This window comes from Gossypium hirsutum, chromosome A13, assembly GCF_007990345.1.
Source record: "Gossypium hirsutum isolate 1008001.06 chromosome A13, Gossypium_hirsutum_v2.1, whole genome shotgun sequence".
Lineage (NCBI taxonomy): Eukaryota > Viridiplantae > Streptophyta > Magnoliopsida > Malvales > Malvaceae > Gossypium > Gossypium hirsutum.
The window spans coordinates 97,879,496-97,951,584 of record NC_053436.1 but is presented as its reverse complement, the minus strand read 5'-3'; the positions used below and the strand labels follow the sequence as shown (position 1 = coordinate 97,951,584).

General features: G+C 34.7%; 2 protein-coding genes, 3 non-coding genes and 1 pseudogene across 6 annotated transcripts in view; 2 read left to right on the top strand and 4 right to left on the bottom strand.

Annotated features, from left to right (window-relative positions):
- LOC107895325 (uncharacterized) overlaps positions 1 to 4,677 on the top strand; it is a 5,080-nt gene extending 403 nt beyond the window's left edge. The window contains exons 1-7 of one of the 2 annotated variants that reach the window (XM_016820638.2): positions 1 to 779; positions 1,625 to 1,861; positions 2,584 to 2,673; positions 3,051 to 3,200; positions 3,357 to 3,481; positions 3,996 to 4,125; positions 4,403 to 4,677. The exon at positions 1 to 779 is cut by the window's left edge and continues 403 nt beyond it. In XM_016820638.2, coding sequence (XP_016676127.2) covers positions 231 to 779; positions 1,625 to 1,861; positions 2,584 to 2,673; positions 3,051 to 3,200; positions 3,357 to 3,481; positions 3,996 to 4,125; positions 4,403 to 4,528 — 1,407 coding nt within the window. In that variant the 5' untranslated portion in view covers positions 1 to 230 and the 3' untranslated portion in view covers positions 4,529 to 4,677. Of the gene's footprint in view, positions 780 to 1,624; positions 1,862 to 2,583; positions 2,674 to 3,050; positions 3,201 to 3,356; positions 3,482 to 3,960; positions 4,126 to 4,402 lie in introns of those variants that run through there. The other variant, XM_016820639.2, reaches the window with a different exon arrangement.
- A 12,831-nt stretch (positions 4,678 to 17,508) lies between these two features.
- LOC107895327 (putative pentatricopeptide repeat-containing protein At1g53330) lies at positions 17,509 to 19,365 on the bottom strand (annotated as a pseudogene).
- A 2,593-nt stretch (positions 19,366 to 21,958) lies between these two features.
- On the bottom strand, positions 21,959 to 49,785 carry LOC107894401 (uncharacterized). The gene is made up of 5 exons (XM_041084801.1): positions 49,579 to 49,785; positions 32,008 to 32,199; positions 24,382 to 24,756; positions 22,961 to 23,117; positions 21,959 to 22,407 (listed from the first exon to the last, which is right to left on the bottom strand). Exons 1-5 carry the CDS (start codon positions 49,783 to 49,785, stop codon positions 22,211 to 22,213), a joined length of 1,128 nt encoding a protein of 375 aa, XP_040940735.1. The 3' UTR covers positions 21,959 to 22,210.
- LOC121213329 (small nucleolar RNA R71) lies at positions 32,843 to 32,948 on the top strand. The gene has a single exon (XR_005908712.1). It is a non-coding gene; the product is annotated as a small nucleolar RNA R71 (small nucleolar RNA).
- LOC121213393 (small nucleolar RNA R71) lies at positions 35,429 to 35,535 on the bottom strand. The gene has a single exon (XR_005908774.1). It is a non-coding gene; the product is annotated as a small nucleolar RNA R71 (small nucleolar RNA).
- A 3,201-nt stretch (positions 49,786 to 52,986) lies between the features above and the next one.
- On the bottom strand, positions 52,987 to 53,092 carry LOC121213031 (small nucleolar RNA R71). The gene has a single exon (XR_005908400.1). It is a non-coding gene; the product is annotated as a small nucleolar RNA R71 (small nucleolar RNA).
- Between the last annotated feature and the right edge of the window lie 18,997 nt (positions 53,093 to 72,089).

Here is a 72,089-nt window from a genome sequence, read left to right as displayed (position 1 = left end):
TTCTTTAAGTTTAAAAATGCTTTTAAATTGAAGATTTTTAATTATCTGGGTTGATTTGAAAGTTTGATTTTCCTTTGAAGCTTTGAATTTTTTTTCTTTTTGAAATTTGGGGGAACTCATTTGTTTACCCTAAAAACGGATTTATTTGATTTCCTGCCCATCAATTAGTCCCTACAAAAGCCAAAGACCCCAATTTAGATTTCTTATGAATTTTTAGATTGGCTGCTTCAATGTCCGTTGAAAGGTCATTTGAAGCCTGGGAAGAGGTCCAACGCCATGGCCAGGACCTTGCCGATCGGCTAGCTCAAGGTTTTACTTGTTTAATCCAATCCCACATGATCCCACCTTCGTTTCCATGGCCAAATCCTCCAAAATCCAAGCTTTTTGACCTCGAGTTCCCATCCCAATCCTTTGGTAACAAGGATTTTGGTCTTCCCATTGATAATTCTGCTATTTTTGACATCGGAGATATCGGGAACATGATTGGCCAAGTCGGGGCGGACTTTGGTGCTGGCTTAAACGGGTTGGTGCAACAATTCTTTCGGAGGTTACCGATCCCGCTTCGAGCTGAGGAGAGTGCAGTTGTGTCGGTTAGAGGTGATATGAGTGTGAAAGGGCAGAAGGCTGAGGTGGGTGTTAATGATATGGAGGGTTTGGTAGGATTTTCGGATTCAAAGGATTTTGGGTTTGTGGGTAATGAGAGTCATTCGGAGGGAGTGGGAGATGAGGAGATTCCAGGGTTTAATTTGAAGTCTGCTGGACTACTTGGGAGACCACAGGTAAAGTTTGGTACTTGAATTTATGAACTTTGTTTGTGCTAAATTCTTGAGAAATTACTGTTTTAGCTTATAAGATTGATTTACTAATTGCGGCAAGTGCCGATACGTAAGAAGCAATTTCAATCCTAAATTGTCATAAGTAATAAGTTTAGTAAATGGAAATGGGGTTGTCTATTTTACTTAATTGATGCATAGGTTAACTTGTTCTCGAGGATTTTCCTTTACAGCCAGAAGGTTTAAAACTGATGGGAGAGTAGTAGTTAGTATTATATTTCTGTTCATGGTGAAATATAATTGCCATTACCTATGATAATTCTTTTTCAAGTTCGAAGTTAACAGTAAGTACTTTCTATAGAGGCATCTGTTTGGCCTAAGTGTTAGCTACTATATGCATGAATATTACCTGTTTGACCTAACTGATGGGAGAGTGGTAGTTAGTTTTATATTTCTGTTCATGCTGAAATATGATATGCATCTAATTTTGTTGTGCACACACCTTTATTAATTATTTCTAAGACAGGTAGGAACAAATACATATCTTGGGCTTGCCATTAGCTAGGATAGGTCTTTTTCAAGTTTTAAGCTAGCAGTATATACTTTCTATAGAGGCATGTGTTTGGCCTAATGTAGCTACTATATGTTATGAATATTATCTGTTTTTTTTCCCTTCATATGAATAGAAGTGATAGGGTTCCTTTTGTTTCCATTTTGTGAAATGAATGTGGAATTTATGTGTGGTTTTGAATTGGTTGATTTCCTCTCACTTTACATTTTTTTTACTACTACTATTGCATGTATGTCTTAATTGTTTTGTTTTCTCATTGTTAATCTTTGGTTGGCTTCAGGGAATTATAAATATTACCTCAACATTTGAGAGTAGAACACGAGATTTAGAAAGTTCTTTGGTTGCAAGGGGAGACCTATGGAGAGTAGAGGCATCAAATGCCAATTCCACATCAAGGAATGATAACTCTTTATTTCTTATCCAGCTTGGACCAGTGCTCTTTGTACGAGATACAACACTTCTTTTACCAGTTCATCTATCAAAGCAACATTTGCTTTGGTATGGTTATGATAGGAAGGTATGCTAATCGTTTCAGAGAACAGTTGGTACTAGTACATTTTTTGACAAAGGAAATTGGACTACCCTGTGAATTGCATTTATGTTCTGTGAAACTTAATTTTGCAGTGTCTTTGGCACAAAAATGTCAACAGTTTGTGCTTAATGTGGTAGTATTAAGGTTATCTGATCTATTGCTTGATGATGCAAATTTCTTCTGAATCAAGCAAATATGGGATGAAATTATTTCAACTCTCTCCTTTTCCCCTCTCGTCTTCTCTGTATGTCCTTTGATCTCCGCTGTAGTTCATGTTTGGTCTAGTTTTATGGTAAAAAACATGAAACAGTAAACACATTTCTTTGCGAGTCTCCAGAGTAGTCCTTTAATTTCTTTTTCACCCAATGTTGGATTTTTTTCTGAGCTCATTTAATCTGCTTAACTTTTTTTATATGACTAAATTTCAAGCTCAAGCAAGTGTTGCTTCAGTTAGGATAAAAATATTTCAAGTTTTAGTTTTAATTCTATAACATTGATAGTTTTTACGTTCTTTTCTCCAAGTTTTAAGTGTCTGGATCAATTTAATTTACTTTTGCTCGATAAGAGGCACCTAATAATTTTACATAGTAGTGCTTATATTGAAACGTGAAAGCAAATAATATGGCTTGAACGTCATGTTTGGATATTTTGCTAATTGTTATCTTTTCTTGTCAGTTCTTATTTGATTATAATCTATTTGGTTTCAGAATGGAATGCATTCTCTTTGTCCTGCAGTATGGTCAAAGCATAGGAGGTGGCTATTAATGTCGATGCTCTGTCTTAATCCTTTAGCATGTGTAAGTCGGCAGCATTTACATCACTTTCTAAGTGTTTATGCTTCTGTTTCAACAGACTGAGTTTCCAAAATATTAGTTACTGGAATTAAAATATTCTAAATTTCCAGCTTTCTTGTTTCTAAGATAACTATTATCTATAATAGTGGAGAAACCTAATTTTTCTGTTTTACTGCACACTTAAGAACAGCGGTTTGTACTTTTATCATCTTCCTAGAAACAACCTTCATAGTAAGTAATGGACTGTGGTGATAGCTGAGACAATCCTCCTGACTTCTTAGCTTTCTGCACTAAATATTCAAGAAAGTTTTATCTGCTTGAGTTGATTTTCTGACATAGACAATCTCTTTGCCATGTTTACTCTCCTTTCTTTTATTCAGTCGTTTGTAGATTTGCAATTTCCAAATGGACAGTTGACCTACGTATCTGGTGAGGGGCTGACAACAAGTGCTTTCCTTCCTCTTTGTGGGGGCCTTCTTCAGGCTCAGGGCCAATATCCAGGGGAAATGAGATATAGTTTCTCATGCAAGGTCAGTCTTGAGCTCTTACTGCCTGCCAACATGACAGGCATCAGAAGTTGTAGTTATTTAGTTTTTCTGAAACAACTTTGGCGTAAGGATTCACCATTCTATTTTGGGGTGCCTTCTGTAAGAGTGCTGAAACTTTTTGTTCGGATATTTCATCAGAATAAATGGGGAACTCGTATCACACCAATGGTTCTATGGCCTGACAAATCATTTGCACTGGGTCTTTCACAAGCCTTGGCTTGGAAGCGGTCTGGGCTCATGATGAAGCCATCCATTCAATTTAGGTGAGATTCTCCTTATTTGTGTTCATTTGCAACGGTTTAGAGTTCGTAAATCTATGTCTTCTTGCCTGCACTTACAATTCATGTTGAGGAGTTTTATTACCTTTCATACACTGCCTTTCAAGATCTTCATTAAGCCTTCTTACAAATTGCATGAATTTCTTGTAAATTGAACCTGAATTGCATGATTTTCATACATATGAATTCCACCTTCTTAAGTATTCAACATGACAACTTTTCAAGGTCCATAAATTATAGTTTTTGTCTTGCATTTCGTGTAATCATCGGTAAAATACTTGAGACTTGAACTTCTGTTTGTGGAAAAACAAATTTCAGTTGGGTCATTTAACAAGTTGTTTCATATTGCTTCTGCACAGACTTTGCTCTTCCTGTATGGTTCCTTTTTCCCTTTGTTTCACTTTATTTATATATTTCTTCTGGTTATCATGTGATAGTTGTTTGTATGTGTTACATCCTTCAAGGTCTTTACCATATTGTTTGCTACATCGATGATCAGCTTGTGTCCAACATTCGGTGGAAGTAATCCGGGGTTGCGAGCAGAAGTTATTCACACAGTGAAGGATAATCTCAATCTGATATGCGGCTGTTCTTTGGTGGCACATCGTGCTGCATTTGCATCAATATCAGTAAGTTATTACAATCCGGATCTTCTTTTAAAGCTTATTTCATCTATAAAACTTGTTTGTTTGCATTTGCAAAAATTGTGAAATATCAGCTTCTGGAATTTTTGAGCTTTGACCCTTTTCTCAACTTTTCCTCTCGATGATGATGTTATTCCATTGTGCCATCGAGTTCTTTTTCCCATTTGCTTGCACTTGCATCTTCATTGAAGACGAATTACTTGGATGCTCATATTCATGTTTTTTATAGCTCATGCTTCTGTTGTGTTTACCAATTACACAGCTTGGGCGTTCCAAGTGGAACGGAAATGTTGGGAACTCGGGGATAGTAGTAAGAGTTGACACGCCGCTGTCCAGTGTGGGACGTCCATCCTTTTCTGTTCAGATAAACAACGTAATTGAATTTTGATAAGTTTGACACCCAAAGCATGGTGTAGAAGTGTATATATAAAGTGTCATGCACGTAGACAAATGATATCACATGTGAATACCCCGATGTTACCTCTCTTAACTACACTAATTTCTGATCCAAGTTTGGATATTCATCGCTCTTTTTTCTTTTGGTTTCAAATTCTACGTTTTACTTCTTCCTGCTGATTCTTGTTCTATAAATATCAGGTTAAATTTTGGTTTATTTTTTCTTTTCCTTAAAAGTCCTAAATGCTGTGCATGTGGGACATTAACTTGAAAAAGGAAAATGTTTAGTTTGTACTTTGTGGTTGGATCAGGAAGGTCCTCTATAAGAACGAATTTTCACTACGTTTTTGGTGTTTAAGATTGTTGGATTTGAACTCTAATTATCCAAATTAAGAGTCGAAAACCTTATTAAGAAATCAAGTTTATATTGACAGAATTTTCACACGTCATTCACTCGCAATTCTCAATCGGAGGACAACACATAAAAAAATAATTAAATTTTATTTAAGCTTACAAAATAAGTATTATAAATTTATATAATTTTTTAAAATTATATAAATTTATAAAAGTAGAGAAACCATAAAAATTCTAATGAATTACAAAAAAATAGTAATTTAAAAAAAACAAAATATTATATATAAATAACAAAAATAGTTCTGAAAATTAAAATCTTAATAACATAATGAACATACGACAATCGTTGGATAATGAGAATAGTTGTCAGAATATTTATGCTGTTAATATGTAGTTGTTGGATAATGAAATTTTAGTTTTATACCATCTAACTGTAGGTTAAAAATCCAAACTACTATACTGTACTTAAAAAATTGGAGATAAAAAAATGAAAGTAATAAATTATGAATAAAAAGGAGAGGGTCTCACAATTTTCATTTTATCTGTGGAAATTTGGAAACATTTAATCAACATGAAAATGACCCAACGACCTGATTATTCCTATTATCCAACGATTGATACGATGTCACATATTTATTTTGATTTTAGGGGTTTAATTTCTCAAATGAGGAAGCAATAAGTGCTTTTTTTTATAATTTTTATAATTTTATAAATAATCTATAATTTGATAGAATTTTTTTCTTTTTTTTTATGAATTTTTATAAGTTTTTATGATTTTATATATATAAGTTTTATAAATCTATTTTTTAATTATTTTTATAAAATTCCAAAATTTTGATAATATTTTAATAATATTTATGATTTTTTATAATTTATTTAGTAAAAAGTAAGAATTAAATTAACCGTTGCCACATATCTCACAATCTGATTATTCCGTCTATTAATTTTATGGATTAAGTCTTAATTAACTTTTTGGTTTTTCTCTAAGAACAAAATGGATGTGCACAAGGCAAAAATGAGGCTATTTTACCCATCTAATCCAAAAAATTTTAATATTTATAAAAATGACCCTGATTCAAAAACATTCACCAAAATAACCTGAAATGAATAGTAGATTTGAGTTTTGAGAACCCAATGGCTGGCACTACCTAGTGTTTTGGCCGCATCATTACTTGATGATTGTGTCAAGCTTTAAAAAAAAAATTTGAGTTTGGGAACTCAATGGCCGACACTAGAATATTTTTTTAAATCGTATCATACTGGTATAAAAAATACAAGTATTTAAAAAAATTTTGGTTCTGGCCATGTAATGGCCGGCACCAGAGACATTAAAAAAAATGTGTTAGCCAGTAGATAGCCTGCACCAGATACAATTTTTGGTTCCCAATGCACTTTTTTTTTACTTTGGGACACTGATGGCCGGCACCAGTGTATTTAAAAAAAAAATTTGGGTGCTTGCCATGTAATGGCCGGCACCAAGTACAATTTTTGGCTCCAATGCATTTTTTTTATTTTGGAATATTGATGGCCGACACCAGTGTATTTAAAAAAAAATTAGTGTTGGCCATGTAATGGTTGGCACCAGGTACAATTTTCGGTCCCCAGGGGAATTTTTTTTTTACTTTGGGACACTGATGGCAAGCACCAGTGTATTTAAAAAAAAATTGGGTGCTGGCCAGTAGATGGCCGGCACCAAGTTCAATTTTTGGCTTCCAATGCATTTGTTTTTTGGAACACTGATGGTCGGCATCAGTGTATTTAAAAAAAAATTGGGTTTGGGCATGTAATGGTCAACACCAAATACATTTTTTGTCTCCCAATACAATTTTTTTTTTGGTTTTGGGATACTGATGGCCGGTACCAACTTTATCATATTAAAAAATTTATTTTTTCTTATCTTGAAACACAAATGGCTAACACCAACCCCTATAAATAATGGATGATTTGGGTTCTAATAGTGTTAATGGATGAGAAAAGTTTTTCTAAGAGAGCCATCAAAATGAGAGTGTTTTATAGTATATCATCAAATGAATTTTTTGTAGTAGATTGTAGATGTGAGTTTTTCGCAGTGTACAACTGAATTTCGGAGTTGAATTATATACTATCATGTTTTAACGAAGTTGAATTATATACTTCATGTCCACCTTAAAGGTTATGCCATTAAGGGTTGGATGACTTTCTGCGCCATAGATGGTTAACCGAGATGTCCAACGCAAATATACATTATATATGGTGCACTAGCATTTATTCCGCAACTTATAAGTGGGGTATTGATGCAACGTAAACCTGATTCAAGCAGAAGACGACTAATTCTGAAGAAACTACTATTCAAAATAATTGTATTATTTCTTTAGAATGTTTGTATTTTTTAATATCTGTAAATTTAATGTAGTTGTTTAGGATTTAAAGTTTCATTTTTATATTTTCGTGTATTAATTTCTTAGAATGTTTGTATTTTTTTGTATCTGTAAATTTAATTTAGTCCGTATTATATGTAGTTTGAATTTAAAATTGTCGTATATTAATTTTACCTATCTGTTTGTAGTTTGTTGGGTGTTTAAATTTAATTTAGTGCGTATTATTTTTGTTTAAAGTTTATATTTTTTGTATTAATATTGTAGAATGTTTTTATTTATTGTATCTGCAAATTTAATTTGTTATGTACTACTACTTATTCGAATTATATATTTTTTATTAAATATTTCTAAGTCATTTATTCAAACAAAATAATTATTTTAGAGAAATTAAAAACAGAATAATTACAAAATAAAGTAAATATTTACAGATCAAAATCAAATTTATCGTGATCTCGGCGACGTTCCCGGCACTAGCGTGTAATGGTCTGGCTGTCCTCATTGGCGATGTCGTGCACCTTATTGAGGCATTTGATAGTTGCTCGATCCGGCCTCTTGTGTCCCGTTCGGTGTACTTAGAAAAGTAGTATAATCATATACACCATAATTGGGAGTTAAGGGGCATTGCGTGCCCTGAGGTGCCGATGAAAAAATATCCTCAGTAATACGTGTATGTGCTTCTCGATCGAGCTCCGGGTGGTATGAGAACAATCCGGACCATGTCAAATGTTGAGGTTCGGGGTTGTCACCAAAAATATCCTTGAACAATGGAGGAAATTGGGGCTCGGGCTCGAGCTCAGGCTATGGGTGGTGTGATGATGAGTCAAATGCTTCATATTGGGGTTCAGGATTGGGGTTCGAGGCAGAATCAGTTTCGGTGTTCCCAAATGGCGGAATTTGATTACGTCGCGGTCATGTTTTCCTCTGTTGCCATTGAGAAGATTCTGGTTGTGCATCTCCTAGGATCAGTATATAATGAAAAGGGCTTCCCGTGTGCCATATATCATTCTGCATACTCGAGTGTAGGGGAGAACCCTCCCTCTAAGACATACAAGGGAGGGCGCCTCGAATGTCGATCATTCCACAGAAAGATATACGATTCATGTTTTTTCGCCTAATTTAAAATGTCCTGGCCCGAACCCTTTTTGTCAATTCTGTGAGCTTCTTTGATGTCGACGGAAGGTGTAACACCCCTTACCCGTATTTGACGCCGGAATAGGGTACAATGCATTATCGAACTTAAATACAAGCAAACATATATTTTCGAGCCATAAAATTTCGTCCAAATTTAAAACCATTCACATTCAATCACAATGTCCCTATTACGAGCCTACGAGGCCCAAAACATACTTTGAAAATGGTTCGGGACTAAACCGAGAACTTTAGAAAATTTTGCAACAATTAGAAATTTTTTCACTAAACAGGGGTCACACGCCCGTGTAGGCAGGCCGTGTGGTCTCACATGCCCGTGTCCCAAACTCGTGCAACTCTCTGTTTGTCACCCAAGAACAAATTGAAGACACACGACCAAGTCACACGCCCGTGTGCTTGGCCGTGTGGTCGATTTAATAATTACGATTTTTCATAAAATAGGTGCAGACTTCACACGCCCAGGATACACGTCCATGCTTGGGGCCGTGTCATCCACACGGCTGAGACACACGCCTAGTCTTTGCCCGTGTGCTCAACTCTGAGCATTCTGTTTTGCAAAATTTAGGGTGCAAGGGACACATGGTCGGAACACATGCCCGTAGGGCAAGCTGTGTGTCGCACACGACTTAGACATACGCTCGTATGTCTACCCGTGTGGACAAAAATAAGGCTATTTACCAAGCCATTTTGCCACCCTTTGATGCAAACACCTACACAACACAACATAGCACCAATTCAAGCATTTACATCCACCAAATCAGCCACAATCAAGATATCAACACATCATTCACATGCTACCATCCATCATACATAAACATCACATATTTATCAGTTCAAACAAGTAAAACCCCACATCCATGAAAGACATCATCATATAAATTGCTTATACCAATAGTAGCCAATTTCAAGTGGCCTTATACAAAATGAACTTTCAACCAATATAAGCCAACACATTTTGCCAAATCAATTATGACACATAACAAAATGACCAAGTCCCCTATACACGCCATAACTCAAAATGTTAAAATCATTGGTACCAAAATATTTGTTGAAAATGTGAGTGGATCTCCGACAGTCTCTGATCCCAGAGCTAGCTTGGCGACACTAAAAGACAAGGGAAAGAAAGGGGAGTAAGCTTTAAAGCTTAGTAAATTCCTATGCAAATAATAAGCATCATAACCATACATTAAACATACTATTAGCATAATGAAAATTGGCATGAATGTTATAAATTCTTATAGTCATACTTACTCAATCACAACCTTACCAAAGTTTCATCACATATCGAGCTCATTACATATAAGTTTTACGTACATACCTGTACCAACTTGTAACATACCATAGTCCTTCCCAACTTTAACATTCCCATTGAACACTCGGAATATTAACGGATACTTGGAAATCTTGCACAAAAGTGCCAAATATGTAGCCAAAGCTACCTCACATCTCATATTACATATCGCTCTTGAGCTATTCACGGGCCTACTGACACAAGCTGTCAGTCAAGACGTAGCTACTCAATGCTGCTCACACAAACTGTCAGGTATCCGCAACATATGCCAGACTACCCAGCCACTAGCAGGACGTATGAGACCAACATCTCGATCACATAGACACATGGGTTCCTAGTGACATGTCACTCGTATCCTATTCTATTCCTAAGGCTCAACCGAGAATTCTCACTTATTGAAACTTTGTTAAGTACATCCAGAGAGTTAATCACAATTCATACAATATTAAAGCATTTAAAACATAAATATAACAATGCATTATTTATATACGAACTTACCTCGGTACAAAAATAGTAGAATTTGACCTAATCGTCAAACACTTTGTTTTTCCCCCAATCTAGGTCCGAACCTATTTTTCTTGATCTATAATAAAAAAATTTAACTTATTTAATACACACATTTTTCAATTCAGTCCAAAAATCATATTATTTCAAAAATAAATTTTTGCCCCTAATGTTTCACATTTTTACAATTTAGTCCCTAAGCTCGTAAAATGATTTTCATCCAATTTCTTCATTACCCAAGCCTAGCCGAATCTTTGTTGTACTCATACTAGCTCAGATTTTTCATTGAATCACACTTTTACTACTTATTTTATAACTTTTACAAATAGGTTCTTTTTGACATTTTTATCAAATCACCTAGTAAAAGTTGTTTATCTAACACCAAACATGCATTTTCTACATTAGACATCAAAGTACACAAATATCTATCATGGGTAAAATTGTATACTTTGAGTTTCTTTCAAATTAGTGGTAGAAATAGATAGATTAGGTTACAAAGATCTCAAAAACATGAAAATCATTAAAAACGGGGCTAGAACGAACTTACAATTGAGCTTGAAAGATGAAAAAACCCTATCTATGGAAACCCTTGAGAAATTCGGCCATGGAAGGATGAAATTGAGAAGATGACATCTTTTATGTGTTTTACTTTGTCTTTACTAGCCAAATGACCAAAATGCCCTTCACTTAAAACTTTGAAATTTCACTCTACCATGTCCATTTTTGTCCACTAACTTAAAAAATGGTTTAATTACCATATAAGGACCTATAATTTAAAATTTCATAGCAATTAGACACCTCTAGCATATAGAACTCAATTTTTGCACTCTTTGCAATTTAGTCCTTTTTGTTAAATTGAGTGCTCAAACGTCAAAATTATTGAACGAAATTTTCACAGAATCATTCCATTAAACTTTAGACTATAAAAATATAAGAAAAATAATTTTTTTTACGTCGGACTTGTGGTCCTGAAACCACTGTTCCTACTAGACCCAAAATCGAGCTATTACAAAAGGGTTCAAGATAGGTTGTGCGCAACTGAACTGCCTCAATACCCGACCTCCATTGTGCCACTCCACCATATGAAAATGAATCAACAATACATTTGACATGAACAACTGTTACTAATAAATAACCCATGATGTATGAGTGCCGCGATCTCTTCCTCGACATATGGCATCCATAGAAATTGCAAAATATAGACAACATGTTATTAGTTAATTTTTTGTGCAATTATTGTGTTTAAAAATAAAGATTTGGAAGCATATTTTACGCCATCTCCAGAATAAGTCTCTATCATCACAGGTACGGTGAACGATCACCCGATTCTCGGTACAGTTGTTCATCTAAAAAAAGAATAAATTATCAGATTATTTTTTCATGAAAAAAATAAGTATACTATACTATACAATTAAAAAATAGATGGCAAAATTGAATTATACATTTTATCTATTCATGAGTGGCCACACATACGGTTGGTGGCTCACTGATGCCAGAAATGTACGCGGCTCAAATTCGCGGCTACCCCAAAACTCGCGACATTCAAATATGGCAAAACTCTTCAATCGGGAAAATAACCGGGATCATGCAACCTGGGTCTCACAACTTGGTATAGATTCTGCGTTTATAGTAAATATAGAATGCTATATTTCTCTTTTAAAAAATAATTTAAATGAATATTTAAAATTAAATGAGACATTTTTCTTCTCGTTTACCTTATTCACATAGGTTGCAATGTAGTTGTTGTCATTTAAAATAATATTAGGATTAGGATCCATGGAGTGATCAGCGATGGTCGGCGGTGGTTGACGGTTAACGATGATTGTCGGAGGTGTTTAGAGGTGATTGGTGGTCGTCGATCGGCAGAGAACGGTGGTGGTCGACAGTTAATGGCAGAGGTCAACGGTGAGCAGTAGTTATCGGCGGTGGTCGGCGGTTTTGGGTTGAAGTACCTCAATTATAATGGGAGACCATAATGGTTGAGCAGGGGCAAAAAGTAAAAAAAAAATGTTTTAAATTTGCCATGCTAGTGATAGCCAATGGAAGGCCAAATTGACCCTAGTTAATGCTGACGCAGGCCCTGTCATTTCAACTTTTTGTTTTTATTTCATTTCATTTCCATTTCCATTTTCATTTCCATTTAATTTAAATTAGTTTTTTCCATTTAAATTTAATTATTTCTCATTTCAAATTGTTTTTTTTTCATTTCAATTTTTATTTTTATTTTCATTTCAATTTCATTTCATAATCATTTAAACTTTCATTCCATTTTATAATCATAATTTCATTTCATAATCATTTAACATTTCATTTCATTTTATATTCATTACAAATTACATTTCATACTCATTTAACATTTTATTTCATTTAAAATTTTTTTCCTAATATACAAATTTGTTTTCATATTAATCACAAGTAGTCTCATTTCAGTTTATCTTTTTTCAATTCAAAATTTTCAATTCATTTCATATTTTTTCATATTAATTAGAAATACTCTCAATATTAGGGTCATTTAAAATTTTTCATAGTTTATTTAATTTTTTTCTCAATTTAAATATCACTCCATTACAAAATTTTAAATTTCATTTAAATTCAAAAAATTTCTCATTTTATTTTTTTTGGGTTTTTTGAGCTTTTTAGGCCTGAAATGTTGGGTCAAATCGTAGGCACTAGGCCTGTTGGTGTCGGCCACTGATATTCCATTTCCCAAGCCTGTCGTAGGCCTAGCCTAACATGCCCTTTCATCTTTTTTTTTTCATTTCATTTATATTTCCATTTCATTTCATTTCATTTCATTTGTATTTCCATTTCATTTCGTTTCATTTCATTTCTATTTCATTTAAATTATCTTTTTTTTTCCATTTAAATTTATTTTTTTCTCATTTCATTTAAATTATCTATATTTCCATTTTAATTTAATTTTTTTCTTATTTCATTTAAATTATTTTTTTCCATTTTAATTTAATTTTTTTATCATTTCATTTAAATTATCTCTCTTCCCATTTTAATTTAATTTTTTCTCATGTCATTTAAATTATCTTTTTTTTCCATTTAAATTTATTTTTTTCTCATTTCATTTAAATTATATTTTTTCCAATTTTAATTTTTTTTTCTAATTTCATTTAATTTTTCCATTTAAATTTAATTTTTTTCTCATTTTATTTAAATTATCTATATTTCCATTTTAATTTTTTTTTCTCATTTCATTTAAATTTATTTTTTTCTCTTTTCATTTAAATTATCTTTCTTCCCATTTTAATTTAAGTTTTTTTCATATTAAATTTTCTCTCATTGTAATTTATTTTATTTAATGTGTTTTAAATTAAATATGTATGTATATTGTATTATATTTAATCAACTGTATGATTTGAATAAAGTATACCATTTGTATAATTTTTCATATTTTTACAATGTTTTTACAAGAACATGTGCTCAATAATATATCATTTGTTATCTCTGAGTCCGACATTACGAGGCAATTGACCGGAAACATAGAGATATGGGCAAGTTGATCGGTTATGTCCGGATGTTCGACATACAATGCACAATTTGGGTTCGCCCATCTCCTTGATGTCCATGTCATTTTGAATTCTCGTCGATTGTGGTCGATCTTTAGGATGTCTATAGAGACTATGGTCAGACACCATATCGAAAGTAGGGGGTGGAACTTCCCAGTTTAAGACATCAGGGATTACAGGAAATTCGTTCCCCTATATACGCAATATGCATTGCAACGTGTAGATCTCATCTATGAATTGTTCAACATTTAAGTTTTCTCTCGTACACGTTGCATGAACATGCGCACACGAATATCGAAGAGTCTGGAACATCCCGCACTCGCATCGTTTGTTTCGCAGATCAACTGCATATGACCTAGGTGGAAGACCCGAATGACGACCGATGTACTCTTGAACTCGAAAAGTCTCCAAGTCGTGCGAATACAATTTTGCATTCATTGTTTGTGCCCTTCGACTATTTACCGCCATTCCCTTTCAGACTGCCTCAACGTACACGTGCTTGGCCATGATCTACTTAGTTTGTCTCAACCCTATCCTAAGCATCAAAGTGGCCAACCTATAAAATGTTACCGAGAAAATAATAGAAATCGGCAGATGAAGTGTGCGCCTCAATACAGAGTTAACCGCCTCTTCCAGGTTGGTCGTCATTTGCCAATACCAAAACCCTTCATCGTAACTTTGAGTCTATTGACAGTTCTCCATGCCACCCAACCATGTCCGGAGATTTGTTGGTAAAGAAGACATATGAGATTCAAGCCTTGTGAACCTTTGCTTGAATCTTCGCGATTTTAACTCATGAGTTGCATATACAATTTGGAAACTTACAGGTTGAAAAAATTTGAAAAAGAATTTTTGAAATGAATACAAACAATATTTTTTACCCATGTTCACGAGTTCTTTTTTCCAATCTTTATTCTTATACTCTCTATGGAAGTTTTCCGCGATGTGCCGGATGCAATAAACGGACCTCCACGGAACTCTCGATCGCCTTATCGCAGCAAGTAACCCTTTCGATCTATTTGATATAAGGAAATGTTGTCTTCTCTGACAACGTGCCTCCGCAGATTTCTGAGGAAAATTTCCCAAGACTCGAAGCACTCACAATTCAGGATGGCGAAAGTGATCGAAAGTATATTTCAGTTGCCATCTTGTGCAACAGCAATCAGGAGTATTTATGTGTATTTGCTGTACAACCAGGTCTCGTCCACCTGCACCATCGGTTTTTAGTTAGGGAAGACCCTAACACATGGCTCGAACATCCAAAACAATTGGTGAAAAACTCGTTTCCTCGATTATATCTCCCAGTACGGGCCTTTATATGATAGTGTTTACACATCAGTCACTGTCTCAGGCACATACTCTTGCATCCCAGCTATTCACCCTTGAATCTCATTGTATGACGCATCCCAGTCACCATACAACTCTCGCATTGCCATTTGCTTTTCCCATGATGTCTTTTGGTACGACACTTTATACTTAAATCGAGCTTGCATGTCTGCAATAAGGACCGTCACCTAAATGGTGGGCAACTCTTTCACCAAAGGGATGATGTAGTTGCATATAGTTTTTGCATCTAACTTTTGATGGTCTTGCGACATACAAGCATATGTGTACATGTGTGGACCTTCTAGTTTCCTTATCATCCAAACCTGTGTCTACTGTATTAACGCAGCTCGAACACGCTAGTTACAACCACTTAAGGCTTTCCAACATTTTTCTACGTACAAAGACTGCGTCGACTTCATTACTTTATAATCCACACCTAACTTCAAGTTAAGTTATTTTATAGCATGTAAATAGTCTTTTTTGTTATCAAATTTTTGTCCTACAAACAACTCTTCATCGTCGAATTCATCATCAAGTAGGTGAGCCAAAACAATGTTTGTATATTCCGAAAACTTGAGTGCAAGAGTCGCATCAGAATTCACGTCGATCATGAAAGACCCTGGATTATTTCTTATAACTATACAAAGGCCTATGTTTCAGGCCGAATGGGGGTTTGTATTTTCATCCTCCACCGACCTTTCCTCGTTTATGTCTTCAAGGATGTTATCCAAATCGGGGTCACTGAAATCATCGTTGATATCACGGTGGGACTGATCATCATTACCTGACCCTTCATCACCATATTTTATGGTGGCCAACATTTCTGGATGGATCTCTAGATGAGTACATGAGTTTGGGATGTTATACGAACATTTTCTGATGTTTGGATTTTCTGGAGTTGGCATTGACTGTCCAAAACCCAACTGATCTTCCTAGGAGATGTTAAGATCAAAATCAATTCCAGAGCATTGGCTTGCTGGAATTACAATTTGAATGGGATCCGGTTCAGCTATCTTCGCGAACAACTTAACTGGGCTGGGATTTTCTATCTCGGGGGGCAATAAATTGCTATCATTGTCACTAGATCATCATCATCTTCAAGCTCCATTTCTGATAACTTGAATGGATCAGTTGAAACCAGAAATCTGTAAAACAATCTCAACATTTACTTTCCGCAACGAGTTGCTATCTTTGTACTGATTTTTTGTTTTAAATTCGCTAGCGAAACATGCTTGTTAAATCTTATTCCTATTTTTTTCCGACTTTGAAATACACAGCCTTCTTCAGTTGTATTTTATCATTTCTCCATCGAAATGAACATAAACAAACAAAATTTGAGAACTCATCTTAAAAAAATTTTGCTTCTTTCTCAACAAAGAAAAAACTAATATTTTTTATCTCGATTTTCAACTAATAAAGCAAAGAAAAACTCAAATGAAAGACAAAACACCTATATATATATATATCTAATAAATTTGGTGCTGGTCATCTACTTGCCAGCACCCAAATTTTTTTTTTAAATGAGACTGGTGCCAGCCATCAGTGTCCCAAAGTAAAAAAAAATTGCATTGAGAGCCAAAAATTGAACTTGGTGCCGTTTATCTACTGGCCAGCACCCAAATTTTTTTTAAATACACTGGTGCTGGCCATCAGTGTCCCAAAGTAAAAAAAAAATACCTTGGGGACCGAAAATTGTACGATGGCCAGCACAATTTTTTTTATTAAATGTACTTGGTGACAGTCATTCCATGGTCAGTACCCAATTTTTTTTTAAAGTACACTAGTGCCGGTCATCAGTGTTCCAAAATAAAAAAAAAGGCATTGAGAGCCAAAATTTGTACTTGGTGCCTGCCAAATTTTTTTTAAAAATGCACTGGTGCTGGCCATCAGTGTCCCAAAGTAAAAAAAAAAAATGCTTTGGGAACTGAAAATTGTACCCGGTGTCAGCCATCTACTAGCTAGTACCAAAATTTTTTTTAATGTCTTTGGTGCCGGTTATTACATGGCCAAAACCAATTTTTTAAAATACTGATATTTTTGTATACTAGTATAATATGATTTAAAAAAATACCCTAATGCCGGCCATTGGATTCCTAAACTTGAAAAAATCATTTTTTTAAAGCCTGGTATAATCATCAGGTAATAATGGAGCCAAAACACTAAGTAATGTAGGTCATTAGGTTCCCAAAACCCAAATCTACTATTCATTTCAGGTCATTTTAGTAAATGTTTTTTAACCAATGTCATTTTCATAAATATTAATTTTTTTTGAGTTAGATGGGTAAAACAAAAAAAATAAAAAAAATAAAATGATAAACCCCTCTCGTTGGACTAAATTCAGTCCAACATATACCGCATGATAAATGGGTTGAGGTGGAATGTGGATAACCTTTTTTCTTTTTTTCTTTTGAAATATATGATTCACATTTGCTTCTTTTAAAATAATTTCCTTAAGAAATAAAATCCATCCATAAAACCTCAATCCTCACTATATTATATTTAGTTTAATTAACTATAGAGAAACTTAATTCAATTATTGCTTGGGTTATTTGCAGGAAGCTTTTAAACTCAGAGCAAGATGATTGTTGTTACCCCTAAACTTCCTTAACAGGCTGTACGCAGATGTTTCTCAAACCAATGATATAGTTGCCTAAGGGTATCAAATTACCACAATTATCATCTGAAGATAGCCATTGAATTATATATCAACCAACTCGGATAATGCAGCACTACAGCAGCAGATCATCAAGAATCTGAGATGCAATACACAGTTTATGATCGTCTTCCTCGAAAACCCTAGAAACCACCATTAACCATGTACCTTCATCAATGGCATTTCGTTTTGCTAGACTCCAAAACTCTGAATAATAACTTCATGTTCTCTACCTGACCCAACCCAGAAACAAATTTGTGTATACTTGCAGAATGTGGTACATAGCCCTTGAAAACCATCTCATCCAAAATGAATGCTGCTTTCTTCAACTGTGATCCACCACAAAGCCCATCAAAAAGCATCCTATAGGACACAACATCAGGTTTACACCCCTGCCCCGGCATATCTTCGAATAAATCATTTGCTTCACTCCATTTCCCATCTTTGCATAACATGCCAATCAACATGTTATAACTAATGATATTTGGTTTACACCCTTTATCAGGCATTTCTTTAAGCACTCTATAAGCTGATCCAAAATCTTTCACCTTACAAAGCTCATTAATCATCACATTGTATGTTGTTGTATCCGGTTTAATCCCATTCAACTCCATTTCGTCAAAGACCCCGTAAGCCTCATCCTGCCTCCCAACATTAAAAAGCCCACTAATTAAAGTGTTGTACATAGCCGAATTCGGTTTCATATTATTCGTAATCATTTCATCCTTAAGCCTGAGTGCCCAAGTCAACTCACCAACACTACAAAGCCCTGTATTCATCCCCTCATAAAGACGAGTATTTGGAGATACTTTATGAATCTTAACCATGTCATTTTTCAACTTAAACGCTTCCTTTATCTTCAATTCCACGCAGAGCGCTTTAATCAACGTCCCAAACGTCACCTTATCTGGCTTCACGCCTTTCCTCTGCATTTCATCAAACAGGTTCCAAGCATCATCCAAACACCCATTTAAACAGCAGGCATGGATCAATATATTATAAGTACAAGCATCCGGGCGGGCATATTTTTCCATACCCAAAAACACTTGCTTCATATCATCAAACTTTTCGCTTTTCAAAAGCGCATGTAACAACGAGTTCACAGCCTTTACGGTCCTTGGGCAACGATACTGAGGCATTTCATCGAACAATTGCAGTGCACGTTCGTGTAACTTGGCCCGACCATAAAACTTGATGACATTGCAAAAAATGATCTCCTCTGGGACTATGCGCGTGTCGCTTTTGAGTTGGTGAAGAACTTGTTCCATTTCTTGGAACATTTTGACGCGACCGAGCTTGGTGATGATGAGGTCATAGGACGGAGGTCTGGGTTTGGGTTTTTGACAAGGTTGAAGGCTAGGGTTGGGTCTTTTTGGGTGCGAAGAAGAGATGAAAGCCTAAAAGGAGAGATGGGTTTTGGAATTTTCATGTCTTCGGCATTGGTTTGTTACATTTGAGTGTGGATTTTATTTATATATATTCCGTTCTTTCTGGTTTCTCCGATTTGGAAGTTTGAAAGAGCCAAATAAACATCATGATGATGACGATGATGATCCATATATCACAATGTGCAAAATTTAGATGTGTGGTTTGGGGTTTACCAAAACCAAACAATATTATTTTCGAATGTAACTAAACCACATTTTATCCTATCTCTATCCATTTCACTCCCACAAAACATTTTTTTCCACAAATGCCATCTTTAACATTATCTCATATGTTATGTTATGAATTTCCATCTACCTAAATTACCATACCATCCATTAAGAAATAATATAATATTAATTTATAAAATATACAGAGTACTACTTTATTAAATAATAAATATTTTTCTCAAAATTACAACCATCAATAACTAAAAGCAATAACTAACAACCCTTCACACCACAAATGGAAAATCTATAATTTTGAATTTGCATTATTTGTTAAATTACCTTAAGATAAATGAAAAAGTTAATATTTATCAACTTTACTGATGCGGCATCCACGTGTACTTCACGTCAATAATTAATTATTTTTAAAAAAATATAAAATATTAAATATTTTTTAAAAATTAATTAATTTCTAATTGTCATAATCCATAAGTATATCACGTCGGTAAAGTTAATAAATTTTAATTTTTCCATCCATTTTAAAATGATTTGACAAACAACGTAGTTAAAAGAAAGAAAAATTATATATTATTATGTGTACAAATAGAATAAAAATTGAAAGGGAAATGCATTAGTATTCAAATGTTGGTATGTGAATGCGGGGTTTTGATGCAAAAAGCTTAAATCAATGTACATTAATTATGGTGCATAACGTATTAGTGGGAAATGAAGTCAAACCAGAAATCTATTGTATCAAATTAAAAAGAATCTGCATTATATTTTAAAAAGAAGGGGTCAATGAATTCATGAATAAAATGCCATGGATTTGACTATTCTAGGTGAGGTGTAGACTATTTATTTATTGGAGTAGTATGATCTTAAAATGAAATCAACTAAGCATGCATCTATTCTACCTACTCCACATTATACACTAACCTTTTGACTATACAATATACATATATATTCTGGTAACCAGATATGCCAATTTCATCATTTTTCTGCTAAACCTGAACTACTCCCTACTGCTTATTTGTTTTTCACGGTGGGTAAAAATATTATTTTTCAAGTCCAAGCATTCGAAATGAATTATTATTTTTGAGAATTTTTTTATTTGAATATTACTCTCAGAGTACGTTTGGTTCACTGTAATGGAATAGAGTTGTAATTGAATAGAGTTGTAATAAGTAGTTCAACTGTTTGGTTGAATGGAATGTAATAGATCTGTAATAGAATTCTTGTGTTTGGTTGAATGGAATGATGTTGTAATAGAATAAGAAAAAAAAACTAAAATAACCAGAATACCCTTAGTTGAATTTTTTTTAGGTAGATGATTATTGTTATTATTATTAAATTTTAATAAGATTATTATTAAAAATAATTTAATAAAAATAATAAATAATTTAATCATATTTTAACATAATTATTACTAAATATAATTTAATAAAATTCTTAATATAATTATTATTATATGAATTAAAAAATCATAATATATAATACTATAAAAATAATATATAATCTACTTTATTATTTTTAAACTGCACTATATAATATGCTAAAATATTATTAGTGAAACAAATAATTTGATTATTCTACAATAAAAAATAAAATATAAGAAGTAATAAAAAACTTAAGAATTATATTTGACATCCAAACATAATATTCATATGTTCCTGGGAATGTTCCTCGAATAATTTTCAAGATTGGAATACTACAATATTTTTCTTTTCTAAAAATCGTTAATGAGATAATACAATATTTTTCTCTAGAAATCATTCACTATAAGATTGGAATACTACAATATTTTTTCTCTAGAAATCGCCATTGTAAAAGGACATGATTGAATGTGCAGAGGTTTTGCAATCCATCCCTAGGTTAAAGTAATGCGTTAATGAGATAACTTGATATCCTTAAATATTCTATTCAGTTTCCCATAATTCTCATATTTAATTCAGCCACAAAAAAAAAAAAAAAAGAGAGGAAGAAAAGAGAAACTATACATGAATAAGACAACAAATGAGTGTATGGTAGGAGCTGATATTTACATTGAAAAGATTACGAAATAACATCATCAGTTTGCCCCAAAATGTGATTCTACTCAGATCCGCCCCTCATCACTCTAATCAATAGAACATTTTAATAGTATCCAAAAGATGAGTAAGAAAAGGGCTACCAAGACAAAAAAAGGCATAATAAGCAACCAAAACAACTGTTGAAAATTCTTTAAATTTTTTTTAGATAGATAATTATTGTTATTGTTATTAAATTTTAATAAAATTATTGTTAAATATATTTTAATAAAAATAAAAATAAATAATTTAATCATATTTTAATATAATTATTATTAAATAAAATTTAATAAAATATTATATAATTTAATAACATTCTTAATAAAATAATTATTATATGAATTAAAAAATCATAACATATAATATTACAAAAATAATATAAAACTTACCTTATTATTTTTAAATTGCAATACATATTTAATGTGCTAAAATATCATTAGTGAAACAAATAATTTAATTATTCTACAATAAAAAACAAAGTATTAGAATAATAAATAGCTTGTGATTAAAAAAATTTAGACACTAAAATAGAGTTAATGATATAATTTAAATGTTAATTTATGAGTTAAGTAATAATTTTAATAGATACTTTGTTACATATAACAAACAATATAATGTTACACTTCACATTCTCATTTCATTTAAATTGTGACAGAAGGAAAGAGCATCACCATTGTCAATGGAGATTTCCATTATACTTGTAGTTTCTAAAGGTCACTTTCTCAATACAGGAAAATTCTCAGGACATGTATCATTCTTGTGATTTCATGCCAACCTAGCTCCACCAAATCCCTAAACTTGTATCTACAATAGGTATGCTAGAGAAGTACTCACATGCATCTCCGATTATGCACTTATTAGCCATCAAGTTGAATTTTTATCAGTATTGCCTTCTTGCTGTGCTTTAGAAGAATCTTCCTCTTTCTCCATGATCTGCTGGATACCCTCTTGATATCCTTCTATGAAACTCTTAAGAGCATCTCTATATGCAAAAGCCCTTGTCATGTATAACCTCTGTAAAGCAGGCCTCAAAGTCTCCATCCCTCCTCTTGCAGCAATCACTATTAAATGATTTCCATAGACAACATCAAAACAATGTAAAATTCAACAAGATAAACTATAATACCAGGAAAATAAGAGAGAGAAAAGGGTGAGAAGAGAGAAATTTGGCCTAAAAAATTTTAGTTGAAAATTTAATATCTTCTTTAACAACTGAACTTTGGCCTGGTGAAGAAGGGATTCACCAAAAATATGCCAATGGAAGTGTAAAATATAAGACTTGAACACAGGTGCCAACAACAAAATAAAACAAAATGCAATCACAGATGACTTTGAGCAGCAAGGGGAAAAAGAAATCAAAGAATAAATTCCACGCTACCTCTAGAAAAGTTCTACTAAAAAGGGAAATTTAAATGAAAACCTAATTGAACTCAAGCATTACGGGACTTTGTTTCTTGACCTCCATAAGATGTCTCAAGCACGAATCTAACGGTTTATTGCACATATAATATGCCGTATATTTTGCAAGTCATGCTATATACTTCTTGATTCATTACAGACAACTTATACATTTGAACATTTCAAGATAAGAAACCATAAAGTAAAGTTCCTCACCAATATCCTCCAAGGTCGAAGGTTCTATCTCTGTACTCTTACTCTTATCTCCATTGGATTTACCTTTAATCCCATCATCCTTCTTAGAATCGTTTGGTCTAAGATCAGGACCAAAATCCCTTACCCAACTTGCAGTATAAAGCCTAGACTTCAAGACCTAAAGAAGGATGACAGGTTTTTACTAATTATATACTAAAAATAAATGCCTCTTATTCCCTAATGCATAGGCAAATAATAGGCTCTTGAGCATTATTTGACATTCAAGTGGTTAAGTTAACTATCAAGTAAGCAGAACAGTACATAAAAGTCATTTGATCATTTCAATATCCCAATGATTTATAGTACTAAATTAAAATATACAGATTTCTCTTTCTCCGCACAACATTTTTTCTAAGCCGATTTTAAGGTACACCTGTTAAGAAAGGTTGAATCCTCCAATACATCATGGAGAAGATGTAGACATTTTACATTGACAATGATTAATGTAAAAGCAAAATGAGCATATATGATAAATTCTGCTCTAACAAATAAAGCATGAAATAGAATTCCAGTATATCAAAAATCATGGGTAGAGTAGACTACATCGTTTGCAATGCATACCACAACCATTGACACCCAAAATATGCATCAACAGAAACAGAAGAAAAGCTTCTTACAGTCAGCATAGGCCAAAATGTTGCCTTTAGTCCTTTATAGATATTAGCCGAGGATTCAAAACGCAAGAACCCTAAAACTACATAATATATACTGTTCTAGATTGCAGCCCAAACTGTTTGATCAAAGATAACTTTTGCTGGAACCACCAACCAGTCATCGAAAGGAAACAGAGCCTGGAACTCAAAGTGTTTCAGTGCTCCATGGAAAAAAAAGACTCAAAGCAGCAAAACATATAAACTATGAACCACAAGTATTACCTCTCAAAACTGGTAATAATAATGAGAAAGGGATCCATGAAGAGTAAAGCCAACAAGGCCCGATCTGAACATACGTGTCCGGTCAAAGTCGAAAAAAGGCATTTAGATTTCACTTCATTTTATTTTGAGGACTCCAGCTTTCACTTGGTTTTTGAAAGCTAATCTGCATAAAACCTCAAATTTCCAGGAAAGTACAAATCATAAATAAAGACCCCATTTTTCTTTTACAAGCAATGTTTCAAATTTCATGGTTAGTTTAGAAAGTTATAAACACCTCAACAATTTTCAAGATTAAAATCATAAAATGACGAACAAAAGAGATTAACGAACTCTAGCACAGAGAGAAGTGAAACCAGGGAAAACTACTACCAAGCAAAAATACCCTTCTCAAAACAAGAGCATACCAAAAGAAAGCTCTTTTGAAACAAATCATTATTCAACTCTAAGTAAAACAGGAAATAAAATTAAAATGCAAAAAAAAAATGAAAAACCTAGGATATAACTTACATGCCAATAATCATGATCAATTGTAAGCAACTTGGATACAGCAAACGTGTCAAATCCAAGAACGATAGAGGCATTGATTGCTCTACTACTCAACTTCTTAACATTATCATGGCCATCACCATCATCACCGTGACCACCTCCAATCTCTGAAGAAGAAGCCTCCAAAGTTTTGGAGCCATTTGGGAACAAAAGCTTCTTAGGTTCATGGGAATGACTGTTCTTCTTTGAAGCCAATTCTTTGTCCTCTGTGACTGATTGAATGACCCAATTTGCGCTTCTTGGTACTTTTCTTTGGAGCCCAGAAATCAATAAGCAAACAAAACTCTGCGAAAGAGAAATTGGAAAAGAAAAGTACCAAGAAGCGCTCGTGCCAAGTCAATTTGCTGCCTTGTAGTTGAAACTGCAGAAAGGAGATAGATGATGAAACAATGAAGGAAGATGATGTGAAGGAAGAAGAAGCAAAAATGTTTACCTAACCTTGGATGAAGGGGAGGAATACCAGAGTCGAAGGGTATGTGAAATGGCTGCCGATTGAGAGTGTTTTTGAGGTGAAATTTTGGTAAGCGTAGAATAGGGTTCTTCAAGCAACCAATAGCTAAACGGTGAAGAGGGAAGGGAATAGAAATCCCCAAAAATCTCTACTTAAGCGCAGAATGGAATACACCCATAATAGGGTATTCTATTAAACCATACGCCAGTTTAAGTGGGCCTCAAGAATAGGTTGGTAATAGGCATGTAATAATTTAGCTATTACCTTCAACCAAACATGCTGTCAATTTGATTAATATACATAGAATTATATATAAAAATAAAATCTAATTTTGTATACTTTCCTTGTGATTCTTGATGGATGCTTATTATGCTGTTGACAATAGGCTGCCACCAAGTTTTTATTAATTATTTGAAGTTAAAAATATGATATAAGTCTTTTTTTTCTCTATAAATTTAAAATTTAGTCTTTGTATTTATATTTTTAAGAAATTATTTTTTTATATTTTTTAAAATTTAATTTAAATAATTAATATTGTTAAATTTTTTGTTTTCTTTGTTGCTGTGCTATTTAAAAAAAATATTCATTTGATAACCACATAATTCAAAAAATACTCACTTGAAATAAAATTTTTATTTAATTTGTTAATACAATAATTTAAATCATGCTAATCACATTTCTTGTTTATACTTTACCCTATTGTTATATTAAAAAGGAAATTCTACATGTAAAAGTCAAATTTACAAATGATGCAGTGATTTATGTAATATATTTTAGGCTATTTTATTAATCTAACATAAAAAATTTTGATATTTACAAAAATGACCTAGGTTAAAAACAATCACCAAAATGACCTAAAATGATCAGTAAAATGGGGTTTTGAGAACCCAATGACCGACACTACCTAGTGTTTTGGCCCCACGATTGCCTGATGATTGTGTCAAGCTTTAAAAAATTGATTTTTTGACTTTGGGAACCCAATAGCTAGCATCAGGGTATTTTTTTTAAAAAAATCGTATCATATTAATATACAAAAATATTAGTATTTAAAACAAATTTGGGTGCTAGCCATGTAATTGCCGGCACCAGAGATGTAAAAAGAATTTTTTTGTACTGGTGATAAACCATAAAAGTAACATGTTTTAATCCCATTCCTGATGTGTTTTTGGATGATTTATTATATAATTTAGTGAATTTGATGCTTCTAATCCTTTAGTTTCATGTTTATATACTTAGGAGAGCATAAGGGAGCAAAAAGAGTGAAAAACGGGCCAAAATCGGATAAAACAAGCTATTTTCAGGAACCACACAGCCTGAGCATTCCCACACGGGCTAAGCACATGCCCGTGTGAGCCATACAGGCTGGCCACACGCCCATGTGCAAGTCTATGTCGATATCGCACTCGATTTCCCTTTTACGCAGAAAAACTCAATTTTTAAAGTTTCTTAGCATTCTAAAATCTATAAATACACACTAGAAGAGGATCTGAGGGGGGACACAGAGAAGAACAAAGAAATTACTCGAAGAATACCGTCGGAATCAACTTAGAAGCAGGATCTCCTTCAAGATTGAAGATCTCTAGTCAACTTCTCTAGAAGTTTTTGGGTTTCTTTATGTTTTGTTGTTTTCCTAATTTTGAGATGTTTTCCTTCCAAAATATGAACTAAATTCCCTAGATACCTAGGGAAGATGAAACCTATGATGGATCTTGTTATTAAATTTTTGAATTACATGATAAATCTTGATTTCTTGATCTAAATTATGTGTACTTATTCCATGTTTTAATGTTTTCAGGATATTAATTCATGATTGATGTGCTTATTTCATTGGAGCAAAAATTCCTGTTTAATAGTAGATCTGGCATAATTGAGTGGAGTTGCATGCAATCTTAGAAATAGGACGACATAAATTTACCGGATTAGAGTCAAATCTAATAGGGGAATCCATAGATTGAGTTAATGCGACAATAGGGGTTTTAATTAGAAAGCAATTTCAATTAATCAACTGAGAGTTAGTTATTTTTACTCTCAAAAGAGATATCAATATAATTTAAGGATTTCTACGGATCAAGGCAAGTGAATAAATCGTTTAATTTAGATTTAGAATAATAGGTGAAGTCTAGGTGGATTCTTTCCTGGGTATTGTCTCTCTCATTGGTTCATTCGAATATTTTCTTACTTAATTCTCTATTGCGCCTTAATAATTAGTTTAGATAATTTTAGATTAAAAACAATTCCTTCAATTTGTCTGCTAGATAATAAAAAGATAGTAATTACTAGTACTTTTAGTCATCGTGGATACGGTATTCCCGACTCACCATAACTATACTGCTATACGATAGGTACGCTTGCTTTTGTCGTGATTTTAGTTAATTAAGTGAATCATCATCAAGTTTTTGGCGTCGTTGCCAGGGACTAAAATATTAGGAACACTAGATTTTTATTAATTTAGCCATTTTAATTATTGCATTTTATTTTTGTTTTTAGTTAAATTTTTATTATCTAAATTTTCTTTGTTTGCTTCTGGCAGGTTCCTTTAGTATATGACTAGAAGAAACTCATCAGGACCTCTAGTATTCGACAGTGAGATTGAAAGCACAGCTCGTAGAAACTGTAGAAAAGCAAGGCAAAGTCGACAAAGTGCAGTGGAGGAGTAAGAGGACATCATTAATATTACTGTGTGATCGCGTGATTCGTAACAAGTAATAAATATTTATAATGAAGATCAAACCTAGACTAACTATTAACACGACGAAAAGGCAAGCGCACCTATCGAACAATAGTATAGTAATGGCAAGACCGGGATATCGTACCCAAGGGAACCAAAAGTACTAGTAATAACTATCTTTTTATTATCTAGCCTAAGAATAAAAATTTTTTGTTTATTAAACTAATTATTAAAACTAAGAACGCACAGAGAATAAAATTGGGGAATTGCTTTTGGGAAAATCGATTGACTTGAGACAATACCTAAGGAAAAATCCACCTAGACTTTACTTGTTATTCTGGCTTTGAATCGGACGATTTATTCATTTAACTTGTTCCGTAGAGATCCCTAAGTTATGTTATTATCCCTATTCAAGACTAATAACGTCTAATCCCTAGATTGAATAACCGAGACTTTTCTCTAATTAACACTCTAGGGTGGCATTAACTCGATCTATGGATCCCCTTATTAGGTTTCACTTTAATCCGAAAAAATCTTGTCACCCTATTTCTAGGCGCGCAATCAACTCCGCTTAATTATGAAAAATGTACTCTTAGACAGGGTCTATTCCTCCTCTGAATAAGAGCGTGTCTTGAATTAGTATCCTGGGATATCAAAACAAGAATTAAGAACACATAATTAAGAACAAGTTAAATATTTATCATACGATTCAAAAAATAATAACAAGATTTGTCTTAGCTTTCATTTCCCTTAGGTATTTAGGGGTTTAGTTCATAACTAAATAGGAAAACATATCAGGAGAATAAAGAATACAAAACATAAAGAAAACCCAAAACTCCTGAAGGGAAATTGAGGAGAGATCTTCAGTCTTGATGATGAATCCGACTTCCGAGATGGATCAATCGGCTTCCTTGGAGTAATTCCTTACTCCCTATTCTTCGTCTCCCTTTTCCTCCTCTTCTAGTGCGTATTTATAGGCTTTGGAATGCCTAGAAACCCTCAAAAGTGGCCTTTTTTCGAATTGGACTTAACTTGGGCTCGGCAGGGACACGCCCGTGGTACACGCCCGTATTTGATTACTTCAGGCCGTGTTCGAGCCTGCCAAATTAACACGACCTTGTGGTCTGCCCCTGTGAGGAGGTCCAGGCCGTGTTGATTTCGTACTTTGGCCTATTTTCTCCGTTTTTGGCCCGTTTCTCGTTCTTTTCGCTCTCCTATGCTCTTCTAAGTATAAAACATGAAATTAAAGCATTAGGAGCATCGAATTCACTAATTCTAATGAGAAATCATCCATAAAATGCATTAAACATAGGGTAAAAATATGTATAATTTACGGTTTATCAAATACCCCCACACTTAAGCATTTGCTTGTCCTTAAGAAAAATTCTGAACTCATAATCAAAATAAATTTTTCTTAACTTATAATTTCTATCGATAAAATATCAGAATAATTCATAGGTAGTCATACATTAAGAATTCAATTAAAAGAACATAAAAGTTTCAAACATTCCAAGTTGAGTATTTAATAATGCAAACATAGGTGTCTCTCCGCATCTAAGTAATTACTTTTGATTCAGAATATCACTGAGTTTCACATCCTCACTAAAGATTCACTCAAATCACTTTAGTGTTTAAGGACAATAAATTAAACACTTAATAGTCAATAAAGAAAAGTCATTACCATAGGCTTGCATGAAAATCAAATCTCCACCACTATAATTTAAGATGATATATCAATCAAAAGGTCTTTATAGGGTTATAATGAGGCTTGGTTATGGGGTGTTGTCACAAGCTGAAAGAAAGAGTTAGAATCGAGATTGAATTGAAAAATTGCCTAACTAGAAAAAGAGTTACTCTTCACTTGCGTACAACAGAGCTTCTCTCAGAATATGAAATTACAGGTATGCATGCATAGATTTTTTTTAAGAACAAGTTAAATAATATAGACTAAATATCAAGAACAAAACATAGCTAGGCAATCCATTCAACTCAAATCTCGACAAAAATAGGGATTAATTCAGGAGATTTCAACAATAATGGGTTAAAGGTTAATATTAAGGGTAATACAAGGAATGGTTTGTTAGGCTCAAGGGGGTTTACTAGGGGTTAATCGTGGAGGTAGGCTTTTCATGGCATGAGTGGGTTAATCCTAAGTGCCTTAATCATTTTGATATATCAAATCAAATGGTGTGGTCTAGACATGCATAATCAAGCAAGTTCTAGAATAATAGTTCAATACTGATGCACTCAAAGCAATAATAAGAGTGAGCATGAAAAAATGAATAGATGCTCAAAAGGCTCAAAAATCTCACAAAAAATTTATGGGTTTCTGATGATAAAAACTTGTGAATTCTGATTCAAAGGAATACCTAAACTTTGGGGAAACAGCCTAAGATTTTAAATTCTTAAAAATCAACTTATCATGCTTGATTCTCTAATGTCTTAAAGTTTAAACAATCAATGCATAATTGCCTATGTTTTAATTCGAGATATATCAATCAAAATCATAAATTAATCAAAATTTATCCTAAATATGATATGAGAGCTTTTCAAGAGAACAAGGCAACCATTCAGGGATTTTCTGATAATGAAATAAATACCCCCCACACTTAAGATGTACATTGCCTTCAATGTACAAAGATAGATATTAGAGTATAAAAATAAGATAGCGGGAGGAGTGAAACTTCCTGTATAAAGAACGGATGATATCCTTGGATTGGTGAGATCGAGTATTAGAGATACTTTGGATGGCAAGCTGGACTCTAAAGGTAAGCCGTTTTTTTTTTGAAAAGGAAAACAAATGAATCTTAAAAACTTAATAAAAGAAAAATAAAATAAGATAATTATTCTATTTTTTCAAGTGGCACGGCTGTAGTACACGCCCGTGTGTTAGGGTACCACGCCCATGTATTGTTGTCCACGGCTTATTGGCACGGGCGTGTCGCACGTCCGTGTCGAAGACACAGAATCGAGCCTTGCCCCTAGCACTCTCGTGTTTTTCTATTCCCACGCCCGTATTCATCTATCAAGTTTACCCACGGCCATGTCGCACGGCCATGGGGATTTATCGCATCCCGTGTTTTGGGGAAATCATGTCCTGCTTCCACACGGCCGTATTGCACGACCGTGTATCTTCCTCTGTTTGGCCACGGCTTTAGGCATACCCGTGTGACTGGCCGTGTGTGCTGAAAAACTTTATTATTCAAAGATAAAGTTAATGATTTAAAGTGTTAGAAATAAAAAATAAAAAACAAAGAAATCAAAATATGTTAGTGCTCGGGTTGCCTCCCGAGAAGCGCTTATTTATAGTCTAAGCTCGACTTACCTCTCTAGTGAAGGGTCAGGGTGGTTCGAGGAGTTCATACTCCTCATTCCTGCTATCAATATAAGGTTTTAATCGAGTGTTGTTTACCTTAAAAGTGCCGAACTTGGGATGACTCACCTCCACCGTACCGAATGGAAAAATGCTGAGTACCGTAAGAGGGATTTCCTTATTCGGTGTGGTAGTGACAATGTGAGGATCTGCAGCTTCTAGTAAGACTTTATCGCCAACCTTAAGTTGATTTGGAGAGGTATCGAACTCATTTTTGCGTAATTTTGGTTTATCATGTGTTCTTGGTTTATGTACTCTCCATTCGTCGAGCTCCTCTATTCGAAGCCTTCGTTCCTCATGGGCGTATTTGTTCTCTACATGATAGCATTGCACTGTCTCTGTTGTCTTGGTTCAAGGAGGTTCTTGTAAGGACGATTGAATATTAGTTTTATCATTGACAAGTTTTATAGCATTATCTTGAGTTTTAGAGGTTTTGGCTGTGTCGCGTGCTTGGAGTGTTACTGCGTCTTCACTTGCACGAAGTGTTAGCTCTCCTATGCCTACATTAATAATGGTTCTGGCAGTTGCAAAAAAGGGTCATCCTAAAATTAAAGGTACCTTGTTATCCTCATCCATGTCTAAGACGACAAAGTTTACTGGGTAAATAAATTTATCAATTTTAACGAGAACATCTTCAATAATACCCTTAGGAAATCTAACTATCTTGTCAGCCAATTGAATGCTTATCCTAGTCTATTTGGGTTTACCGAGACCTAGTCGTTTAAACATTTTATAAGACATAACATTTATACTTGCCCCTAAATCAGCTAAAATATTATTCACAGATAAACTACCAATTAAGCAATGAATTGTAAAACTCCCTGGATCTTTCAATTTGTTAGGTAGCCTATTCTTTAGAATAGCTGAGCAGACTGGATTGAGTTCCACATACGATGTAGCGTCTAACTTTTGCTTATTGGTCAGAAGTTCTTTTAAGAATTTTGCTGAGTTGGGCATCTGCAAAAGAACTTCAATAAAGGGTAAGTTAATATGTAATTTCTTTAAGAGTTTGACGAGCTTACCGAATTGTTCTTCTGTTCTGTCGTTTTTCATTGCATTAGGATATGGCACACGAGGTTTATAATTCATACTTACCTGTTTAGGATCATCATTGCTTACCTCTTCTTGACCTTTGTTAATTGCGTTGTCTTGCTTTGATTCTGGTTCATCTAGCTTTTCATTATCCTGCACAACGATAGCATGAAGTTGCTCCCTAGGATTGGTCTCTATAATGCTAGGTAAAGTACCTTGTGGGCGTTCAGAAATCAGCCTTGCAAGTTGCCCTGTCTGAGTTTCAAGACCTTGAATCGATGCTTGCTGGTTCTTAAGTGCTGTCTCGGTATTTTAGAATCGCGTTTTCGACACCGAGATAAATTTTTCCAACATCTCTTCAAGGTTTGATTTCCTTTCCTATTGGTAGGGTGGTTGTTGAAATCCTTGGGGAGGTGGTGCCCTTCGATTTCCTTGGCCTCCCTATGAAAAATTTGGATGATTCCTCCAACCTGCATTGTAAGTGTTACTATAAGGATTATTTTGAGTTCGAGGATTATTACCTATATAATTGATTTGCTCATTTTCGGTTTTAGGATTGAAGGATTGATGTTCCGTATGCACACCTCCTCGACTTCAGTCACACCTTATTACTGGATGTATCTGTGAAGAACTGAGAAAACCATCAATCTTTTTATTGAGAAGTTCTACCTGACTAGAGAGCATGGTGATCGAATCGATGTTATAAACGCTGGCTGTTTTTGTTGGCTTTGTCCTCATGACTTGCCACTGATAGTTATTCAGTGACATCTCCTCTATAAACTCATAGGCATCTTCCGGTGTTTTATTGTTGATGGTTCCGCCAGTAGCTGCGTCAACCATTTGCCGAGTCAAGGGATTCAGACCATTGTGGAATGTTTGTACTTGAAGCCAAAGCGGTAACACATGGTGAGGGCACCTTCTCAGTAAGTCCTTGTATCTTTCCCATGCATCGTAAACTATTTCTAAATCCATCTGCACAAAAGAAGAGATATCATTATGCAATTTAGCCATTTTAGCCGGCGGAAAATATTTTAGTAAAAATTTCTCGGTAATTTGTTCCCAAGTAGTGATAGACCCTCGTGATAACGAGTTCAACCACTGTTTAGCTTTGTTTCTTAGTGAAAAGGGAAATAACCGAAGACGAATAGAATCATCAAAAACACCATTGATTTTGAATGTATCGCAAAATTCTAGGAAATTTGCTAAGTGAGCTTTGATGTCTTCATCCTGCAAACCATCAAACTGAACAAACTGCTGTATCATCTGAATTGTGTTAGGTTTTAGTTCAAAATTATTTTCAGCAATAGTAGGACTAACTATACTAGACTCAGTTCCAGTTAAAGAGGGTTTAGCATAGTCATACATAGTACGTGGAGCAAGATTTTGATTAGTAGCAATTGCAGGAGCTAGCTGATTGTTTTGGTTTTCAGCCATCTCTTCGGTTGGGCGTTGAGTTTTGTCTTCTTGCTCGTTCTCCGTGTATCGTAAGCTACGCCTTATCTCTCTTTGATTTCTGCGAATTGTGAGATCGATTTCTTCGTCAAAAAGTAATGGTCCCGACGGGTTTCTTCTAGTCATAAACTATAAAAACCTGCCAAGAAAGAAGAAAAAAATAAATTAATAAATAATAAAATAAAATAAAATTTTCAAGAAAAATAAATGGCTAAAGTAATAAAAATTTAGTGTTCCTAATATTTCAGTTCCCCGGCAACGGCGCCAAAAAATTAATCGCGTGATTTGTAACAAGTAATAAATATTTATAATGAAGATCAAACCTAGACTAACTATTATCACGATGAAAAGGCAAGCGCACCTACCGAACAATAGTATAGTAATGGCAAGACTGGGATATCGTACCCAAGAGAACCAAAAGTACTAGTAATAACTATCTTTTTATTATCCAGCTTAAGAATAAAAAGGGTTTGTTTATTAAACTAATTATTAAAACTAAGAATGCACAGAGAACAGAATTGGGAAATTGCTTTTGGGAAAATCGATTGACTTGAGATAATACCTAAGGAAAAATCCACCTAGACTTTACTTGTTATTCTGGCTCCGAATTGGACGATTTATTCATTTAACTTGTTCCGTAAAGATCCCTAAGTTATGTTATTATCCCTATTCAAGACTAATAACGTCTAATCCCTAGATTGAATAACCGAGATTTTCTCTAATTAACACTCTAGGGTTGCATTAACTCGATCTATGGATCCCCTTATTAAGTTTCACCCTAATTCGGTAAAATCTAGTCACCCTATTTCTAGGCGTGCAATCAACTCCGCTTAATTATGACAAATGTACTCTTAAACAGGGTCTATTCCTCCTCTGAATAAGAGCGTGTCTTGAATCAATATCCTGGGATATCAAAACAAGAATTAAGAACACATAATTAAGAACAAGTTAAATATTTATCATACGATTCAGAAAATAATAACAAGATTTGTCTTAGGTTTCATTCCCTTTAGGTATTTAGGGGTTTAGTTCATAACTAAATAGGAAAACATCTCAGAAAAATAAAGAATACAAAACATAAAGAAAACCCAAAACTCCTGAAGGGAAATTGAGGAGAGATCTTCAGTCTTGATGATGAATCCAGCTTCTGAGATGGATCAATCGGCTTCCTTGGAGTAATTCCTTACTCCCTATTCTTCGTCTCCCTTTTCCTCCTCTTCTAGTGCGTATTTATAGGCTTTGGAATGCCTAGAAACCCTCAAAAGTGGCCTTTTTCGAATTGGACTTAACTTGGGCTCGGCAGGGACACGCCCGTGGCACACGCCCATGTTCGATTACTTCAGGCTGTGTTCAAGCCTGTCAAATTGACATGGTTGTATGGTCTGCCCGTGTGAGGAGGTTTAGGCCGTGTTAATTTCGTACTTTGGCCCATTTTCTCTATTTTTAGCCCGTTTCTCGTTTATTTCACTCTCCTATGCTCTCCTATGTATAAAACATGAAATTAAAGCATTAGGAGCATAGAATTCACTAATTCTAATGAGAAATCATCCATAAAATGTATTTAAAATGGGGTAAAAATATGTATAATTTACGGTTTATCACTAGGGACATGGCTGAAAATCAGAATAATCAACTACCTCTTGTGGTTGCCATAAATCCTACTCCTCGTACTATGTACGATTATGCCAAGCCCAATTTAACTGAGGCTGAATCGAGTATTGTGAGACCTACTATTGCTGCATATAATTTTGAACTTAAGTCGAACACCATTCAGATGATCCAACAATTTGTTCAGTTTGATGGTTTGCAAGATGAAGATCCAAATACTCATTTGGCTAACTTTTTAGAATTCTACGACACTTTTAAGACAAATGGCATTTCTAACGATGCCATTCGGTTACGGTTGTTTCCCTTATCATTGAGAAATAAGGCTAAACAGTGGTTGAACTCCCTACCACGAGGTTCTATCACTACATGGGAGCAAATGACTGAAAAGTTCTTATTAAAGTATTTTCTACCGGCTAAGACAACTAAGTTAAGGAATGATATCTCTTCTTTCATGCAACTGGATTTAGAGACTCTATATGGTGCATGGGAGAGGTATAAGGACTTATTGAGAAGGTGCCCTCACAATGGGTTACCTCTATGGCTACAGGTTTAAACCTTCTACAACGGTTTGAACCCCTCAACTAGGCAATTGATTATGCAGCCGTCGGTGGGTCTCTGAACAAAAAAACTCCTAGAACGGCTTATGAGTTTATAGAGGAAATGCCACTAAATAATTATCAATGGCAAGTCACGAGGACGAAGCCGATAAAAACAGCTAGTGTTTTCGACCTAGATGCAGTCACCATGTTATCAAACCGGGTAGAACTTTTAAATAAGAAAATTGATGGTTTATATGGTTCTACGCAGGTACATCTGGTGATGCAGTGAGATATAAATAGAGGGGGGATTAACAATCCAAAATGTCTATCCTACAACCCTAGCATAGAGAACAAAAAAGTCAACTATATGGGTAATAACTCTAGACCTCAGAATAATCCATATAGTAATACTTACAATACAGGTTGGAGAAACCATTCTAATTTTTCTTGGGGTGATCAAGGAAATCAGAGACCTCAACCCCCTCTAAGCTTTTAACAACAACCATACTAACAAGAAAAGAAGCCGAACCTTGAGGAGATGCTGACGAAGTTTATTTCAGTGTCAGAATCTCATTTCCAAAACACCAAAATAGCACTTAAAAATCAACAAGCATCGATTCTAGGGCTTGAGAATAAGATAGGACAGCTTGTTAAGATGATTTCAGAAAGGCCACAAGGTAGCTTGCCTAGAAACATCGAAACTAACCCAAGAGAGAAACTTCATGCAATTACGGTTTGAGATGCAGAAGGGTTAGTTGAACCTGAACTAGAACTAAGGCAAGAAAGTGTGGTAAGACAAGGTAAGGTTGAGGTGAGCCATAGTGAACAAAAATCGATAAGTAAGGAGTGTAAACCTCGTGTGTCATACCCAAATGCAACAAAGAAAGACCACACAAATGAACAATTTGGTAAATTTCTTAAACTTCTGAAAAAGTTGCATATTAATTTACGGTTTATTGAAGCCCTTTCGCTGATGCCTAATTTCATAAAATTTTTAAAAGAGCTTTTAACAAACAAACAAAAGTTAGATGATTCGTCACACGTAGAGTTAAATATAGTTTGCTTAGCTATCCTATATAATAAACTACCCAACAAATTGAAAGATCCAGAGAGTTGTACTATTCTTTATTTAATTGGTAGTTTAAATGTTAATAATGCTTTGGCTGATTTAGGGGCCAGTATTAATGTCATGCCCTATAAAATGTTTAAACAATTAAGTCTTGGAAAACCCAAACAAACTAGAATGAGCATTCAATTGGTAGGTAGAACCATTAGATTTCCTAGGGGTATTGTTGAAGATGTTCTTGTTAAAATTGATAAATTCATATTCCCAGTTGATTTTGTTGTTTTAGATAAGGATGAAGATAGTGATGTAGCTTTAATTTTAAGACGACCATTTTTAGCAACTGCCAGAACTATTATTGATATTGGTACAGGTGAACTAATACTTCGTGTAGGTAATGACACGATTAAACTCCAAGCTCATGATTCTGCTAAGATATCTAATAATCAAGTTGATTATACGAATTCTGTTAATATGAGTAACCTGGTGGCTCAACATTCTTTGTAGGAAACTCCATAGAAAAGCAAAATAGAGCCACGTTCCAGCTCATGTGACAAAAAAAGAACAACTCATGAAGAACGAATGCTACAAATCGATGATCTAGATGAATGACAGACACATGTCAAGGAGAAACTGAGAACACACAATGCAAAACCGAAGCGACTCTATGACGAGGTTAAGGATGGAATGAACCAATTTAATGTTGGAGACTAGGTATTTTTGGATAAAATGGACCCTCGAATCACCACTTCAGAGTTTAACGCAAACGGAGTGACTTCTTTTACGGTACTCAATGTCTTCCTATACGGTACAGTCGAGGTAAAACATTTTCAATTTGGCACTTTTAAGGTAAATATTACTCGACTCAAACCTTATTTAAATAAAAGAATTGACAACGAGAAAGAGGAGTTTCGACTCCACGAACCACCGTGACCGTGCGAATACGAGGTAAGTCAAGCTTAGACTTTAAATAAGAGCTTTTCAGGAGGCAACCTGAGTGCTAACACTATTAATTTCTTAATTTTATATCATAATATTTTTATTAAAATTAAAAAAAATAATTTTTTAAAACCCACATCATGTTCTAGGCTGTGTGGATCTTTTGAATTAGTTTTTAAAATTGAAGAAAGTCGATAGTGAGTTACACGGTCGGGTGACACGACCGTGTAATCCACACGGCCTAGACACACAGGCGTGTCCTTGGCTGTGTGGAGCCTGAGACTTAATATTTTCTAAAAATCAATAGGGACACAGCCTAAGTATTCCACATGGGTATGTGACAAGGCTGTGTGGACCACACGGCCTGGACATACGGGCATGTCCTAGGCCGTGTGAAATTTGGAGCTTAATTTTTCAAAATTAAAACAAGTCACAGAGTTACACAGGTAAGGCACACGATCGTGTGTGAGACACAGCCGTGCTATACGGGCGTGTGGAAGGTCAAACGAATGTGGGAGAAGCGAAGGAGGTTGCACACGGTCGTACGACACGGCCGTGTGTGACACATGACCTGGATACACTGGCGTGCCCGAGATCGTGTGGAGACAGGGCTTGAATTTTTAATTAACACTGGCTGTACAGCAGACCACGTGGGTATGTGACACGGGCCTCACACGATCGTGTCACCATTTTAAATCCCTAATCTTTTTTTTACTTTTATTTTTGTTTTATCTTCTTCTTCTACCAAACCCCAACCACCACCGACCATATCTCCCTCATATCTTCGACCACTGTCATCCTCATCCATTACCCACGCCCTCTCACCCTTCTCTTTACTCCTCCTCTACCTCTCCAAACAACCCTTTCCGACCTCTTTTCCCTTCTTTCTCTTCTCTAAACCATCCTCCCCTTGCACCTCTTCTCTAACTTTTTCTCACCATACAACCACCGGTGTCCAGACCTAACCCTATTCCTGCTTCCCTTTTTCTTTTTCTTCACCGTCGTTCACCGAAACCCTAGCCCCTCTCTACCCCGACCACACAACCCCTCATCTGTCACCTTTTCCCTTCCACTCGCCCCACCGCCGCGCAATCGACCACCCAACCATCGTACACACAACTATCATAGTCGATTTCCCATTTTCTTTATTTTTTATTTTATTTTATTATTATTTTATTTCATTTTATCTTAGTTTATTGATTTACTAATTCTTTTGATTCTTGTCATCTTCTATTTTATTATTGACTATTTTTAGTTTTAGATTTTTAATTATTCATTAGTATATCTCTGCTTCTTGTTATTACTATTGTAACAGTCTGATTTAGACCCTAGTCGGAATAGTGGTTTCGGGACCACAAATTCATGTTAGAGAAATGTTTAAATATTATTTCCTATGTTTATGATGTGTGAATTAGCATGTGTGAAAGTTTCGTATGAAAATTTGAATATTTGTATGCTTAATTTAATAAAAAATGACCTAATCATGTAAAATGTAAAAGCTGTGTGCTAGTTGTTAAAAGTGCCTATTTGACTTGACTTTATAATTGAGAGGTCCTTATGTGGTTATTATGCCATTTACATGTATAATGGATATTTATAGCCTTAACATATGTGAATTTAAAATGGTTTATTAAATGGGTATTTTGGTCATTAGCATATTAACATATTTTAAATAAAATAAAACATGTTAATGGATGAATCATTCATCCTTATTGCCGAAAATCACAAGAAAAAAGAAAAAAGAAAAGCTTACCTAGGGTTCGACCCTGGTTTCCTTTGATTTAGGTATGTATTTTGATCAGTTTTTGATAATTTCTACGTTTTTGTAGTCGTTGCTTCGTATACTATCAAACCCATGCCTCAATTTATAATTTTGATAATGATTTTTAAATATGCCATTGATGAATTCATGAGTTTTGTGTTGTTAAATGGTGAAATATGAAAGCTTGATGTTGGGTTTACATGTTTTGTCTTTGGATTTTTGATGAATTTGAGTAATTTGGGCTAAATTGTAGAAATGTTATTTTGAGGGACTAAAGTGTGAAATAAATGAAATGTATGGACTTGTATGAGAGATATGAATATTCAGCTAAGCTTGTGTATAAGCAAATTATGTGTATTTTGTGATTTTGTGAATTAGGGACTAAAGTGTCAAAATGTAAAAATTTGAGGGCTAGTTTGCAAAACGCCATAACTATGTGTTTATGGATTGTTTTGAATGATTTGGTGAATAAATGGTTTAATTTTGAATAAATATAGACCAAGAAAAGAGGAATTCGGACTTAGACTGAGAGAAGTCGAAGATTATAGAGTAAACAATCCAAGTCAACAAATTTCGAGTACGAGGTAAGTTCATACGCAATATATGATGTTATAAGTATGTTTGATGCTTTGACTATACATGGATTGTATATAAATTTGGTTTGGATTAATATGGTGGTAAATTAATGATATTTGGCACTAAGCGTGCGATTTAAATTAGCTACGACTATATAAGGCACTAAGTGTGTGATACCGATATAATTTCAGTTAATTAAGATGGCACTAAGTGTATGGAATCATTCTAGCTTCGGCTAACCTTTAAAGCACTAGGTGTGCGGATGTTTGAAGCAATAGTAATTCACAGAGAGTCTTAAAATATCCGAACGAAAGGTGAGAACTAAAATAAATAAGTACGGAAGGTTCAGGTATGTTTGATACCTATGTGGGAGATGATATTATGTATGTGAAGTTCGTTGAATTGGTATGAACATATCAATTGTGTTGGTATAGAGTTGATAGATGATTTGAGAAATTATTAATACTTATGTATTAATGTTTCATAATTTATATACTGTTTATGATTTTTTGGTACAAGCTTACTAAGCTTTTGAAAGCTTACTTTGTGTATGTTTGTATTGTGTTATAGATATCGAAGTTACTGTGAGCTCGGGGATCGTTGAGGACTGTCACCACACTATCAAACTCATTTTGGTACTTTGAAAATGTATATGTTGAAATATGGCATGTATAGGCTAGTAGTTGTGGAATTATGTTTTGAGATTGTATATATTTAGCCATGTGATTTGGCTAGGTTATATTTGAATTTATAGTTTGATAATGGTATACAATGTGTGATGCCAATGTTCAAATTTTGGTACGTTTTTGGTTAGTTAAAATAGATAGTAAAAATGGCAAGCTTGGCAAGTTCATAGCATGTGTTTGAATGATGTATTGATTATTTGGTTAGGCATAATGTTGGTTTAAGTTTTGGTATGAATTGAGTGATGAATTGAGAATGGAAGTGATTTGTAATGTGTTAGCATGAATTATGTATGATTTGGTTTAGATATTAGCTAAAATGGTTGAGCAATTATGCTTAATTTGGTGCTTGTAGGTTTGACCCAATTGCGGTGGCAAGTTGGTCATCCAAATGACCTACTTTTGTCTACACGGGCGTGTATCTCAGCCGTGTGCGACACATGGCTATGTTGCACGGCCATGTGTCTCCTGGGGTACCCTACAATTGTAAGTCAGGCTCGAGCACGGCCAAGGCACCCGAGCGTGTGGCCAGCCATGTGGCCCAAGTCAGATTCGAACACGGCCAAAGCACACGGGCGTGTATTGTGGCCACGTGAACAAGTCAGTATGTTTACCCTGTTTGAACACGGTCTAGACACACGGGTGTGTCTAATGCCGTGTAAGGCACACGGCCTGTTCACACGGGCGTGTGACCTGTGTAACTTTGAAAAGTGTTTAAGTTTCGAAAAATTTTGTATGTGTTTGGATTAGTCCCGAGCCCTATCTAAAGTATGTTTAAGGTCTCGATGACCTATATGAGGGACTCTATATTGATGTTTGATCTCTAATGATATGATGTTTACTAAATGAATGTTAAATGTTCCGATTTGTCCGGTAATACCTTTCACCTTAGTCCGGCGATGGATATGGGTTAGGGGTATTACAACTATTCTTCTACCGTTGTTAGGAACAAGTTCAAATTATGATTGATTCCTCATTTTGTTATGTTGGTTCTTGTTATTCGTTCCTTTTATTACTGACTATAGTTTCTTTCGAAACTTTTAAGAATTTGATTAGTCGTCAATAATATTAGGATATTCGTTATTATTTAATTATTATTATTATTTTTTTTGCCTATTTGTTTTTTATCATAGTTGAATTAATTAATTTTGTCTGCATTGGTACTATTCCTTTATTAATTTTGAAGTACATTTCCTATTTATGAAAATTCGATTTTGATGGGAGGATTGCTAGTTCAATATTCTATACTGATTTATCAGCACTTTTATTTCTTTACTTGCTATTTTATTCTTCTATTGCTTTTCTAATTTGGATTATTTTCTTTTGCGAATATACCATAACGAACACACACGATAAGACTAAGGTCACCGTTCCTGCTTCAAAAAAAAAGGAAGACCCCTAGATAGACCTCCTCCTCGAGCGCATTCACCGAGGCTCGTCACCCTACCTCCAATTTGTAGTAGGCCCCAAAGAGGATTTATATCAACTCCTTAGAGTACGTCCACTCAGCCTAGGATTTATATCAACTCCTTATTAGTTATAAGTTTGTCAATACTGATTGGTTATTCTAGAACTTGCTTCGATTATACATGTTGAGACCACACCATTGATTTGATATACTAAGATGATAAAGGCACCTAGGTTTTAACCCACTTATCCCATAAAGCTTACCAACATAATTAACCCTTAGTGAACCCCTTTGAGCCTAAAACGCAGTTCTTTGATCTACCCTTAATATTAACCTATAATTTATTCTTTTTGATTCATTGAGAATTTTTCCTATTTTATTGACTCCCTTTTTGTCGAGATTTGATTTGGTTAGTTGCCTAACTATGTTTTTTTGTTCAGTTGGTAAATTATTTCTTATTATCCATTGCTCTAAAAAAAAGTGAAAAAAATTACACTTATTTTGATTATTACTAGTTCTATGTTATTTGAGCTTAAACGGTTAATTTCACATTTTGAAAAGAAGCTTGTGCTATTCTTGATAAGTTTTCAATTGATATAATTATTCAGTATTAGTTTATTTTTCTAGTTTGGCAATTTATCAAATCGATCTCGATCCTAACCCTTTTTTTCAGCCTTTATCCACACCCTTAACTAAGCCCCATTACAACCTTTTAAAGACCTTTTGATTTGTGTATCATTTGATGCGGTCGTTGAGAGCACCAAACATATCCTATCCCTATAAAAATAATAAAAATAATAGTATAAGGGAAGTAGGGTCAAATCCTCAGGGATCAAATTTGCACAATTGCTTGTTCCTCGAAATCCAAGATAGAACCATGCCCAAGAAAACCTTCATACCTAGAAAAAAATAAAAAAACAAAATTAAAAGTTTGGATTTAATTGAAAGTGCGAAAATTAAAATTAAAATAGTAAAGATGACTAGAGTTGAGAAAAAGTTTCTTATAGAGAGATTCCAGCCTCCGGTTGTCTCGATCCGCCTTGGGTTATCTTGCTTTAGTATCTTTTACAGAGCATTATAGGGATCTATGCCTAATAATTTAGACTTACTATTTAGAGGAACCTGACTCCAGCCAACAGTCGCTTCTGTGGGACCATCTTATGCTAGATCATCGTTTCTCAAAGGTGAATGCCACGCCATTTTGTCTCTTGGGTTCGCCAACCCCTAACGCAGTAAGCTAACGAGCCGACAGTGTAACCTTCTCAAAACATACAAAGCGGTCATTCCTTGCTCAAGTTGAAAAGATCACCTTTTAAGGGACATGGATAGAAGCGTCAGCCCCGTAATGTGGAGAAAAGATGAATACTCGTTGAGAAGGCTAAGCGCGGATTCTAAGCCTTATGAACTCTCTTGGGGAATTTCGATAACCTTTGGCTAGATAAGTTTAGTGGCTCAAGATTTTTGGGGAAAAATAAATAAATGTAATGGAAATAGAATTTTTATTGAATAATATGAAGGGAAATAAGGCTAAACTTTTTGGGAGAGGGAGTGTTTTCAGAAAAATATGAGTCAAATTTGTGTCACTCTATCCCCTATTTATAATACTAGGAAACTTAGTCTATTCCTAATTAAATTCTAAAAGATAAATACAAATAAATAAAGATAATAAAAGATAAATAAAGATAAAAAATTAAATGTAAATAACAATCCTTAATAATTATCCTAATATAATTTGAATTAAAATAAAGACTTGTGCTATAAAATCTCTTCTTTTGCATTTTTGCTCCCAAAATATTTCAAACTTTGCATTTTTGGCACCACTTCTCTCCTACTTCGTATGCTTGCCCAATTTAACTTTAAATTCATGCTTTTTACCCTTAAATTTCCTTTTGTCTTCAATTTAGTCCCTGTAGGATAAAAAACCATAAATAGCTCAAATTAGTAGGATCATACTCAAAATAATCATATAATTAATATATAAAAATATGTCATTCTAGAGTATTATCAAATTCCCCCTACTTAGCCCATGCTTACCATTAAGTATGGTTCCTATCCACAGTGAAATTCAGATCTTGCTATGAAAGGAATACTACTCCAAAGTTTTATAACAAGTGGGCATAATGCATATGAAAAATAAAAAGAACCATTAGCTTGCTTTAAGAAAAACTAAAAAGGTATTCCAATTAATACACACAAAAATTAAAACCAACTTGAATTATTACATGAAAATTAGGTAATTTACTAAACTTACCAAGTCACCTTATTTGTTTCCACCTTTAGTCCCCAAATGCAATTTTATTATTAATACATCACTTTTTTTTTCTTTTTCTGTTTTTTTCCTTTTTGTTTTTCTTTTTATCACTATTATTATTGCTTAAGAATACATTGAACCTTTTGAAGCGAACAGAGATGACAGCCAAGACCCCCGCCCCGGTTACTCAGCCCAACATACTCTTAATTTATTATACTTTTCTTAAGAACATATCGAACCTTTTGACACGAAGAGAGATGACAGCCAAGCACCCCACCTCGGTTACTAGCCCAACTTATTTTTTTAAAAAAATATTTAATTCCGGTTAGTGGAGTTACCTAACTCGTCACACAACCTTTTGACGCGAAATAGGATAACAACCCAAGCACCCTACACCGGTTACTCAGTCAATCACATTTTAAGCTGTACCCATAGCTACGGAAGCATCACAATTTGCTATAATGAAACAGAATTTTAATTTGGAGGACAAGGGAAAACAATCAAGTATCAAAAATAAGTTTCGGCAACTACCTAACAGTTATGAACAGAAATTCAATATGCAATTTTCATTAAGTGTTCTCTTTACATTTACACTTAATCAATTATACTATAAGTAAGGTAGGGTTAACTCTATCAATTATAATTATTCAACCTCAAAGAAATAAAACAGTGGAGATGAAATCAAACAGGCAAAATCATAACTAACTCAGTAGAAAGAATCATGCATATAAATCAAACAGTGGGCAAGTCATGGTCAAATTCTTAGACATGAAAAGAGGCAGAATATTCTTAAATAATAATAATAATAATAATAATAATAATAATAATAATAATAATAATAATAATAATAATAATAATAATATGGGCAGCAACGAGCACAAAACAGTAGCCAAAACAACATATAAAATGAAAGAAAAAAGGAGAAATGCCTCCCCCTATTTAAAATACATTGTATTCCATGTGGAAAAAAATAAAAAAAATACGTGTAAGGAAGAAAAAAAAATTCAAAAAAACTCCCCATGTGGTTATTGTTGTTCGCGCAAAGCGAAAAAAAGATTAGCCATTTGCTAGTCGAGGGTGTCGAGTTTTAATGCAATTTTTTTTTTGTTTTTCTCCTTTTCCTCTCTATTTTCGCTTCGGTTTACCTAGATAGAAGAAGAGAAATTTATCAACATCTAAACAGAATAAAGTAATAATAAAATAAAATAAATAATAAAATAAAAATTAATAAAAATAAAAAATAAAAATAAAAATAAAAATAAAAATAAAAATTGGTTTGCCTCCCAACAAGCGCATGTTTAACGTCGTTAGCTCGACGCCGTGAATGGTTCTATGGTGGTTCCAGATGAATTTTTTCAACCGTGTGGGCTTGAAATTTCTCATAAAATGGCTTCAACCGTTGGCCATTGACTATGAACCACTTTCCTGATTCTTCACTCTCTATTTCAACCGCACCATGTGTGAATACTTTGGTTACAATAAAAGGTCCTTGCTATTGAGACCGAAGCTTACCTAGGAATAATTGTAACACGGAGTTGTGAAGTAACACTTTTTATCCGACAGAAAAATGCTTCTAAGATATTTTATTATTGTGGAACAACTTTGTCTTGTTTTTATAAATGCGAGCATTCTCGTAGGCATCATTACAAATTTCCTCCAATTCTTGGATGTCTAATCTCTTTGCCTTCTCTACGGGTTCTAACTTCATGTTACATTGTCGAATAGCCTAATAAGCTTTATGTTCCAACTCTACTGGAAGGTGGCAAGCTTTGCCAAAAACAAGTCGATACGGGGTCATGCTAATTGGTCCCTTATATACTGTCGGATAAGCCCAAAGTGTGTCATTTAGCTGAAGACTCTAATCATTCCGGTTGGGTCGAACTGTGTTCTCCAAAATTGTCCTGATTCCCCTATTTGAGATTTCTGCTTGGCCGTTTGTTTAGGGATGGTAGGCTGTAGCTATACAGAGGTGAACTCCGTATTTTTTCATAAGCGCCCTCGTGACTTTATTGCAAAAGTGGGTGCCACGATCACTGATCAAAGCTCGAGGTGTACCAAACCTAGAAAAAATAGTTCGTTTTAGACACTCCACAACAGTTTTAGCATTATTATTGCCAGTAAGCTTTGCTTCTATCCACTTAGAAACATAGTCTACTACAAGAATTATATATATGTTTCTAAATGAGGAAATAAATGAGCCCATGAAATCGACGCCTTATACATAAAAAATTTCAGAAACATAAATTGGAAATAGGTGCATTTGATTTCATTTAGTGATGTTACCTATATGTTGGCATTTATCGCAAGACTTACAAAAATTATATGCGTCCCGAAAAATTGTGGGCTAATATAGTCTACACTCTAATACCTTTTGAGCAGTCCCTTTAGGGCCAAAGTGACCTCCACAAGCTTCAGTATGACAAAAAGTAAGGATAGAGGTCATCTCAGTTTCTAGAACACATCATCCTATTATCTGATCTGAACAGTGTTTCCACATATACAGATCATCCCAAATGTAATATCAACATTTTCGTCTAAGCTTGTCCTTTATGGAACATGCTAACCCTAATTGCAATGAACCTCTGGCTAGGAGATTTACCATATCTTCATACCATGGGAAACGAGTCTCGGTCGAAAATAGGGTTTCATTAGAAACTTGTACTTTATAGGAATGTCATCATCAGGTATTTTTAACCTACTTAAGTGGTCGGCTACCAAGTTTTTGCACCCTTTTTTATCTCGAATCTCGATGTCAAACTTTTGGAGTAGTAAAATCCATCTAATGAGCCCTGGTTTCGCTTTTTTCTTTGTGATCAAGTACCTAAGAGTTGCAGGGTCAAAAAAAATAATCACTTTCGATCCTAATAAATAAGATCAAAATTTATCCAAAGCAAATACAATAACTAGGAATTGTTTTTCTGTGGTGGTGTAGTTGCTCTGTGCAGCATCTAGGATTTTTGAGGCATAGAAAATGACATGAGGCTCTTTGTCTATCTTTTGCCCTAACACAGCCCCCACACTGCGTTCACTTGCATCGTACATAATTTCAAAGGGGTGGTTCCAATCTGGTGGTTAAATTATAGGAGCAGAAACCAACTTCTGCTTGAGTGCATCAAAAGCCTCCATGCATTTTCGGCCGAACTTAAAATTCTTATCTTTCTGCAATAACTCGCACAGTGGTTTAGCTACTCTTGAGAAGTTTTTTTATAAAACGCCTGTAAAATCCTGCATGGCCAAGGAAAGAACGTATCTTCCTTACAGTAGAGGGATATGGTAAAAAAATTATAATGTCAGTTTTGACCTTATGGACCTCAATTCTCTTAGCTGAAACTATATGACCTAGAATCAAACCTTTGTCTACCATAAAATGACACTATTCATAATTCAAGACAAGATTAAATTATATGCACCTATTTAAAATTATCGTGAGATTTTTTAAGGCATTCATAAAATAATTTCCATATACTACAAAATCATCTATAAAAACTTCGATAATTTTTTCCACATATTCAAAAAATATACTCATTATGTATCTCTGGAAGGTGGCTGGTGCATTGCAAAGTCTAAATGGCATCCTTCTGTACGCAAATGTGCCTAATGGACATGCAAAAATGGTCTTTTCTTGGTCCTCTAGTGCAACTGGGATTTGGAAGAAACCTAAGTATCCATCAAGACAATAAAATTGAGTTTTACCAGCTAAACGCTCAAGCATTTGATCTATAAAAGGAAGAGGGAAATGATCTTTTCTAGTATAAGAATTCAACTTCCTGTAATCAATGCAGACACGCCACCCATTTTGCACTTGGGTTGGTACCAAGTCATCCTCATCATTTTTCTTTACTGTCACGTTCGTTTTCTTGGGCACGATTGTACCGAACTTACCCATCTGCTGTCAAAAATGGGGTAAATTAAGTCAGCATCCAGCAGCTTGATTATCTCTTTTTTTTACCACATCCATCATATTTGAGTTCAACTATCTTTGCGCCTCTCACCTTGGTTTTTGTGTTTTCCTCCAAATAGATCCTATGTGTGCATGTCAAAGGTCTTATCCCTTTTAAGTCGGCAATGGCCCAGCCAATTGCATCATTATGATTTTTTAATACTTGAATCAAAATTTTTTCCTCGAGCTTTGAGAGATTATTTGAAACTATGATCAGTAGGGTATTACCTTTCCCTAAAAATGCATACTTAATATGCTCGAGAAGCTATTTCAATTCCAAATCTAGATCCTATACAACAGAAGGAAAAAATTTAGTATTTGATGGAGACAATAATTCATTGACAGATTCATAATCATAAAAAATAAATTCAAATTTATCTTCATAAATCGACTTAAAAGTCTCTTCTACTAATGAGTCAATTATGTCAACACGGTTTACGTTCAAGATTTCCCTTGGATGGCTAATAGCATTGTAAACTTTAAACTTCACGATCTCCCCATGAAATTCCATCATGAGAGTTTTGCTTCGAACGTCAATCTTAGTACTGAAGGTACTAAGGAAAGGTTAGCCCAGCAAGTGGTCCGAAGATTCAGGAGTGTTGTCCTCCTCCATTTTTATCACATAAAAATCTGTAGGGAAAATAAGTTTGTTAACTTTTACTAAAATGTCATCGAAGACACCTTCTGGGCACACAATAGACCTGTCTTCTAACTGAATAGTAACCTCTGTTTTTGTAAAAAAACCCACATTAAGTGATTCATAAATAGAAAAATGCATTACATTTATAGAGGCCCCTAAATCACACATAGCCTTCTTAATTCCTAAATGGCCTATTTTGCATGATATTGCAAACATGCCCCAATCTTTTCATTTCGCTGGTATTTTCCATTGTAACACTATAGATACATTCTCACCTACACTTACCCTTTCATTACCAGTTAATTTTTGCTTGTTGGTATAGAGCTTTTTAAGGAACTTGGCCTATCGCAAAAGTTTCTTGATGGCATCCAACAGTGGTATGTTGATCTCGACATTTCTAAATGTTCGAAGATCTCCTTGTCCTCTTTACATTTTCAACATTGGTTTAATCGTCCTGGAAATGGAGGTTGAAGGTGGTTTCGCTCGAACCTACTTATCATTTTTGGTATTTTCTTGGGCGATTTATTACCAAGATTTTTACCAAGAATTGGTTATGGTACCTTTCCACTTCGCAATGTCACTGCATTCGCATTTTGTCTCGGGTTTGGTTCTGTTTATGATGGCAGCTTCCTTTGAGAACTTATTTTCTCAATTGATATGGTCAATTCACTTATAGATGTTTCGATTTTTTGTTGAAAATCAAGCATATTAGCTGCTAATTTATTGACCAAAGTTTCTACAGAATGACCTAAATCTCGTGGCACTTGTGGAACCTGATTTTGGTGTGGCTGGTTATACCGTGGATTGCCCCCATAACTTAAGTTGGGATGGTCCCTCCATCCTGGGTTATAGGTATTAGTGTAAGGGTCATATCGCCTTTGTGGTGGCCTAGGGAAATTTCCCACAGCATCCAAATGAAACATAACATCATCATACAAACTAGGACATGCATCAGTTGTATGTTCAGGTGTAGCACACATTTCGTATAATCAGGTTGGTTTTGCTTTTTTTGTAACACGAGAGTTCACAATATTAGTAAGTCTATCAATTTTATTTTCTAAGGTTAAATTACTTAGCTGGTTAACCCTTCTAGGAGGTTCAGATTAGCTCGAAACTGCTGAGTATTTACAGCCATCGTGGATATCAAGTCACTATGTTCATCTCTATGGGTTTCAAGCCTTCATAAAAATATTGGAGAAGACATTGCTCTTTTATATTGTGTTGTGGGCAACTTGCACACAACTTCTTAAATCTCTCCCAATAGTCATAAAGAGATTCTGATTCTTTTTTCCTTGTTCCAATGATCTCTCTTCTTAATGCAGCTGCATGTGATACTGGAAAAACCCTGTTGAGGAACAAACTAGAAAGATTAGCCCAAGTTGTAATAGATCCAGGGGTAAATAAAATAACCATTCCCTAGTAGAATCTGCTAAGGAAAAAGAAAAAGCATGCAATTTGATTTGATCCTCAGTTACCTCCTGAGGTTTTATACTAAGACAAATCATATGAAACCCTTTCAGATGTTTGTGGGGATTTTTGTTCTGCAACCTACGAAAAGTTTGCATTAGCTAGATTAAACCTGAATTCAGTTTAAAATCAAACAATGTCGGTTGTTCTGCCGGAGCTTCGGCCAATTGCCGAATCATTTGAGCCATTGGTTGATGTGCTAGATTCGGGTTTTTGGCAACCCTAGCGTTAAACAATTCATTTGGTGAATCAACTTCTACTTTTTCACTTTCAAGTGTTTGAGTAGGGTTTTTGTTAACCCTAGACTCAACTTCGTCGCCGACTTCGATTTTTGGTGGCAGGTTGCTTTGAGTCCTAACCTCTCATGACTATTTTCCCATAACTTTGTTTCCTTGCGATTGGCTCTTGCAGTTTTCTTTATTTCTGAATAAAATGCAAGAGTACTTGGAGCAGATTTGGTCATAAGAAACAAAGAAATAAGATTAGTACGTTACCAGTCCCTGATAACGGCGCCAAAATTTATTGCAGTTGTTGAGAGTACGAAAAATATCCTATCCCTATAAAATAATAAAAATAATAGTATAAGTGAAGTAGGGTCAAATCCTCAGGGACCGGATTCGCACAATTTCTTGTTCCGTGAAATCTTAGACAAATTTGTGCCCAAGAAAACCTGCTGATAAACCGTAATTTATACATATTTTTACCCCATGTTTAACGTAATTTATGGATGATTTCCCATTAAAATTGGTGAATTCGATGCTCCTAATGCTTTAATTTCATATTTTATACTTGTGAGAGCATAGGAGAGCGAAAGGAACGAGAAACGGGCCAAAAACGGAGAAGATGGGCCAAAGTATGAAATCAACACGGCCTTGACCTCCTTACACAGGCAGACCACACGACCGTGTCAATTTGACAGGCTCGAGCATGGCCTGAAGTTATCGCACACGGGCGTGTCCCTATTGAGCCCAAGTTGTGTCCAATTCGGAAAAGGCTAATTTTGAGGGCTCTTAGGCATTCCAAAGCCTATAAATACACCCTAGAGGAGGAAGAAAAGGGGGCACACATGGAGGAAGGAAGGAATTACTCAAAGGAAGCCGATTGATCCGTATTAGAATCCGGATTCATCATCAAGACTGAAGATCTCTCCTCAATTTCCCCTTCAGGAGTTTTGAGTTTTCTTTATGTTTTGTACTCTTTATTATTCTGAGATATTTTCTTATTTAGTTATGAACTAAATCCCTTAAATACCTAAGGGGAATGAAACCCAAGACGAATCTTGTTATTATTTTCTAAATTGTATGATAAATATTTAACTTTTTCTTAATTTTGTGTTCTTAATTGTTGTTTTGATATCCCAGGATACTGATTCAAGATAAGCTCTTATTCAGAGGAGGAATAAACCCTGTCTAAGAGTACATTTGTCATAATTAAGTGGAGTTGATTGCGCGCCTAGAGATAGGGTGGCAAGATTTTGCCGGATTAGGGTGAAACCTAATAAGGGGATCCATAAATCGAGTTAATGCAACCCTAGGATGTTAATTAGAGAAAGGTCACAATTATTCAACCTAGGGATTAGACGTTACTAGTCTTGAATAGGGATAATAACATAACTTAGGGATCTCTACTGAACAAGTTAAATGAATAAATCGTCCGATTCGGAGCCAGAATAACAAGTATAGTCTAGGTGGATTTTTCCTTAGGTATTGTCTTAATGGAATCGATTTTCCCAAAAGCAATTCCCCAATTCTATTCTCTGTGAGTTCTTAGTTTAGATAATTAGTTAGTTAAAACAAAACCTTTTTATTCTTAGGCTAGATAATAAAAAGACAGTCATTACTAGTACTTTTAGTTCATTTGGGTTCGACAATCCAGTCTTGCTAAAACTATACTACTGTTCGATAGGTACACGTGCCTACATCGCGATAATAGTTAGTTTCAAGAATGATTAATTATAAATATTTAAAACCTATCACGAAATGATGCGATCAAGTTTTTGGCGCCATTGCCGGGGAACTAAGATATTAGGAACACTCAATTTTTATTGCTTTAGCCATTTATTTTTCTTGCAATTTAATTTTTATTTTTTTTATTATTTATTAATTTACTTTTTCTTTCTCTTGGCAGGTTTTTAATAGTTTATGACTAGAAGAAATCGGTCAGGACCACTACTTTTTGACGAAGAAATCGATTGTACAGTTCACAGAAACCAAAGAGAAATAAGGCGAAGCTTAAGATACACAGAGAACGAGCAAGAGGACGATACTCAACCCCTAACCGAAGAGATGGCTGAAAACCAAGACAATCAGTTACCTCCTGTAATTGCTGTTAATCAAAATCCTGCTCCACGCTCTATGTATAATTATGCTAAACTTTCTTTAACAGGACTGAATCAAGAATAGTTAGACCTGCTGTAGCTGCAAATACTTTTCAACTGAAACCTAACACAATTCAAATGATACAACAGTTTGTTTAGTTTGATGGTTTGCAGGATGAAGATCCCAACGCTCACTTAGCAAACTTTTTGGAACTATACGATACATTTAAAATCAATGGCGTTTCTGATGATGCCATACGTCTTCGGTTGTTTCGCTTTTCATTGAGGAACAAAGCTAAATAGTGGTTGAACTCGTTACCACGAGCATCAATCACTACTTGGGAACAAATGATCGAAAAATTTCTATTAAAATATTTCTCGCCGGCTAAAACGACCAAATCACGTAATGATATCTCTTCGTTTGTGCAGATGGACTTAGAAACCCTTTACGATGCATGGGAGAGATACAAGGACTTACTGAGAAGATGCCCTCACCATGGGTTACCGCTTTGGCTAGAGGTTCAAACGTTCCATTATAGGCTGAATCCTTCAACACGGCAAATGGTTGACATGGCTGCTAGCAGAACCATCAATAATAAAACGCCTAAAGATGCTTATGAGTTTATAGAGGAGATGTCACTGAATAACTATCAGTCGCAAGTCATGAGGACAAAGCCAACGAAAATAGCCGGCGTTTATAACGTCGATTCGGTTACTATGCTATCAAACCAGGTAGAACTTCTAAATAAAAAGATTGATGGTTTACTTGGTTCTACTCAGGTACATCCAGTAATGTAGTGCGAAGCAAGTGGAGGTGGAACAAGCCATTTGGAATACCAACCTTATGGCCACAACATGGATAACGAGCAGTTAAATTACATGGGTAATAATCCTCGATCTCAAAACAATCCATATAGTAACACTTATAATGCAGGTTGGAGGAACCACCCAAATTTCTCGTGGGGCGGTCAAGGAAATCAAAGACCACAACATCCTCCGGGTTTTCAACAACCAACCTATCAACAGGAAAAGAAGCCGAACCTTGAAGAGATGCTCACAAAGTTTATCTCGGTGTTAGAAACCCATTTCCAGAACACTGAGACAACACTCAAAAATCAACAAGCATCGATCCAAGGGCTCGAAACTCAGATAGGCCAGCTTTCAAAACTAATCTCCGAACGACCATAAGGTAGCTTGCCAAGTAATACTGAACCCAACCCAAGGGAATAGCTCAACGTGATTAATGTTCAAGATGAAGAAGGATTCGTTGAACCTGAGCCAGAACCGAGGCAAGAAACTGTGGTAAGCAGAGGTCAAGGTGAGGTAGGTTATAATAAAAACAAATTAGTGAATGTCGAAAATAAACCTCGTGTGCCATACCCCAACGCGACAAGGAAATACCGCTCAAATGAACAATTTGGTAAATTCCTTAAACTCTTAAAAAAATTACACATTAACTTACCGTTTATTGAAGCCCTATCGTAGATGCCAAACGCAATGAAATTTTTAAAGGAGCTTTTAGCAAATAAGCGGAAGTTGGACTGTAACAGCCCAATTTCAAGTCTGATCGGAACAGGTGGTTTTGGGACCCCTTAACCGAGTAAAAATATTATTTTTATTATTTTAATAATGTTTACAGTGTGGTAGTATTACTGTGTGAATGTTTTGTAAAGAAATTTTACCGATTAAATAGTTAATTCGGCAAAAAGGATTAAATTGCATAAAATGAAACTATGTATGCCATTAGTAAAATGACTTATTTGATAATGGCTTTATAAATGGGAGTCCTTGCATGGTAATTATACCATTGCACATTTGTGTAGACGGTAGTGGACCTTGAATTTCATAATTTATTTAGTTATTAAGCATGGGTATTTTGGTAAATTATGAAAAAAGCTTAATAAAATAAAGCCATATGATATTTTTATTATGTTTTCATCATCTTCAACCGAATAATTAAACAAAGAAAGGGTTTTGGAAGCTTTAACATTCGGCCATGGCTTTCTAAGGGATTAAGGTACGGTTTTTGATTCGTTTTTAATGATTTTTATGTTTTTGAGCTTGTTGCAGCTCGGTTTAACTGATCCATACCTCAATTTTTGAAATTGGTTGTGTTTTTGAAATGTGCCATTGATGATTGCATGTTTGTTTTAATATTTCTTGTTAAATTATTGATGGTTGTTTATAGATATACAAGTTTTATAAAGAGATTTTTGATGAAATTGAGTATTTGGCATTAAATTGAAAAAGATAGAATTTTTGTGGTTAGAAATGTGAATAAAATGAAATTATGGGCTGTTTAAATACTATATAAAATTCAGCTAAATACATGTATATTGGGGTTTTGTGTATTTTTGCATAATTATGCATTAAGGACTAAATTGTTAAAGTATGAAAATATAAGGGCTATTTTGAAAAATGGCCAAAATACGTGTATATATATTTAATTGATTATGTTAGTGAATAATTGAGTTAAATTTGGTTAAATTAGATCAAGCCAAACGAATTCAAGATTTTGATCGAGGAAAAATCGGAAAGTAGATAAATAGTCGACGGAACACGAGGTAAGTTCGTATGGTTAAAAAAATCGAATTATTGGCTACTGAAATTGTTTTTAATTGATGTTAATTGTTTACAGAATGAATAAATTACTAAAACTTATGGGCTCTATGAATATGTTGCAGTCACTGAATTATATGATTAAATTGATACAAAAAAAATTATATGATATAAGAAATGATGGATAATCGACCAAATTGTAAGTATGTAATGGTAGATGTGTTAAATGGCTTTGTACTTGATTATATTAATATTACATGATGATGGAATGCCATAATATATATTCGGTCTAGTGTTTGAAAGTAATGAAGTACTTTATGGTTGAGTAAATGTATATTGGAGTTAATTGAGCTTTGATATATGATAAATTAAATGCCTTGTATGTGGTAAGTTACTAAGGAAATATTTTTTGTTGATTAAATTAAATATTATATATATATGTGCCAAATTGAAATGTATATCTAAAAAAAAAAGTTGAGGTTGTCGAATGCAAATAAAGTTGATAAATTTGAATTGATGAATAGTGAGTAATTGAATTTCGGCACAGAGGGTACGAGTATGTAAAAAAAATTGCACTAAGTGTGCGGGTCTGATTATTGAGCACTAAGTGTGCAAGTTTAAGTATCTAGCACTAAGTGTGTGAATTCGATATATAATGTTGAATAACTATTGGCACTAAGTGTGCGACTTTTTGAGTAATTGGGAAGGGTTGAAAGTATTTTTGCCTTGAATTTCTTGAGAAGTATTTATGATTTATAAATTTGAATTTGAGCAGGTGAGTATCAAACCTATAGGGTTAATATTATTGATCGTAAAGCTGTGTGATTGATAATGGTAAAGAAGGTTGCATGATAGATGTACAAATTGGATGAGTAAAATGATATGATATATATCTATGTACGATACCATGTAGTAAGTCTATAAGAAATTTAAATGTTCTTGTTTGAATAAAACAATTTGTTTAAAATGTTAATTTTGGATATATGGCTAAATGAATTATAGCCGAATGTAGTAAGGATAGAATGGGAATGTTTGAGTTGTTTGGATTAAGTTTTGATATTGAGAAATTGAATGGAAAATGTATGATAATCGAATTTTCTCATGAATGAAAGTGTGCTAGAGTTGATTGTGAATAAATGATATTCGGGTTTCTAGCCTAGCAGGCTATGTGCCGGAGAATTTGATCGGGCTTCGTGCCTAGCAAGCTTATTGCCGGTGAATAAATATCAGACCTTGGGTCTAGCAGGCCTTGTGCTGGTGAATGATTCAGGCTAAAAGCCTAGCAGGCCTTGAGCCGGTGAGTTTTATCAGGCTTATTCCCAGCAGGTTTATACCAGTGTATTACTTTAGGCTCGATGCTTACAAAGTTGGATGCCAATGTGGTACGGAATGTGTAAGACGAGTTGGATGGTCAGGTACGACCTAATTTATTTGTTATTCAAAGTTAGGTAAGTAAGTAAAATGATTATTTATTACAAATTATGAATTATTGATGTTATTTATTAGTTAATATTTATACGGGTATAATTCTACTATCGGTTATATAAAGGTGTTACAGGTTATACGCAATGAAATAAATCGACCCAATGCTATGTGAATTCTATGATATTGATATTGTATTGGTGATATGTGATATAAATGGTTTAGTCACATATGTGGCATTTAGTATGCAATATACAGGGTTTTTGATGTTGGTCTCAAAGGTTCAACTGTAAATATGATGCTGCGAGAATAGAAATGATGATACAAATCAGTACAGGTATACATGGTACACTTGACAAGCAAGTGACATTGATAAATTTATATGACACATGCGTAGATGTGATAAATTACACATGAATTACATGACTGTTAAGGAATTAAATATTGAATTAGTTAAGGCTGGTTTAAAAGCAATCTTATTGCATAAAATGACAAGCTTAATGTTAAATCTTTTATACAGTGCTGAAATTATGCGAGCTTACTAAGCTTATTAGCTTACTCTATCTATTCTCTGTATTTTACAGTGATTCGAATGCTCACTCAGGTTGGAAGTCATCGAAGATTTCATCACACTATCCAGGAGGTAATTGGTATTCCTGAACTCTTTGAAATTGGGTAATATGGCATGTATAGGCTGGTTAATAAGTTGATTATATAGTCACTTGTTTATATGAATGTGAGATGAATTTTGAGTATTATGATCAAGCTATGTGATATGGCTTGATATGAGAAAAGTTGGTTTGATACGAAAGCATTATATGATGTGTGCATTTAGTGTTAAAATTTATAATTGGTATTTTGGTTTGAATGATATGTAATTATGGATGAGTTGATAGGAATGTTGAAATGTGATTAATTTGTAAGTGGTATTTAGATGCTTATATATATATGACTACATGGAACAGTCACTTTAGTGTAAGCTTATATAATTGTTTTAAGCATGATATGTTGGATTAGTGTTGAATGATGTTGACTATTGATAAGTTAAAGTCTTACTATTCCAATTTGAGTTACAAATCTAGTAATGCCCTTACCTATTCTGGAGATCGTTACGGGATAGGGGTGTTACAATATGGATGTGTTTGAAAAGTTCTTAAATTGAACGAAATTTTATGGCTTGATTTTGTATGAATGTAAGTGTTTAAGTTCGGTAATGCCTCGTACCCTGTCCTAGCGTCAGATACGGGTAAGGGATGTTACATGGACGATGCATCGCATATGGAGCTAAACGCAGTTTGCTCAGCTATTCTCAAGAATAAACTACCCAACAAACTTATAGATCCAGGGAGTTTTACGATTCCTTGCTTAATTGGTAGTTTAGATGTTAATAATGCATTAGCTGATTTAAGGGCTAGTATCAACGTCATCCCTTACAAAATGTTTAAGTAACTAGGTCTCGGGAAACCCAAATAGACTAGGATGAGCATTCAATTAGCAGATAAAGCTATAAGACTCCCTAGGGTGAAGATGTGCTAGTTAAAATTGATAAATTTATATTTCCCATTGACTTCATTGTTCTAGACATAGAGGAGGATAGCAACACTCCTTTAATTCTAGGAAGGCCCTTTTTAGCAACTGCTAAAGCGATTATTGATGTTGGCACAGGTGAACTCACACTTCATGTGGGAGACGAAACAATCACTCTTCAAGCTCGCAATTCTGGCAACACATCAGAAATTGAAGGTGGTCGTTTAACCCATTCTACTAAAACTGACAATATGGTACAACCTACTTTTATAGGAAATGAGTTTGAAGGAAGCACATGAGTCATTCTCAAACAATAGTAGAGGACCTGTTCATGAAGATCGAAGGTTACAAATCGAGGAGCTAGATGAATGGCGGACGCATAAATCGAGAACACACGATAAACCAAAACTACGCCAGGACAAGCTCAATACATTTCCAAATCAACTTAAGGTTGGAGATAGAGTCTTATTAGATACCGCAGATACCCACATTGTCACTACCACTCCGAATGAAGAAATCCCTCATACGGTAATCAGCATTTTCCCATTCGGTACAGTCGAGGTGAGTTATCCCAAGTTCGACACTTTTAAGGTAAATAACATCCGTTTAAAACCTTATTTTGATGAGATTGATAGTAGGAATGAGGAGTATAAACTCCTCAAACCACCATGATCATTCAACGGAAAGGTAAGTCAAGCTTAGACTATAAATAAGTGCTTCTCAAGAGGCAACCTGAGCACTAACTGTATTAACTTCTTTAAAATTTAGTCTTCAACACCTAACTTACTAACGGAGATCTTGAATACAGGTTTTCCACCGAGACACGGCTAAGAGCACGAGCGTGCTTAGGGCCGTGTGAAAATAGGGCAACGATTTTCCCAAACACAGGCTACGATAAAACACCACGACCGTGCGACATGGCTGTGGTCGAACCTGCCAAAACAACATGGGCGTGCGACACACCCGTGTAGAAGAACCGTGGGTGAACCTGTTAAAACAGCACGGGCGCGCGACATGCCTGTGCCTAGCACCTATGGTCAAACCTATTAGATTGACACGGGTGTGGGTCTACATACACGGGTGTGGGAGAAGCGAACAATGCCAGACACGGTTGTGCGACACGGCCTTGTGCACCCACATGCCCAAGGAACACGGGCGTGTACTAAATGTTAGATGCGCCCAAATTCAAAATTTGCGAATCACACGGGTTGAAATTGGGGAACACAGGCGTGTTACCCGGCAGTGTGCCCCAAAATCTATAAATACCCTGCACTATTCATTGTCTTCCCCACTCAAAAACCCTAACCCTAGCCGCTGCAACTCCACACGGCCTCCTTGCCACGCTCGTGCGCCGCTTCCAACTTCATTCCTGACGATTATTCTTCCATTCTTTAGTGTTTGTTCACTCTTTTCCCTTTAACTCCACTCATTTTTAATGTTATAATCTTCATGTATCTCATACTATGCTATCATTCAAGTTTCATTTCTTTTAAATTAGTTATCATTCATTCCACATGACATATTTTTATGAAACTCTCATGCCTTATTCACTTTTTCTAAATTGATATTCATAATTTTCAATTGCTTCTTGTCATTTACCATTACAACCCATGCCATGTGCTAAATTATGCTCTTTATGTTTCCATTAAATTCTTTACCATTTTTACTCATATCACCATGCTAGTGCCACAAAAGTATGCCATTGAACTTATTGTTTTAATTAGTTTTAGAAGTTGTGGCCTGAAATTATGATTTTTATTTAAAATTTGTCTTCGTTTTACTTTGACCACTCATCAAGATGACTTGATGATTCTAATCGCAGGTACCATTTTATCTTCACGTGGTAAAAAGGTCATTGTCCCTACTTCAAATAAAAGGAAGGGAGCGTCATCTTCCTCGGGTCCTACCGCGGAAGTTCATCACTTTTTCCTAAGATTCCCCATTGGGCCTCAAGAAGAACTATTCCAAATACTCCAGGCCTGACCTTTAATTGCGGGCCGCTGCATCGACTGGGCTGCGGTAGAACAAGTTCAGTTGGCTGAAGCGATTCAGGCCCTCCTAACCACCGACCCTTGGGAGCTGTTCTTTGGGATCATCGAGCCAACATACCTCGAGATCACGATGGAACTATACTCAACGTTCCATCTTCAGATCGTAATGACGAACTATGATGATCTCGGCACGGTCCAATTTCGCCTATGACGATTTGTCCGCCAGCTCAGCATCCTAAAATTCAGTACGGTGCTGGGTTTATATACGGAGGAATTTAAAGAGGAGAATGGCTTACATGCTCTCAACCGCCACATCCATCATTCTCCTTCACGGTGCTGGGACGCACTAGTACCAGGTGGGGCCACCTACAATCCTAGTCATTCTAAGGCATCGGCTCTCCCTCCATCTCTGAGGTACCTAAACGCCATTTTGGCTCACACGATTACAGGAAGGTGAGAGAGCATTGGCATCGTCAACATTCACGACGCCTGCTTTTTATGGTGTATGTCGCATGAGCACGGCATCGACCTTGCCTGTTTCATCGCCCTAGTGATTCAGCATCAGACGGAGCAGCATCGGAAGGGGGTCATCTCTATTGGCCCCTAAGTTACTCAGTTGGCTCGACACTTCGGGCTCCTCAGCACCGCAGCCCAAGAATCATCCTTAACCCTCATTGGCTAGATGTCTCCATAAGACATCTCGAGCATGCTTAGCATGAGGATGATCGAAAAGCACCGAGGAACTTACCCTCCTTAATATCGTCTCGTCCAATCTACCGAAGAGGAGGCTTATGAGGACATTCCTAATGATGTCCCTCCACACCACGAGGACCCACTGACTCAGCCAGCACCACCCTCTCGTCCAGTTCATGCAGCGCCTTCATATGCTGACATCTCTGAGCGCATCACTTGATTCGAGTAGCAGTGTTTTCAACGATTTGACAACATTGATACTACTTTACAGCAGATTTGTCAGCACCTCCACATCTCATCGTCAGCCCCACCTTGCGAACCATCCAGCGATGAAGATGTTTAAAAACATTTAGTTATTATTTTATGTTTTTAATTTTTATTAAAAATACTTTTTATTTTTATTTGATTTTAGAATTTTATTTTTAATTTCAATTTCGGTTATTTATTTATGAGTAATTATTCTTCCTAATATCCCTTAAAAAGTTCCTGATTTTATCACAGTTATATAGAGCTCTTAAGCTCATTATCGCAAAAGAACTACAAACTCCACCGAGAAAGGCTCTCCACGACTGCCATGTCCTGATCGACAATGACCATAGCTACCACTAGATATAATATTCTTTTGGTGCAGGACTTATGGACTAATGAACCTCTACCACCGCCGGAGTATCCTCCTCCACTCTCGCACCGATTACTCTCCAAAACTCCAGTTCGAGGAATTCATAATACAGGAAGTTTCATTTCTCTCCTTATCGTATTTTTATATTCTAATATCTATCTTTGTATATTGAGGGCAATGTACATCTTAAGTGTGGAGGGGTATTTATTTCATTATCAGAAAAATCCCTAAATGGCTGCCTTGTTCTCTTGAAAAGCTCTCATACCGTATTTAGGATAAATTTTGATTGATTTATGATGTTGATTGATATATCTTGAATTAAAACATAAGAATTTATGCATTGATTGTTTAAACCTCAAGACATTAGAGAATAAAGCATGATAAGTTGATTTTTAAGAATTTAAAATTTTAAGTTGTTTCCCCAAAGTTTAGGTATTACTTTGAGTTAGAATTCACAAGTTTTAAACATAAAAAAGCCATAATTTTTGTGAGATTCTTGAGCCTTTTGAGCATCTATTAATTCTTTCATGCTCACTTTTATTATTGCTTTGAGTGCGTCCGTATTAAACTGTTATTCTAGAACTTGCTTGATTATGCATGTCAAGACCACACCATTTGATTTGATATGTCAAAATGAGAAAGGCACTTAGGATTAACCCACTCATGCCATGAAAAGCCTACCTCCATGATTAACCCTTAAAAAACCCCATTGAGCTAACAAGCCATTCCTTGTGTTACCCTTAATATTAACCCTTAACCTATTATTGTTGAAATCCCTTAAATTAATTTGATCCTCAACTTTTTGTCGAGATTGGAATTGAAATAGTTGCTTAGCTAAGTTTTATTCTACTTTGTATTTAACTTGTTCTTAAAAAAACAAAAAAATGTGTATATATCTTAATAGTAGTAATCTTCTGAGCTAAAGAAGTTAAAATTCCATATTCTGAAAAAAGCTCTGTTGTACGCAATTGATGACTAGCCATTTTTCTGGTTAGGCAAAATTTTCAAGTCAATCTCGACTCTAACCTTGTCTTTCAGCTTGTGACCACACCCCCTAACCAAGCCTCATTACAACCCTCTAAAGACCTTTTGATTGATGTATAACCTCAATTTATAGTGGTGGAGATTTGATTTTCATGCAAGCCTATAGTAATAATTTTTCATTATTGACTATTGAATGCTTCAATTATTGTCCTTAAGCACCTCGAGTGATTTGAGTGAATCTTTAGTGAGGATGTGAAACTCTGTGATATTCTGAATCAAAGGTAATTACTTAGATGATGGGAGACACCTATGTTTGCATGATTAAATACTCAACCTGGAATGTTTGAAACTTTTATGTTCTTTTAGTTGAATTCTCAATGTATGATTACCTATGGATTATTTTGAGATATTATCAATAGAAATTATAAATTGAAAAGAATTTATTTTGATTATGAGTTGAGAAATTTGCTCTTAAGGACAAACAAATGCTTAAGTATAGGGGTATTTGATAACCGTAATTTATACTTATTTTTACCCCATGTTTAACGCATTTTATTAATGATTTCCCATTAGAATTAGTGAATTCGATTCTCCTAATGCTTTAATTTCATGTTTTATACTTAGGAGAGCATAGGAGAGTAAAAGGAACGAGAAACGGGCGAAACGAAAAAAATGGGCCAAAGTACGAAATCAACACGGCCTGGACCTCCTCACACGGGCAGACCACACGGTAGTGTCAATTTGGCAGGCTCGAGCACAGCCTGAAGTAATCGCACAGGGCGTGTCCCTGTTGAGCCCAAGTTGAGTCCAATTCGGAAAAGGCTAATTTTGAGAGCTCTTAGGCATTCCAAAGCCTATAAATACACCCTAGAGGAGGAAGAAAAGGGGGCACACAGGGAGGAAGGAAGGAATTACTCAAAGGAAGTCGATTGATCCATCTTAGAAGCCGGATTCAGCATCAAGACTGAATATCTCTCCTTAATTTCCCCTTCAAGAGTTTTGAGTTTTCTTTATGTTTTGTACTCTTTATTATTCTGAGATGTTTTCTTATTTAGTTATGAACTAAATCCCCTAAATACCTAAGAGGAATGAAACCTAAGACGAATCTTATTATTACTTTCTGAATTGTATGATAAATATTTAACTTGTTCTTAATTATATGTTCTTAATTCTTGTTTTGATATCCCAGGATACTGATTCAAGATAAGCTCTTATTCAGAGGAGGAATAGACCCTGTCTAAGATTACATTTGTCATAATTAAGCGGAGTTGATTGCGCGCCTAGAGATAGGGTGACAAGATTTTGCCGGATTAGGGGGAAACCTAATAAGAGGATCCATAGATCGAGTTAATGCAACGCTAGGGTGTTAATTAGAGAAAGGTCTCAATTATTAAACCTAGGTATTAGACGTTATTAGTCTTGAATAGGGATAATAACATAACTTAAGGATCTCTACGGAACAACTTAAATGAATAAATCATTCGATTCAGAGCCAGAATAACAAGTACAGTCTAGGTGGATTTTTCCTTAGGTATTGTCTTAATCCAATCGATTTTCCCAAAAGCAATTCCCCAATTCTATTCTCTGTGAGTTCTTAGTTTAGATAATTAGTTAGTTAAAAAAAACCTCTTTATTCTTAGGATAATAAAAAGACAGTCATTACTAGTACTTTTAGTTCCTTTGGGTTCGACAATCCGGTCTTGCTAAAACTATACTACTGTTCGATAGGTACACTTGCCTACATCGCGATAATAGTTAGTTTCAAGAACGATTAATTATAAATATTTAAAACCTATCACGAAATCACGCGATCACCTGCGTACATGGAAAAAAAAAACAAAATTAAAAGTTTGGATTTAATTGAAAGTGCAAAAATTAAAATTAAAATAGTAGAGAAGAACAGAGTTAAGAAAAAGTTCCTTATAGAGAGATTCCAGCCTCCGGTTGTCTCAATCTGCCTTGAGTTCAATATTCTACTTTTAGGTGATCCTTCTCAAACAGAATAAGCCAATTATAGTGGAAGAGGATGCCTAAGATCACCAACTCCAAGAATTTAGGCTTACAATTTAGAGGAACTTGACTCTAGCCAACAATCATTTCTGTGGGACCATCTTATGCTAGATCATAGTTTCTCAATGGCGAATGCCACGCCATTTTGTCTCTTGGGCTCTCCAACCTCTGACGCAGCAAGCTAATGAACCAACTGTGCAACCTTCCCAAAACATACAAAGCGGTCGTTCCTTGCACAAGTTGAAAAGATCACCTTTTAAGGGAAATGGATGGAAGCGTCAGCCCTGTAATGCGGAGAAACGATGAATACTCATTGAAAAGGCGAAGCGCATATTCTAAGCCTCATGAACCTCTTTGGCTATTTCGACAACCGTTGGATAGATAAGTTTAATGGCTCATGATTTTTGGGGAAAAAGAAATAAATGTAATGGAAATAGAATTTTTATTGAATAATATGACGGGGAATAAGGCTAAGCTTTTGCGAGAGGGAGTGTTTACAGAAAAATATGAGTCAAATTTATGTCACTCCATCCCCTATTTATAGTACTAGGAAACCTAGTCTACTTCTAATTAAATTCTAAAAGATAAATACAAATAAATAAGATAATTAAAGATATAAAAGCTAAAATTAAATCTAAATAATAATCCTTAATAATTATCTTAATATAATTAGAATTAAAATAGAGTCTCATGCTACAAAATCTCTTCTTTTGCATTTTTGCTCCCAAAATCTTTCACACTTTGCATTTTTGGTACCACTTCTCTCTTACTTTGCATGCTGGCCCAACTTAACTTTAAATTCACGCTTTTTGCCTTTAAATTTCCTTTTGTCTTTAATTTAGTCACTGTAAGATAAAAAACCATAAATAGCTCAAATTAGTAGGATCATACTCAAAATAATCATATAATTAATACATAAAAATATGTCATTCTATAGTATTATCATCATCTCATTTTATAGTGGTGGAGATTTGATTTTCATGCAAGCTTATGGTAATGACTTTTCATATTTGACTTTTAAGTGTTTTAAGTGCTTAATTTTTAAACCTTAAACACTTTGCATGATTTGAGTGAATCTCTAGTGATGATATCGATTCTTGTCGATTTTGAATTAAAGGTAATTACTTAGATAAGGGAAAATACCTATGTTTTCATGCTTTAAAATTGTTCGACCTAGATTGCTTGTGTCTTTAGTGCTCTTTTAGTTGAATTATTAATGTGTGATTATTTGTGAATTATGATAAAACATTATCGATGAAAATTATGAGTTGGGAAAGAGATATCAATATAATTTAGGGATTTCTATGGATCAAGGCAAGTGAATAAATCGTTTAATTCAGATTCAAAATAATAGGTGAAGTCTAGGTGGATTCTTTCTTGGGTATTGTCTCTCTCATTGGTTCATTCGAATATTTTCTTACTTAATTCTTTGTTGTGTCTTAATAATTAGTTTAGATAATTTTAGATTGAAAACAATTCCTTCAATTTATCAGCTAGATAATAAAAAGATAGTAATTACTAGTACTTTTAGTCATTGTGGATACGATATTCCTGACTCACCATAACTATAATGCTATTGGATAGGTACGCTTGCTTTTGTCGTGATTTTAGTTAGTTAAGTGAATCATCACTAGTTGGCTAGTAGATGATCGGCACCAGGTACCTTTTTCGTGTCCCAATGAAATTTTTTTTTACTTTGGTGCACTGATGGCTGGCACCAGAAATGTAAAAAAAAAATTAGTGCTGGCTATTTAATGGCTGACATTAGAGATGTAAAAAAAAATATTTTTGGGTGCTGCCCATGTAATGGCCGGCACCAAGATGTAAATTTTTAAAAAAAATTAAGTAGTGCCGGCCATATACTAGCTAACACTCAAAAAAAAAAATTTAACCTCTTTGGTGCCGGCTATTATATGGCCAACACCCAAATTTTTTTTTACATCTCTAGTGTCGACCATTAGTACACCAAAGTAAAAAAATTTGCATTGAGACACGACTGGTGCCAGCCATTTAATGGCCAATACTTAAAAAAAAATTTTTACATCTCTGGTGCCGGCCATTACATTGCCAGCACCACCTTTTTTTTTATATATATCTACATGGCCAGCACCAAATTTTTTTTGTTACATCTCTAGTGCTAGCTATCAGTGTACCAAAGTAAAAAAAAATTATTGGGACACGAAAAATGTATCTGGTGCCAACCATCTACTGGCCAGCACCCAAAAAAAATTTTTTTTTACATCTCTGGTGCCTGTCATGTTTAAATACTGGTATTTTTATATACCAGTATGAAACGATTTAAAAAAAATACCCTGGTGTCGGCCATTGAGTTCACAAAGCAAAAAAAATCAAAATTTTAAAACCTAGCACAATCCCCATTCTACTGTTCATTTCAAGTCATTTTGGTGATTGTTTTTAAACTTGAGTCATTTTCATAAGTATCAAATTTTTTTAGATTACATTAATAAAATAACCTATATTTTATTTTGCAAGGGTAACTTGCTTTCTCCTTGACAATGATTTCCTTGTCCTATCCATCATTCATGACTATTTCCATTGCCCAATGCAATGCAATGATTATGCGCAATTCGGTAAAAATCTTCAAACTATACTTCCTCTCGATAAAACTATTATATATAGGAAAATTATATAAATATTTTGATTTTAAATAAAAAAAGATTTTAAGTCGGTTGTTTTTGGATAAAGAAATAAAAATGCCTCTTTTTGGATGCATTTTCGTCCTGACAATAAGTTTTTCAACGAGCAATTTGTTTTGCTAGTTCAATATTCTATACTGATTTATCAGCACTTTTATTTCTTTACTTGCTATTTTATTCTTCTGTTGCTTTTCTGATTTGGATTATTTTCTTTTGCAGATATACCATAACGAACACATGCGACCTCCTCCTCGAGCGTATTCGCCTAGGCTCGCCACCCTAATTCCGATTTGCAGTAGGCCCCGAAAAGGATTTATATCAGCTCCTTAGAGTACGTCCACTTGGCCTAGGTCGCTGCATTGATTGGGCTACGTTGGAGCAGGTCAGACTCGCTGATGACGTGCGCGTCATTATCGCCACTACTCCGTGGATAAATTCTTTGTCATCATTGAACCCACCTACATGGAGCTGACCTTTGAGTTTTGCGCGATATTTCTGATACAGCAGGTCATAACGGTTCATGACGAGCCAGGTACCATCAGTTTTTGACTTGGTGGTTTGGTACGCCACATGAGCGTTCTCGAGTTCGGCGCTGCTATGGGACTTTACACAGAGGAATTTATGAGCGCCGAGGACTTCGTTCGACTTCATCGGTATATCCACCACTCGCTATCACGTTGTTGGATTGATCTTACAGTAAGCTAGACACCATATGATGTGAGTAGCTCGAAGGCGACTTCTCTCTCTTTGGACTTACGATATATTCATACATTTTTAGCTCACACTTTGACAGGACGGAGAGAGAGCACCGGAGTCGTTAGCACTAACGACGCTTATTTTCTATAGAGTATGGCCCATTGGCATATATTTGACTTGGCATACTTCATCGCTCTAGCGTTCCGCCATCAGACTAACCGCCACAAGAAGGGCTCTATCTACTTAGGCCCTTTCGTGACTCGCCTCACTCGACACTTCGATCTATTCGACACACCAAAGTAGTCCTCTACGCTCACACTAGTAGGCCAGATATCCTCTCAGGGCATCTTGAGCATGATACATATGAGGTGGTCGAGTGGCAGCGTGGAGGGGACCCCCTTAGTACAGATTGTTTCATTCTAATGCTTAGAATGAACCCGAGGACTTCGCTGATGATGTTCCTCCCTATCAGGAGGACCTATCACAGCGTCCACCTTCGTGTCATTGACCTGTTCCTTTTGCTACTAGCTTTTGATGAGTATCCACCAAGGAGTTCGCTAGCTTCCGTCAGTACTGCGTTCAGAGGTTTGACAGTATTGATGCGACATTGTAGCAGATTTGTCAGCATTTTCATATTTCTCTTCTAGCGCCGACGACTCACGATGCTGATACGATTGATAATGAGGACCATTGAGTCCATTTATTTTTATTTTCTTTTCTTTTAATTTTTAATTTTAGTTTTTATTTTTATTTTTATTTTTCTATTTATTTTATTTTTCTTAGAATTTTTTTGCTTTTATATTTTGAACTATATTTTATCTATTATGGTTGTTTCTAATCGGGTTCAAAACCCTTTAATCTTCTTCAACATTGTGTTTATTTTCTTATCAGTTGCTCAAAATCATGCACTACATCTACATTTATCAACAATTCTGCTTTTCACTATTCTAGGGATTTCATCCAATATTCAGGGCAGTTTCAATTCTCTCCCTCTCTTATGATATTCTTTTTCTGCTATGATTATCTATTTTTGTACATTAAGGACAATGTACATCTTCAGTGTGGGGAGGTTATTATTTAAAAATCCCTGAATTATGCCTTATGTTTAAGTAATTTTCTCATACTACTATTAGCATGAATTTTTATTGATTTATAATTTTTGTTGATGTGTTTTAGATTAAATTAATAGGTAATTGTGTATTGATTGTTTAAACTTTAAGACATGAGAAAATCAAGCATAATAAGACTATTTTTAGAATTAAAATTTGTTAGGTTGTTTCCCTAAATTGAAGTATTACCTTGAAGTTTGAAATTTGCAAGATTGATATCAAAAACCATATTTTTTGTAAGATTTTGAGCATTTAGAGCATACACTTTTCTTGCTCACTTTATTATTAGTTATGAGTGTGTCAATATTGATTGGTTATTCTAGAACTTGCTTCAATTATACATGTCGAGACCACACCATTGATTTCATATACTAAGATGATAAAGGCACCTAGGTTTTAACCCACTTATCCCATAAAGCTTACCAACATAATTAACCCTTTGTGAACCCCTTTAAGCCTAAAACGCAGTTCTTTGATCTACTCTTAATATTAACCCATGACTCATTCTTTTTGATTCATTGAGAATTTTTCTTATTTTATTTACTCCCTTTTTGTCGAGATTTGATTTAGTTAGTTGCCTAACTATGTTCTTTTGTTCAGTTGGTAAATTATTTCTTATTATCCATTACTTTAAAAAAAAGTGAAAAAATACACTTATATTGATTATTACTAGTTCTATGTTATTAGCTTAAATGGTTAATTTCACATTTTGAAAAGAAGCTCGTGCTATTCTTGATAAGTTTTCAATTGATATAATTATTTAGTATTAGTTTATTCTTCTAGTTTGGCAATTTATCAATTCGATCTCGATTCTAACCCTTTTTTTAGCCTTTATCCACACCCTTAACTAAACCCCATTACAACCTTTTAAAGACCTTTTAATTTATGTATCATCTGATGCGGTCGTTGAGATCATCAAAAATATCCTATCCCTATAAAAATAATAAAAATAATAATATAAGGGAAGTAGGGTCAAATCTTTAAGGACCGGATTTGCACAATTGCTTGTTCCTTGAAATCCTAGATAGAATCATGCCCAAGAAAACCTGCGTACTTAGAAAAAAATAAAAAACAAAATTAAAAGTTTGGATTTAATTGAAAGTGAGAAAATTAAAATTAAAATAGTAGAGATGAATAGAGTTGAGAAAAAGTTTCTTATAAAGATATTCCAGCCTTCGATTATCTCGATCCGCCTTTGGTTTAATCTTCGGCTTTTAGGTGATCCTTCCTAAACAGAATAAGCCAGTTATAGTGGAAGAGGATGCTTATGACCACCAGCTCTAAGAATTTAGACTTACTATTTAGAGGAACCTGACCCTAGCCAACAATCACTTCTGTGGGACCATCTTATGCTAGATCATCGTTTCTCAATGGCAAATACCACGCCATTTTGTCTCTTGAGCTCGCCAACCACTGACGCAGTAAGCTAACGAACCGACTATGCAACTTTCCCGAAGCATACAAAGCGGTCGTTCCTTACACAAGTTGAAAAGATCACCTTTTAAGGGACATGGATGGAAGCGTCAGCCCCGTAATACGGAGAAACGATGAACACTCGTTGAGAAGGCTAAGCGCGGATTCTAAGCCTCATGAGCTCTTTTGGGGAATTTTGATAACCTTTGGCTAGATAAGTTTAGTGGCTCATGATTTTTGGGGAAAAATAAATAAATGTAATGGAAATAGAATTTTTATTGAATAATATGAAGGGAAATAAGGTTAAGCTTTTTGGGAGAGGGAGTGTTTACAGAAAAATATGATTCAAATTTATGTCACTCCATCCCCTATTTATAGTACTAGGAAACTTAGTCTATTCATAATTAAATTCTAAAAGATAAATACAAATAAATAAAAATATTTAAAGATAAATAAAGATAAAAGCTAAAATTAAATCTAAATAATAATCCTTAATAATTATCCTAATATAATTTGAATTAAAATAGAGTCTTGTGCTACAAAATCTCTTCTTTTGCATTTTTGCTCCCAAAATCTTTCACACATAGCATTTTCGGCACCACTTCTCTCCTACTTCGCATGCTGGGCCAATTTAACTTTAAATTCATGCTTTTTTCCCTTAAATTTCCTTTTGTCTTCAATTTAGTCCCTATAAGATAAAAAACCATAAATAGCTCAAATTAATAAGATCATACTCAAAATAATCATATAATTAATACATAAAAATATGTCATTCTAAAGTATTATCAAATTCCCCCTACTTAGCTCATGCTTGCCATCAAGTATGGCTCTTATCCACTATAAAATTCAGATCTTGCCATGAAAGAAATACTACTCCAAAGTTTTATAACAAGTAGGCATAATGCACATGAAAAAGTTTTATACATTTAGCTTGCTTTAAGTAAAACTGAAAAAGTATTTCAATTAATACACACGAAAATTGAAATCGACTTGAATTATTTCAGGAAAATTAGTTAATTTACTAAACTTACCAAGACACCTTATTTGTTTCCACCTTTAGTCCCCAAATGCAATTTTATTATTAATACGCACTTTTTTTTCTTTTTTTTCTTTTTCTATTTTTTCCTTTTTGTTTTTGTTTTTATCATTATTATTATTGCTTAAGAATACATTGAACCTTTTGACACGAAGAGAGATGACATCCAAGCACCCCACCCCGGTTACTCAGCCCAACATACTCCTAATTTATTATATTTTTCTTAAGTACATATCGAACCTTTTGACACGAAGAGAGATGACAGCCAAGCACCCCACCCCGGTTACTCAGCCCAACATATTCCTAAAAAGAAATATTTAATTCTGGTTAGTGGAGTTACCTAACTCGTTGTTGACACCATTTTTTTGATGAAAACGGGGTCGACTTGGATTTTGAAAAAAGAATGAAAACGGGAGTCGCCACCAATCCTTTTTTTGATGAGGTGTGATCGGGTCACCTCAAAAAGTGGTTGTTTTTAATAAATGATTTAATTTTATGAAAACAACGATTTTGGTCTACGAAATTTAGAAAAAAAAAGGTTCGGGAGTCGGTTACGCACGAGGAAGGATTAGCACCCTCGACACGCCCAAAATTGGTACCTTAGTTGATTATTTAATGTCTTTATGTCGAAAATTAAAAACTCGAAAAGAATTTAAAAATAAGATCCTTCTTTATATTGCGTTATTTTTTTAAAAAAAAATTACTTGGATAAGTCAAAATGAAAAATTCCTTCTTATCTCGAATTAACAAGATGTCACATCCAGTAAGTTAGGACACGACACCT

Coding starts and splice junctions, on each gene's coding strand:
- LOC107894401 (XM_041084801.1), bottom strand. CDS start 49,785: ATGTGTGCTACACCTGAACATACAACTGATGCATGTCCTAGTTTGTAT. Junction 32,200..49,578: donor ACCAGCCACACCAAAATCAG/GTTCCACAAGTG, acceptor CTTGAAACTCAG/ACAGGGCAACTTGCAAGGCT. Junction 23,118..24,381: donor TTGATCATGATTATTGGCAT/GTAAGTTATATC, acceptor ATCCTTCTTTAG/GTCTTGAAGTCTAGGCTTTA.